Source organism: Mustelus asterias, chromosome 3 (genome assembly GCF_964213995.1).
Source record: "Mustelus asterias chromosome 3, sMusAst1.hap1.1, whole genome shotgun sequence".
Taxonomy (NCBI): domain Eukaryota; kingdom Metazoa; phylum Chordata; class Chondrichthyes; order Carcharhiniformes; family Triakidae; genus Mustelus; species Mustelus asterias.
In genome coordinates this window covers 62,191,908-62,245,042 of record NC_135803.1, presented here as the reverse complement: position 1 = coordinate 62,245,042, position 53,135 = coordinate 62,191,908, and the positions used below count along the sequence as shown (strand labels likewise).

At 45.7% G+C, this 53,135-nt stretch overlaps 1 protein-coding gene across 1 annotated transcript; it reads right to left on the bottom strand.

The window, feature by feature from the left end:
- Positions 1-30,351: 30,351 nt before the first annotated feature.
- LOC144484166 (hepatic and glial cell adhesion molecule-like) lies at positions 30,352-47,981 on the bottom strand (the record flags this gene model as incomplete). Its single annotated transcript, XM_078202712.1, has 4 exons — positions 30,352-31,718; positions 37,359-37,457; positions 46,815-47,087; positions 47,636-47,981. Coding segments are annotated over 4 exons (810 nt in total), but the record flags the coding sequence as incomplete, so codon positions are not given.
- Positions 47,982-53,135: the final 5,154 nt, after the last annotated feature.

Sequence of the window (53,135 nt, the reverse complement as noted above, 5' to 3'; positions counted from 1 at the left end):
TCTTCACGCAGAGAGCGGTGGGAGTGTGGAATGAGCTGCCGGATAAAGTGGTAAATGCTTTTAACATTTAAGAAAAACTTGGACGGGTTCATGGATGAGAGGGGTGTGGAGGGATATGGTCCAAGTGCAGGTCAGTGGGACTAGGCAAAAAATGGTACGGCACAGACAAGGAGGGCCAAAAGGCCTGTTTCTGAGCTGTAATTTTCTATGGCAGTACGCATTATAGACTCCAAGTTGTCTGCAAAATCTAATATGTTTGTGCCCATGCAAAACTATCTCGATGGAAAAGCGATCAGCACCTCCTGAGATCCATCAAAAACCATTTATAGAGTCATAGAGTCATAGAGGTTTACAGCATGGAAACAGGCCCTTTGGCCCAATTTATCCATGCCGCCCTAAATTAATCCCATTTAGCACCTCATCAGCTCCAAGCACTCTCATCAAATTCAATCGACCGTTGGGAGAAGCCTGCCAGAATTTCAAAAGGCTGCATCTTTTTAAAATTGAATTAAGACAAAGGACGCGAGACTCTATTAGCCAGAGCACACAGGTTGTTCACTTCTCCACAACTACAGCTAGGGACTCTTCTCCAGGCAGAACCAAACAACTTTGACTAATCCGCAACCTTGTTCCTTATCGGCTCCAACAACTAAAAGGATTCGAAAATTACTCTTCAACTACCAAAGAAAGAAATTCAACAAGTATTTACCGGCACAGATCCAGGACACAAGAAACTGCATTTTCAGACACAATCCCAGACTGAGGGCTTGGGTTGCACAACAAAGATTTTTATACCCACCTGACCACACGACCAAGACGCGTGTCCCTTGAAGGCAGGATGGCCCTGATGTTTTCTTAAAGACAGTACTGCCCCTTTGACCCCAGGAGTGGTGAGTATAATCTACAGTTCCCAGAAATCCCCAATTAGCCAAGTGTTAAGGGAAGGTAGGTTGGGAATTCTGTAAAATTGTGTAAATGTAAAAATATACGTTGTGTCGTTATAGTCTCTTCCTTCCATAGCATAGTAACTGATTATGTGTGCATGTTGATAGTGTGGCTAATATCATTCCTCCCTATATAAAATTTGGCCTTTTGCATCACCCACTCATCTCTCTTTTCACTCTGGTGGATCACAGAGCTGGAACATAATTCTGAAGTCTCGAACCATAGGTGTTTGGGCGCCTTGAAAATGCTCACTCAAGCGGGTTTACTGGTCAGGCATAAACAGTGGCCCACTTTCTCTCTCCCCTGCGAAATCATCCCAGTGTGACACTTCCACCATTTCCTCCACCTCCAGGAGAGACACACACATCCAAGAGTGGTAGCAGAAACCACTACTTGTGGAGTAAAAGACCCGCTACACCATGCTAAGTTGCCCCTTAGTGTCCCAAGGTGTGTAGGTTAGGGGTATAGAATCATAGAATCCCACAATGCAGAAGGAGGCCATTAGGCCCATCGAGTCTGCTCCGACCACAATCCCACCCAGGCCCCATCCCCACAAACCCATGCATTTACCCTAGCTAATCCCCCTGACACTAAGGCGCAATTTAGCATGGCCAATCCACCTAACCTGCACATCTTTGGACTGTGGGAGGAAACCGGAGCACCTGAAGGAAACCCATGCAGACACGGGGAGAATGTGCAAACTCCGCAGAGACAGTGACCCAAGCTGGGAATTGAACCCAGGTCCCTGGCGCTGTGAGACAGCAGTGCTAACCACTGTGCCACCATGCCACCGATAAGCGGTATTAGCAAGGTGAATGCGCGGGGTTACGAGGCTAGGTCTGAGTAAGATAGTGAGACTTTGCAAACTTGATGGACTGAATGGCCTCCTTGTGCACTGTAGTGATTCAATGAATGCATATGCATTGATTCAATTTCTTTCCTAGTCTTTGCAACTTTGGGTGCAAACGTCAACATTGAGCAGAAATGTAACTGCACCAGCCTTATAAATATTGTGCCGATAAGAACTGGTCAGAGGCTGGGAATTCTGCTGTGAGTAACGCACCACCCAGCTCCTCAAAGCCTGTCTACCATCTATAAGGCAAAAATCAGGAGCTTGATGGAATACATCTTCATTTGCCTGGATGAGTACAGCTCCAACAGCACTCAAGAAGAATCATCATCAAATCATAGAAACCCTGCAGTGTTTGACACCATCCAGAAAAAAGCAGCCTGCTTGGTCGGAACTCCATCTACTATTCTAAACCATTTCTCCCTCCACCACTGGTGCACAATTGCAGCAGTGTGTTCCACATGCAAGATGTACTTCAGTAACTTGTAAAGACTCCTTCAACAGCAACTTCAAAACCTGTGAATCTACTGCCTAAAAGGACAAGGTAGAAGATACATGGGAACACTACCAACTGCAAAATCCCCTCCTAGTCGCTCACTGTTCAGACTTGGAAATACCATTCCCATTCATTCACTGACACTTGGTCAAAATCCTGAAACTCACTAACATTACGGTGAGTGTACCAACATTACATGGACAGCAGCACTTCAAAAAGGCAGCTCACCACCATCTTCTCAAGGGCAATTTGGGATCAGTATTAAATCCTAGTCCAGCCAATAGTGCTCACACTCCCACAGCAACAAACAAAATCTGTCTGGATCTATTTCTATTAACATTTTAACTTGTTGAATAATTTGAATATTCAAACCTCAAATTCTAGGGTTTCAAATCCTGTTAACAGTTAAATTTAAATGTAACTGCCACACAGCTGAACAAACTGCAGTTTGTTGGACCTGGCTGGGTTTCTCACTCTAACCTGTGGCCAGGGAGACAACTGAATAAATCTTCAGAATATATTGAGCTAACCTGTGGACATTATTTTGAATGCAGCTTGTTTTTAAATTCTTAGTGTATGAATCACCATCTAGTCAAAAGAAGACATTCATTTTTGTCCCTTCATCTTGAAAGGTTCAGTAATTTATTACCTGTGGGATATTTTCATCAAATCATTTTTCTAAATCTAATTTCCTTCTCGCAATAAAAAGAGAAACTTTAATGTGGAAACTCACCTGAACCTTTTCCTGAAATTCTCTCCTCCCAATAGTATTTGTGTGTCAGCTCCTTTGTGGAAACTTTGAGCAATCAGTGAATAGCAGCGACTGAGCAATGTCTCAGTGACAGTCAGACTGAATTCAGGCACATTCATTACTGTCTGTTCAAACTCACCAGCTCGTGTTTGAGGGGACTGGTTCCCTCCTGTCCAGGAGCTGCTTCCCAATCTCCACACACTCACCTACTTCCCCATTTCCATCTGATTGAATTCAAATCAAACAGGAACTTCACAAGCAGCACCTTCTGAAGGTCAGTAAATATCAAATGCCTGTCTTCCTAAATTTCCATTTAATGTGCAGCTTTTGTTCCTTGTTCTGTTTTCACTTGGCTCTAGTCCAGACTCATTGTACACGTGTTTCTGGGCTGTTAATGCGTATTTTAAAGTAGGTTGTCTTTGAAGATGGAATCAATATTTGTGTTTTACTGACATCTCTTGCTTGTTACATTATATCTGGAGTTAACTGATGGTGTTGACAGATTATTAATAAATTAAATCAATAATATAAGTAACTATTTCACACATTAAAATGTGGATCAGAGTTTAATTTAATTGTCATTTATCAGATTGTGATTTAAAACTGTTAGCACCAAACACTTTCTTTGCAAAATAAATAACCAAAGCTGATTATCTGGAAGTTTGGGAATTACCAATAACTGGGAGGATTCATTTTCCATTCACAGAGTTACTTTGTGGCTCAGTGATTAATTTCAGACACACTCTGCTGTCCAAGCCCTGAATCAGACACTGCCCAGAATTCAGCACTTTGTAATTCACTCCCGGTGTAAAAAAGTGACTATTTATTTTCAAGTTGTCCTATTTCTAAAAAGCTGTCTGAATCTGCAGCTCTGTCTGCACCCTCTTCTTAGAATTAGTGGTAGGCCAGTGGTAGAATAATAGTGATAAGACTGAGATGGGGAGGAACTTCTTCACTCGGAGGGTGGTGAATCTTTGGAATTTTCTATCCCAGAGAGTTGTGGAGCATGTTCAGAACAGATATCAGTAATTTTCAGGATACAGTTGACAGCAAGGGATATGGGGATAATGTGGGGAAATTGCATTGAGGTAAAGGATCAGCCATGATCTAGTTAAATGGGAGAGCAAGCTCGAGGGGTTGAATTGCCTACTCCTGCTCTTATTTCCTGCATTGCTATGGTTTTCAGAAATGTGTTGTCACCAGTTCACTGGAGTTCCATCTCTTCTCTGTATCCTTAATTTGCACATTCTCCTCGTGTCTGCGTGGGTTTCCTCCGGGTGCTCCGGTTTCCTCCCACAGTCCAAAGATGTGCGGGTTAGGTTGATTGGCCAGGTTAAAAATTGCCCCTTAGAGTCCTGGGATGCGTAGGTTAGAGGGATTAGTGGGTAAATATGTGGGGATAGGGCCTGGGTGGGATTGTGGTCGGTGCAGACTCGATGGGCCGAATGGCCTCCTTCTGCACTGTAGGGTTTCTATGATTTCTATGATTTCTATGAATAGTTCATTGTAAAAGAAATGGAAATTAGCAACATGTACAGTAATTCTGTTGTGCTTGTGTTCCTTTTTGACATTTCTCCTTTTTTTGTCCTTAATTTCTGTGTTTTACTTCGGCTTTTAATTGTCTCAGCAACAATGTGCAATGTTTATATCTCAGCAATCAACAAAACATCTATTTTTCACTGGAAAAACACCCTTTTCTTGATAAATACACAGAATCTGAGACTGGTTAAACAGCAAACAGTAATGAGAATTGACAAATAATGAAGGGAAGCTCAGCAGCCAAAACTATTATTATCTGTAAACAGTTCGAGATGTGTAAAACTCCAGAAAGTAATGCTTGCAATAAAATGTTTGCATAGTTAGATGGAAATAATAAATCTTCATGGCGACACACAAGGGTGTTTATAGATTCTAAACCTTTTCACAACATGGAACATTACAATGCGTGCAGTAGGAGTCTCACCATCTAGTGACTGCAGTTATTGCCCATATTAGGAGAAATTCTGTGTTGAAAGGTTGAAGTTCATTGCTGCCAGCATATCTCAATAATTACAGGTAAGCAAGACTCTTCATTCTATCTTGAGCCATTTCACTAGAGAGATCTTAATGCTTCCCTCCCCTGTGAAATATCCAATCCTATCTGAAATTGTTTTAAGAGAAAAAATTACAAATGTCTATCAGCTTGCGTCAAAGTACTTTACAGCCAAAGAAGTGTTTTTATAAGTGTTATAATGTTTAACTGTTCAAACTGTCATATTGTAGAACATGAGGTGCACAGCAAGCTTCCACCATCAAAAATGTCATAATGGCCAGTTAAGCAATTGAGGGATGAATATTGATACGGAATTCTCTTGCTGTGTTCAAAATAGTGCCACGGGTCTTTTAGGACCACTTGAGACGGCAGGCACAGCTTTGCTTAACATCACATCTTAAAAACGGCACTCCCAAATGTGCAGCACCCCCTCAATACTGCATGGTTCAGGAAGTTGAGCACTGGAATAGAGATGAGTTTGAGCCACAGTTCATTTAATTTTGTCAGTCGTCCATCTGAATATAAGTTCACTTACTGGAGCTGTTGACTCAGTTTCTATTAATGAATGTTTGACAGACAGTTCTTGTGTGGATACAATTGTTTTCAATCTTGGAGTCTTCAACGTGACATGACCAGGGTGAGAGGTGTGTTGCATAAACTGTGTCACAAGAAACTTTTTTTAATGGAAAATCTTTTAAAACATGTTGGAAATATTTTGTGGTGAAATTGTAAACTACCCCCCCCCCCCCCACCTCCTCCCCCCCCTCCCCCCCCCCCCCCCCGCCCGCCTCAAAACATCTCCTTGAGGGGGCAGCATGGTCGCACAGTGGTCAGCACTGCTGCCTCACAGCGCCAGGGACCCGGATTCATTTCTCGGCTTGGGTCACTGTCTGTGTGGAGTTTGCACATTCTCCCCGTGTCTGCGTGGGTTTCCTCCGGGTGCTCCAGTTTTCTTCCACAGTCCGAAAGACATGCTGGTGAGGTGCATTGGCCATGCTAAATTCTCCCCCAGTGCACCCGAACCGGCACCGGAGTATGGTGAACAGGGGATTTTCACAGTAACTTCATTGCGGTGTTAATGTAAGCCTACTTGTGACTAATAAATAAACTTTAACTTTATATGATTGACAGGTCAGAAGATAAAGAATATCATCACCCTTGGCAACAATATAGTGCTTGGTGGAATGAACATGTGCACTGTGGTGAGCTGTGCAGAAGAAGGGCCAAGATTACAGGAGATCCTACCCAGGTCACAGGGTTTACAGACAGAGGCTCTTGGGAGAGCAGTGATGCCAAAGTCTAAGATTGCCACGGTAGATAGTGCTACAGCCTCCAAGGGAAGGAACTTGCTCCCTGTTAGACCCAGTGTCCACACGTTGCCATTGCTTGCACAAGTCACCAGCGCTCTCACCACTTTAGCCTGCCGGGTTTTCCAGGGTGCTACCAGAGATAATCCAGGATTTCCCAGTTTGATGCACGGAAGTTCATAAGGCAGGTCACTGATTGATTGCTTGCCAAAAGTCACCGCTTTGTAAATTTATCCTACCTTCTTCTTGGATTCCCTCAGGTACACCATATCATTGACTGCACACACATGACAATTCAAGCATCACCGCAGCAAACAAGAGATTTATAACCTGCAAGGGATACTCATCCATTAATGCATAGCTGGTATGCAACCACAAGACGATATTTATATAAAACAAAGTCAGATTCCCTGGGAGCTGACATGTTCATACTGTGACAATCCAAGGTTCCAGTGAACACAAACAACAACCTACATTTATATAGCTGCATTAACGTAGCAAGACATACTAAGTCACTTCAGAGGACATTATTCATTACAAGAAAATATAGAGCAGATTACCGAAGCATTGATCAAGGTAATAGGTTTTAAATTTTAAAGGAGCAGAAAGATAGTGGAACAAAGAGATTTAGGGAGGGAATTTTAGAGTTTAGGATTGAAGCAGCTGATGGCACTGATGACAATGGGGCCTCAATTAAAATTGGGAATGCTCAAGAGGCCAGAATTGGTGGAGAGCTGAGCTCTCAAGGGCTTGCAAGCAGGGAGGAGCTTATAAAGAAAGAGAGGAGTGTAGCCATGGAGGGATTTGAAAACAAAGAGGATAATTTTAAAATGAATGTTTTCTTGGACTGGGAGCCAATGTAAGCGAGAGCAGGGATGATGGGTGAAAGGAGCCACTTTTCTCGCAGGCGTTCCATCTCTACATTGGTTAGTTGGACTCTTTGTGGTCAATGATCTACAGTCCTCTCTTACCGCCTTGCATTTTGAGATCTCTTCTTCTAGAAGTGGCAAGAGAATGGATGAGCAAAGCCCAGGTATTCATTCCATGAACCTAACCCATTTGGTGAGAGGGTCAATGAGACAGACATGTGGCATTGCATAAGGATTGGGGGGAATGTGACTGAATGGGTGAATGGGGTGGGGATGAGGTACAAAGGGACTGGGTGCTGATGACAGTTGAGTGGAAGTGAGCATTGATGTGATGGAGACAGAGGGCCTGATTTTACCATTTTGAGTCTAAGTGCCGAATCCGGGCGTCAAATAGATCCGCGCCTGGAATCCTCTTTCCAGCGAGCCCATACGCGTTTTGCCAGCTCCGGTCCGATCCGCGCTGTGGGCGGGGCTTAGTGCTGGCGGACCGATCGGAGCTCTGAACTGTGCATGTGCAGTTTGAAAAAAATCTGACAGAGCGCGCCCGTGCGTGAAAATAAAAAGCAGAAAGCGGAGAGAGCGGCTCTCTGATGGGGTCATCCTCTGGTTGGGGGGGTTGGAGGGTGGGGGGTAGCGTGGGAGGAGAGGGGGGGGTGGACCCAGATCATCCTCTGGTCGGGGGGAGGGCGTCCGCTGCCAGTCTGCGGCCGATCGGTGGGGAGGGAGGGGGCAGGGGGGTCTGCCGACACTCTGCGGGTGATCCCTCCTTCCTACCGGAGGAACGAATCCCTCCTGCCGGAGTGGACGTGCGGCCATGCCATCCCACAAAACCTTCAGGATGAAGCGATTCCTCGCTAAGAAGATGAAGCTGAACCGGCCGATTCCACAGTGGATCCGCATGAAAACCGGCAACAAGATCAGTACAAGTCCAAGAGGAGACACTGGAGAAGGACCAAGCTGGGCCTGTGTGGTGAACCATCGTTGGTTCCCACCAGGTAGTACTGAGCCAGGGTCTGGCCAGTACTATGAGTCTGTATATATGTTGCTGTTGGGGTTAGGGTTGGGTTGTTCTACTTGTTACTGTTGGGGTTAGGGTTGGGCTGTTCTGCCTGTATTATAGTTATTATGGTACATCCCAGTCGGGCTCCGCCTCCTGGGAGAGGTATAAAGGTCACTGCTCTGTCTGGGACCCCTCAGTCTGGGATCGTGTATTATATATGGTAGCTCTATTGTAGTAGTTAATAAAAGCCTTTATTTCCTCGAGCATCTCTAGCCTCGTGAGTTATATCGCGGATCAATTTTATTGACTACTAATTGAACTCTCGTCGTTAAAAAAAAAGGAGCAAATGTTAAAACCCGAACGTCTTACGCTGGACCCACGTGCGGCGGGCGCCTCCAACACCTTCGACCACTGGTTGAAATGTTTTCAGGACTACCTCGCAGCCTCCGCAGCGGTCACCACGGACGACGACAGACTCCGGGTCCTCCACGCGAGGGTAAGCGATGCTGTATATTTAGCGATCCTTGCGGCCACCGACTACAAAGGGGCCCTCGAGCTTCTTAAGAAGCGCTACATTAAACCGCCAAACGAGATGCATGCTCGATATCTTTTAGCCACTCGACGACGGCAGCCCGGCGAAACAACGGAACAGTACGCGTGCGAGCTCCTACAGCTCGCCAGGGGCTGTAACTGCAAAGCAGTGTCGGCAGACCAGAACATGAATGACCTCGCTCGAGATGCGTTTGTGGCGGGAATCGGATCGTCTTATATCCGACTCCGACTGTTGGAGCAAGGTAATCTCGATCTCACTAAGTCTATAGAGCTAGTGGATACGCTAGCAACGTCCTCCAAAAGCCTAGCGATGTATCCCGAAGACCACGTGGAGACAGCGTGGCAGGAGCAGTCGCAGATCCCACCTCGTCCAGCGGGTCCGAAAAGCTGCGTGATGGCGTGCCCACACTCGGGCCTCACGACAGCAGCAGCTCCAGGCGGCCCGCGGTGTTACTTCTGTGGGGAAGTGAAGCACACTCGGCAGCGATGTCCCGCTAAAGCGGTGTTGTGCTCCGCCTGCAGCAAGAAGGGGCATTATTCGAAGGTATGTCGATCCAAACTTACTTCCAGGAACAGCAGTGCGGCCTGCGACTCCCCGGAGCTGGGTTCCTCGTCGTCGGCATCGTCAAGGGTTTCTTCCACATGCGAGGCCAGGACGTTGCCATTCCAGACGACGGAATCGCAAGAGACGCGCGACCACCAGGGGTCACTGATTTTGGTGCCATCGCCCACGTGCGACCTATGGGAGCAGCCATTTTGGTCGGCACCGACCGCGAATGACCAGCAGGGGTCGTCATCATCCATCTCAGCTGCCTGCAGTGGCGCTCACGAACCAACGGTGGCATCAATCATCCTGGACCAGGCAAAGCCTCACAGACTCGACAAGTCCATGATGGACATACAGGTAAACAAACGCTTGATTTATTGTCTGTTTGACAGCGGGAGCACGGAGAGCTTTATTCACCCAAACGCCATGAAGCGGTGTGGCCTCCAGATCCAACCTGTCAAGCAGACGATTTCGATGGCATCAAGGTCCCGGTCTGTCACCGTGCGAGGGAGTTGCGTGGTAAATTTAACGGTGCAGGGCACGGTTTACAAGAACTTCAAGCTCCTGGTGTTACCGCACCTTTGCGCGCCATTACTCCTCGGACTAAATTTCATGGTCCACTTGAGGAGTGTAACCCTACAGTACGGTGGGCCACTCCCTCCGCTTTCAGTGGGAGAACAGCAGCCTCCAAATTGCCCAATGCGCTCCACCTGTAGCCTCTCGACACTTAAGATTACCACACCCTCCCTATTCCAGAATCTTGTGCCAGGCTGCAAGCCCATCGCGACTAAGAGTAGGCGTTACAGCGCTGAGGATCGGATTTTAATTCAATCTGAGGTTCAGCGGCTCCTCAAGTAAGGGATCATACAATCTAGCGCTAGTCCTTGGAGAGCGCAGGTCATGGTGGTCAAGAGTGGGAACAAACCCCGGATGGTCATTGACTACAGTCAGACCATTAATAGATACACGCAGCTGGATGCGTATCCCCTCCCGCGCATATCTGACATGGTCAATCAGATTGCGCGGTACCGGGTGTTCTCCACCATCGACCTAAAGTCTGCCTACCACCAGCTCCCCATTCGCCCAGAGGACCGACAATACACGGCTTTTGAGGTGGATGGTCGCTTGTACCATTTTCTAAGGGTTCCTTTTGGTGTCACCAATGGGGTCTCGGTCTTCCAGCGTGCTATGGACCGAATGGTGGACCAGAACGGGCTGCGGGCTACCTTCCCGTACCTGGATAACGTCACCATCTGCGGCCATGACCAGCAGGACCACGATACCAATCTCCTTAGATTCCTACGCACTGTATCTCGCCTGAATCTGACCTACAACAGGGAGAAGTGTGTATTTCGCACACGCCGCCTAGCTATCCTCGGATACGTGGTGGAAAACGGGGTCATTGGCCCTGATCCAGACCGTATGCGTCCCCTCCTCGAACTTCCCCTGCCCACTAGCGCAAAAGCACTGAGAAGATGCTTAGGCTTCTTCTCTTACTACGCACAGTGGGTTCCCAATTACGCGGACAAAGCCCGTCCGCTCATCAAGTCTACCTCTTTTCCCCTAGCACCAGAGGCTCATTTGGCCTTTGAAAAACTGAAAGCCGACATCGCGAAAGCCACGATGCACGCTGTCGATGAGTCCATCCCCTTCCAGGTGGAGAGCGATGCATCTGATTTCACCCTGGCCGCCACACTTAACCAGGCGGGCAGGCCCGTCGCCTTTTTTTCTCGCACCCTCCAAGGCCCCGAAATTCGACATTCAGCGGTGGAAAAGGAGGCCCAGGCCATTGTGGAGGCCGTCCGGCATTGGCGCCAGTACTTGGCGGGAAAACGGTTCACCCTGATCACGGACCAGCGGTCCGTGGCGTTCATGTTCAATAACACGTTACGGGGCAAGATCAAGAACGATAAGATCTTGAGGTGGAGAATCGAACTCTCCACCTATAATTACGACATCATGTATCGTCCAGGGAAACTCAACGAGCCCTCGGCTGTCCTGTCGCGTGGAACATGCGCCAGTATGCAGGAGGACCGTTTGCAGGCTCTCCACAATGATCTCTGCCATCCAGGGGTCACTCGGCTCTACCACTTCGTAAAAGCCCGGAATCTACCCTACTCGGTGGAGGATGTCAGGTCCATAACTAGAAGCTGCCGGGTATGCGCGGAATGCAAAGCGCACTTTTACCGACCTGACAGGGCACAACTCGTTAAGGCCACTCGTCCCTTCGAAAGACTGAGTGTGGACTTTAAGGGCCCCCTTCCCTCGACAGATCGGAATGTGTACTTCCTCAACATCATCGATGAGTACTCATGATTCCCTTTTGTCATTCCCTGCTCTGATACAACCGCTGTCACGGTAATCAAGGCATTTCGTGATCTTTTCACCCTGTTCGGGTACCCCTGCTACATCCACAGTGATAGGGGCTCGTCGTTCATGAGCGATGACTTGAGGCAATACGTGCTCTCATATGGGATTGCCTCTAGTAGAACCACGAGCTACAACCCTAGGGGTAACGGACAGGTGGAACGTGAGAATGCTACAGTCTGGAAGGCTGTCTTACTGGCGTTGAAGTCAAAAAGCCTTCCAGTTTCCCGTTGGCAAGAGGTGCTCCCTGATGCACTCCACTCCATACGCTCACTCCTGTGTACGGCAACCAACGCTACTCCCCATGAGAGGCTGTTTTCATTCCCTCGGAAGTCTTCCTCTGGGACCTCATTACCGTCTTGGGTGACGTACTCAGGACCCGTCCTCCTGCGGCAACATGTTAGGGCCCGCAAGTCCAACCCTTTGGTTGAACAGGTCCATCTCCTCCACGCCAACCCTCAGTATGCCTATGTGGCATACCCTGACGGGCGAGAGGACACGGTCTCGATTCGAGACCTGGCGCCAGCAGGGGACTTGGAAACCCCTGTCGCTCCCATACCTCCTGTTAGAGACCCCCCAACTATTGTTTCCCCTCCTGACACGGTGCGGGCAGCATCGGGACCATCACTTAACCCTTTTACTCCCATGTACCGCTTGCCTGAGTCCAGGAGATGGTCGCCACTTCAAGACGTGTCCGAGCTCAACGGATTGTCATCACCTCGGGGTCAACCGGCCTGTGAGACATTGGAAGAGCCGTTGGACACCGCCTTGGGGAGAACGCCACCACGAGTGCCTACTCCGGTGTCATCGCCGGTGTTGCAGAGGTCACAACGACGGTGCGGTCCCCCTGACCGTCTGAACTTATAGACTGATGACCAATTATTCTGTGTGTTTTTTGTACCCCGCCGGCCTTTGTCTTCAAAGGAGGGGTGAATGTGGTGAACCATCGTTGGTTCCCACCAGGTAGTACTGAGCCAGGTCTGGCCAGTACTATGAGTCTGTATATATGTTGCTGTTGGGGTTAGGGTTGGGTTGTTCTACTTGTTACTGTTGGGGTTAGGGTTGGGCTGTTCTGCCTGTATTATAGTTATTATGGTACATCCCAGTCGGGCTCCGCCTCCTGGGAGAGGTATAAAGGTCACTGCTCTGTCTGGGACCCCTCAGTCTGGGATCGTGTATTATATATGGTAGCTCTATTGTAGTAGTTAATAAAAGCCTTTATTTCCTCGAGCATCTCTAGCCTCGTGAGTTATATCGCGCATCAGCCTGTGAAGGGATACACCATCACTGGTACACTACCAGCCACAGCCAACTCTCCCGCTCTCTTGCCCCTGCAGGGAAGAGTAATCTGTGGCTGGTAGTGTACCAGTGATGGTGTATCCCTTTACAGGCCCAGCTTGGTCGTTCTCCAGTGTCTCCTCTTGAAGTTGTACTGATCTTGTCGCCGGTTTTCATGCGGATCCACTGTGGAATCGGCCGGTTCTGCTTCATCTTCTTAGCGAGGAATTGCTTCATCCTGAAGGTTTTGTGGGATGGCATGGCCGCACGTCCACTCCGGCAGGAGGGATTCATTCCTCCGGTGGGGAGGTGGGATCGCCCGCAGAGTGGCGGCGGACCCCCCTGCCCCCTCCCTCCCCACCGATCGGCCGCAGACTGGCAGCGGACCCCCCCCCCCGACCAGAGGATGATCTGGGTCCCACCCCACCCCGCCCCCTCCCACCCACCCCCCCCCGCCCCACCCCCCGACCAGAGGATGATCTGGGTCCCACCCCCCCTCCTCCTCCCACCCCCCACCCCCAACCAGAGGATGACCTGGGTCAGAGAGCCGTTGCAGGCTCTGACCCCGCTCTTCGGAAACTGCAGCAACGACTTCAGACTTTCATTTTGCAGGTCGGTAACAGCGCGGATGCGGAACAGGCCTGAAGACGGTAAAGTGGGATGTGGCGGTAGAGTTGGGCGCGCGGTTCATTAAGTCGATTTAAATGCATGCAAATGCATTTAAATCGTCGGGCCACCCGATTCGGGTGTCGGTAAAGCCGTGATCTACTCGGAATCGGGTGCAGATCGCGGTATAGGCCCGACGCCCAACTTTACTGCGATTTCGCGCCCGAAAACGGGTGCGAAGTTTTGGTAAAATCGGGCCCAGAGTGTAAGGGATTGAGAGGAGCTTAAACCAAATATACTCATTTATCCTAATCTCGCATCACTTCCTGTTTTGCATAAACCCTGAGTGCTCTTCCCCTCAGCTACCTCAAACCACAACTTCTGTCAAAGCAAAAGGTTCTTTCCATTGCTGGGGAAAAGTACTTCCTTCCTCCTTCTACCTGCTACCAGCAGTAACTTCAGTGTTGTGTCATTGAACCTGGTACTCTCCTTGCTCTGTGTGCACCATTTAATCTTGAACAACTCCAATTTACATTTGTGACGGTCCCTTTAAATATGTTGGAGATCGAGTCACAAGGTTGCGCAACTTGAAGACGTGAATCCCAGAAGTCAATATTTATTGATTCAATTAAGTTGGGATTGCAGATTCTTCATTTGATTTCCACATTAGATCCATGCCATTCCACTGTCATATCCCAAATTTTGAAATCACCTTTATATTTATAATATAGCCTATAAACTTTACAAAGATTTCAAGAAGCAGAGCAGAAGAAATAGTAAAAGTTAAAGATGACTTATTAGTCACAAGTAAGGCTTCCATTAACACTGCAATGAAGTTACTGTGAAATTCCTCTAGTCGCTGCACTCCGGCACCTGTTCAGGTACACTGAGGGAGAATTTAGCATGGCCAATACAGCTAATCAACATGTCTTTCAGACTGTGGGAGGAAACGGGAGCACCCGGAGGAAACCACGCAGACACGGGGAGAACGTGCAAACTCCACACAGACAGTGACCCAAGCCAGGAATTAAACCTGGGTCCCTGGCGTTGTGAGGTAGCAGCGCTAACCACTGTGCCACCTTGCTGCCTAGCATGAATTTCTGGAATATATCCAGGATAGCTGTCTGGAATTCTGTGTTTTAGAACTGACAAGAGAGCAAGTCACAGTAGGCTAACTCATAGTACGGTGGCACAATGGTGGGCCTGGTAAGATGCTCTTTCAGGGAGCCGGTGCAGACTCGATGGGCCCGATTTTACCATCAAGTTGTGCCTGTTTTCGGGTGTGGAAACTTGGTAAAGTTGGGCATGAGGCGAGTAACACGATCCGCGCCCGCCTCCACACTGGTTCCCCCTTTACCAAGGCCTGAAAAAGGCCGCAATCGTGACGGCGCCCGAAACGGGCGGGACGGCCATTTAAATGCATTTGCATGCATTTAGATTGACTTAATGGGCTACACGCCCAATATTAATGGCACTTCCCCCTTTACTACCTGATGCACTATCAATCAAGCAAAGACTAGTTTGTATGCAAGAACAAATAGGCTTTTATTCGCAAAAGATTTGGAGCACACCCAAGCTGATGAACAGTGAACAGAAAATGTTAAGGTGCTTAAATATCTTTCTAACTAGTGCAGCCCTTCACCTGTGCCATCTCAGTGCAACTACAACTTCCTAACCTTACGTGGCCTACCACTACATCTCAGTGACTCCCCAGAATGTACATCAGAGGTGGAGGAGGCCAGCTGCCTACCATGCCCCTGTGGCCTGTGATGCGCATGACGGGTGTCCTCTGGAGGCCCTGGACCTTGAGGGCCCTGGCCTGCTTCCAGGTGTCTGGGATGTTTCCATGACAGCCTCTTCATCCTGCTGCCCCTGAGATGCCCCAGTGTCAGGAAGGGGGGTGTCAGAAGGTGTAGCCACAGCCACAGTCTCCTGGCTGGAAGGCCCCGGCATGAGCCTGAGCCCTTCCTCCCCTCTTGGGGTTCCTGTGGGTCCCTGGGTCACCCCATGGGACAGCGGTGCTTCTGCAGTGAGCTTCAGAAGCTCCAGCGTCACCTGGCACTGCCAGTCCTCGAGGACCACCTACATCCCACCCATGGTGGTCAAGCCCTCTGCGGTGGCCACCTTTCAATGGCCGCAGCAAGTGGCCTCGGAGACTGGGCCATGCTCTGCAAGGCCTCAGCCATGACTCTCTGAGACTGGGCCACGTTCTCAAAGGCTGCTGCCATAGCCCGCTGTGCCTCAGCGCTGTCCCGCTGGGTCTTCTGCAAGCTCTCGAGCCTCACAGCCATGGGCCGCAGAATCCCAAGAAGCCTGTTCAGTCCCTCAGCTGTGGCCCGCTGTGGCTCAGCTGTGGTCTGCTGTGACTCGGCCATCGCTTGGAGCCTGCCACTCATGGTGAGGATCCCCTGTCCCAGGCTTTCCACTGCAGACGCCACCCTTGCAGTGCTGGCCTGGGAAGCACACAAGACAGCCATAGCTGGTCCGCCTGAAAGCCTTGGGACTCCTCCCAACAGCCTCGCCATTGGTCCAGTGTGGCCGTCAGCTCCTCCTGCATTCCCTGGCTCTGTTGCTGCATCTCCAGCAGCTGAGGGAGAAGTGATCTCAAAGGCCCAGCCATGTAGCCTGGGGCTAGCTGAGCCCTCACCTCCGGCAGGCCCCCGCGTGCCAGAGGCTCGGATGTTCCCTCCTCCACCCAATGTACATTATCAGATGTGTCGTGCTCACCAGAGAGTGACCCAGAAGCCTCACCACTAACTGGATCCACCGACGTGTCAGTATCTGAGATGATGAGTTCTGAGGTGGCAGCTGATGCTAAAACTGTGCCACTCTCGGGAGTCCCTTCACCCATATCCTCCGAGGACTAATCCGAGTTGTCTGGACCAGGGTGGGTGGGAGCTGCAGTATGGGCCTGGAGTCCAGAAGGCCCCGGGGCGTCCGGATCTGTCCCTGCAACACAGGACACAAGGTTAAGTGCAAGGGAGGGAGAGGAATCCGGGATGCCAAACACGTGATTCACATTGAACATAGAACAAAGCACCAAAAAAATTGCATCACAGGAACAGGCCCTTTGGCCCTCCAAGCCCGTAACAACCAGGCTGCCCTCTGATTTATTACCCCCTACCCTTCTGGGGACCATATGCCTCTATTCCCATCCCATTCAATAGCTGTAGAGATGTCCCTTAAATGTCACTAGCGTATCTGCATCCACAAACTCCCCCAGCAGCGAGTTCCAGGCACCCACTACCCTCTCTATGCAAATAAACATGCCTCGTACATCTCCTTTACACTTTGCCCCTTGCACCCGAAACTCGTGCCCCCGAAAAGTTGCCTCAAAGTGAGTGGAGGAACGACGGGTGCTCACATCTTGACGGCAACCCGACCATGTTGTTGCTGACAGCCCACACCCCCCCTTCTCTTCACAGCTCCAACGCCCACTCCTCAAAGGGGATGAGGACCTGTCTTCGCCCTTTCCCTGGTGTTATGGTTGGTCTTCTCCTGTGGAGACAGAAGGAGCCATGAAAGAAATGATGGCATGATTCCTGCAGAGTATCAGGTGGTGGCCTTTAGAGGGCAAGCGCAGTGGGGCTCTTGGGGGGATAGGAAGGAGGTGCTTAGGGGTCAGGAGCTGGAAGCATGCAGGGTGCTGGGATGGGACGATCTGGGGGAGATTTGGGGAAGATGCAAGTTGGGGTTCAGCACTCACCCTTGCTGCACGGATGAGGTCATTGACTTTTTTCCGGCACTGCTTCCTCGTTCGGGGGGCCAGTGCCCTGGCACTGACCAAGGCGGTGACTGCCACCCAGGCTGCATTTCCATCAGCCCCCCGTACTGCAGCTCACGCCCACCCTGGTCCAGACAGCTTGGATGAGTCCTCGAAGGATATGGGTGAAGGGACCCCCGAGAGTGGCACAGTTTTAGCATCAGCTTCCACCTCACAACTACCATCCCAGATACTGGTTCTGTGTCCTCCTGGGGGGAAGAGGGTGTCCCGCCTCGCCTCTGCTGCAGCCTCCCCAGGTCACCCTCAGTACATCGGGGAGCTGATCGTGCCCACATTTTGTGCAGGAATGCTTGCCTGCCTGTCCATTCTTGTGTTTTTATGGAGCTGCCCCTCGTTAGAGCAGATCAGCTGCAGGCAGTTTTGCAGAACATTCCAGCAAGTTACATGCAGTTTGCTTGTTAGCATTGAGAGGAAGGCAAGTGAGCACTTGCAGGTGTGCTGATGGGGAAGCAGGGGGTGGATCAGTGCCTCAATGATTGGGGAAAGGGGAGAGAGAGAGAGAGGGAGGTGTCACACAGCCATCGGAGTCTGGAAGGTCCAGGGTGGGGGTGAGGGGGATCACTCTGCCTGAGATCAGTGGGGGGGGAGGGTGGATCTCTCTGAGGTCGGTGTGGGGGAAGGGGGGTCTGCTGCCACTCTGCCTGAGATCATTGGGGGGAAGGGGGGGAGGAGTCCGGGATCATTCTGGGTAGCGGGTGGGTGGGGGGGATAAGGGGGTCAGTAATGTTGTGGGGGTGGGGCAATGTCTGTGAGGGCCGGGGGAGGCATTAACCGACCCGGGAGGGATGTGGCAGAGGAGCCACATTCTATCATTTTTTTTCTGCGCATGCGCAGTTGGAGGCGCCGATTGGAGCTGCAGGGTTTTGGGTGCATTAAGCCCCGCCCACAGGCTTGTGCTGCGCGATTTGGACTCGCTGTTATTTTTGCAGGCAGAGTGCGTCTGGGGGATCTGAAACACTCGCAGATTCAAGTCTGACCAGCACTTAGAATCAAAATGGTAAAATAGGGCCCGATGGGTCAAATGGCCATCTTCTGCACTGTAGGAACTTTATGGTTCTTGGGTAATTGGTGAACATCCTGATTATAAGATAGTATAATAGCCTACCACTTATGGTAATGAGATTGTGCTAAGTATCATGATATAACAGTGACATCAGTAGTCATTAGCTAGAGACTGTGCAGCAGATAGAACTGTCTGCACTCAGGAGAGAAGTACTTACCCTTTAGCTTATTATAGTGTTAATAAAGTAGTTTTGAAGTAACCACCACTCTGATCCCAGCCTCCCATCACCTCAGTAGGTCCTGCCAGTCCTTGCAAAATCTCCCCCACTTACCTTGTTATCAGGCTGCAGTGACAATTGTCACATTGAGGTGCGAATTTGATCCCCATGGCTGTTCCATGTGTCTGGAAGAAGAACTGGTTGTTGAAGGTGAAGACATTGTGGTCCGGGATGAAGCGGATAAGCTGTGGAATTGCGTCTGGAGATTTGCAATTATCAGCTTTGGGTATTGAGGCAGTTGCAGCAATGCCATTGGAGACCAAATTCACTCCTCAAAATGCCAACATCTTCATGCACAGGTTCAAACAAGATCTCTTCACCGCACAGGACCTTCAACCGACGCTATACACTAGATACATCGATGACATTTTCTTCCTTTGGACTCACGGCGAACAATCATTGAAACAACACTATGATGACATCAACAAGTTCCATCCCACCATCAGACTCACAACGGACTACGCTCCAGAACCAGTTGCATTCTTGGATATACGCATCTCCATCAAGGACGGTTACCTCAGCACATCGTTGTACCGCAAGCCCACGGATAACCTCATGATGCTCCACTTCTCCAGCTTCCACCCTAAACACGTTAAAGAAGCCATCCCCTATGGACAAGCCCTCCATATACACAGGATCTGCTCAGATGAGGAGGATCGCAACAGACACCTACAGATGCTGAAAGATGCCCTCATAAGAATAGGATCTGGCATTCGACTCATCGATCGACAGTTCCGACGCGCCACAGTGAAAAACCACACTGACCTCCTCAGAAGACAAACACAGGACACGGCGGACAGAGTACCTTTCGTCATCCAGTACTTCCCCAGAACGGAGAAGCTACGACATCTTCTCTGGAGCCTTCAACATGTCATCAAAGAAGCCGAACATCTCGCCAAGGCCATCCCCAACCCCCAGTACTTGCCTTCAAACAACTGCGCAACCTCAAACAGAATATTGTCTGCAGCAAACTACCCAACCTTCAGGAGAATAGTGACCATGACACCACACAACCCTCCCACAGCAACCTCTGCAAGACGTGCCGGATCATTGACATAGATGCCATCTTCTCATGTGAGAACGCCATCCACCAGGTACATGGTACACACTCTTGTGACTCGGCCAACGTTTTCTACCTGATACGCTTCAGGAAAGGATGTCCCGAGGCATGGTACATTGGGGAGACCATGCAGATGCTACGACACTGGATGAATGGACACTGCTCGACAATCACCAGGCAGGAGTGTTCCCTTCCTGTCGGGAACACTTCAGCAGTCAAGGGCATTCAGCCTCTGATCTTCGGGTAAGCGTTCTTCAAGGCGGCCTTCAAGACACACGACAACGCAGAATCGCTGAGCAGAAACTGATAGCCAAGTTCCACACACATGAGGACGGTCTCAACAGGGATCTTAGGTTCATGTCACACTATCTGTAACCCCCATGACTTGCCTGTGCTTGCAAAATCTCACTAACTGTCCTGGCTTGAGACAATTCACACCTCTTTAACCTATGATTAAACCTCTCTCCACTCGCATTGCCTGTACCTGTAAAGACTTGATTACCTGTTAAGACTCGCACTTCGACCATTATCTTGTAATTGAGCCCGTGCCTATATGTTCCCTATTTGTGAACCCAACTCCCACTCACCTGATGAAGGAGCAGTGCTCCAAAAGCTTGTGCTACCAAATAAACCTGTTGGACTTTAACCTGGTGTTGTGAGACTTCTTGCTGTGCTTACCCCAGTCCAACGCCGGTATCTCCTCATCATGACTGTCCCCAGCAAAATTGCTGTGAATAGCGAGCTGTCAGCCATTTGATTGGAGGCAGGACTTTTTCCCAAATAGGGGTTGAAGCCGCTTATAGGACCATCAGCCGTTAAATTGGCTGTGAGCTGGGGCCACTGTCTTTGCGTTGAAATCAACCCATATGTTTTAATGTAAAGACCATAATTTAAGACATTTGCAGATCATTAAAAAATTGACTGTGAGGAAGAAAGCTACAGACGGCAGGAAAATATCAAAGGTTTGGTCAGTTGGGCAGAAAAGTGACAAATGGAATGCAATCCAGCAAGGTGTGAGGTAATGCATTTGTGGACAGCAGATAAGTCAAGAGAATGCACAATAAATGGTGGGATTCTGAGAAGTGTGAAGGAATACAGGAATCTGAAGTGCGTGCAACCTATTCAATTTAGTTCCACTTTCCAGCTCGTGGTTTGTAAACCTGTAGGTTTCCACGTCTCCAGTGTGTATCCAAGTATTTTAAATGTTGTGATAGTTTCTACCTCAATCTGTCTTTCAAGGCAGTCGGAAGGTTATACTAGTGTTATAAAACACTGGTTTGGCCACAGCTAGAGTACTGCCTAAGCCCCCCCCCCCCCCCCGACCACCCCACCTTCCTGCAGGTGTGTCTCACATCACGGTGGGTGGGGAAGGCATCAGACAATCTGACAATCTTTGGACCTACTGATGGCCTTTAATGGCCAATTAAGTGGCCATTTAAGAGTCTCATTCCACCTCCACCACAATATTATGGTTGACAGGAGAAGATAGAGGCAAAACAAGTGCCTGGCAGCTTTCACTGTCTGGCTGTTTGTCAGGCAGAAAGTGGGGATGAGGGGGGGTACCTTTTTTGGGGAGTCCATTGAAAGAAATCCCTTCAAGATCATACCTTTCCTTTAAGCCCACCATTTATTGTGGCCTCTAAAACATTACTTCTCTGAAGTCCAGGATCCATGACATTTCTTCTTTGGGTGCTGCTTGTGGTCTCAGTGGTGGTTGCAACACAATTCTAGGTGGGGGTAGATGTCCCACTCTGACTCAGTTAAGGCTGCTTCTAGCGTAATATCACTGCAGGGTAGTCGGGTTTCAGGTGGGTGGATTGATCACAGACTTTACGGTCAAGGGGACTGGGAATAAGCCACCCCATCTCCCATAACGGCCACCCCAAAGATCTCTCTTATTTGGATCTTGTTTTTTCCCCTGACTCCCCCCTCTATTTCCCCATGTGCAGTTTAAATGATTTTCTATTGCTGCCTCGTTGAAGTTCACAAGTTTTTTGTCCTAATTTACTTTAAATGTAGTCTGTCGCTCCCTCTATGTTGTTGCTAATCTGGGGGGAAGGAATAGCACAGTAACATTGCCAGCTATGGAAATCACAAGGGCATTTTGTTGTCCTGTGTTGAAGTCAATGATGTGCAGATGCCGGCGTTGGACTGGGGCAAACACAGTAAGAAGTCTCACAACACCAGGTTAAAGTCCAACAGGTTTATTTGGTAGCACAATCCACGAGCTTTCAGAGCGCTGCTCCTTCGTCAGGTACTCACCGGTCAATCTACTGTTTTTTGGAAGGCAAATTCCGAGAAACCAATGAAGGGACATTCCATCTCTGCCACCATACGTTGGAACTGGACTTTATTACTGTTACACTGTGGCAAAAAGGCACTGAAGCACTATGGGAATCCTATTAAATGTCGTGAAGCTCCTGGACCATACAGTTAACATGGTCCTTATACAAACCTTATCTTCCAAACTCTTTTTATACCTCTTCATTAAGGAGAAGGGAAAGACAAGGAAGCTCAAATTAAAACCTTTTAAAGTTTATGTATTAGTGTCACAAGTAGGCTTACATTAACATTGCAATGAAGTTACTGTGAAAATCCCCCAGTCACCACACTCCGGCCACTGTTCAGGTACACTGAGGGAGGATTTAGCATAGCCAATGCACCTAACCAGCACGTCTTTCGGACTGTGGGAGGAAACTGGAGCTTCTGGTCTCAGTAACATCTTGCACAGCTGTGTTACAGCCTGTGTGGTCTGAATGGTATCATAGAATCATAGCATTCCCCACAGTGCAGAAGGAGGCCATTCGGCCCATCGAGCCTGCACTCACAACAATCCCAGCCAGATTCTATCCCCATAACCCCACATATTTACACTGTTAATCCCCCTGATACTAAGGAGCAATTTAGCATGGCCAATCCATCTAACCCACACATCTTTGGAGCGAGGGAGGAAACCGGAGCTCCCGGAGGAAACACATGCAGACGTAGGCAGGACGTGCGGACTCCACACAGACAGTCATCTAAGGCTGGAATTTGACCCGGGTCCTCGGCACTGTGAGGTAGCAGTGCTAACCACTGTGCCACCCACGGTGTATGTCTTCTTCATTTTACACGGGATGATTTGTATATTTGCAGCCTATTTTGGTTTGTGTCTTGCAATTACAGTTTTTCTAATGGCTCAATATTGATGACCATGCATCAGTCCTGTCTGACTGAAGGTAGATGTGGAGATTATGGGAGGTTTAATTGGTGTCAACATTACAATGCCCACAACTGATCAGGAGATACATTAGAATTTATTATGATAAGTCAGTATATATTGATCATAAATCTGTCTCACACCAAAATTCCTGGACGTTCAAGTCTGGAGATGGATTTATCCTGGATGATCCCCAGCAAACCAAATATTGCAGCAATTTGTGTAAACACATGATGTTGAACATCTCACAATTGTGGATTTACCACACAGTGCGCTGTGTGCACTACAAAAGCTTATATTCGAGACAACGTATTTCACTTAAAAGCGGCAGAGTTGCACAGTGGTGCACTGCTGCCTGGACCCAATTTGAGAGTGGGCCTTGGTAAGATGCTCTTTCAGAGAGTTGGTGCAGAGTCTATCGGCTGAATGGCCTCCTGCACTGTAGGGGCTTTATGACTCTATGAAGATAGGAACACATAATTTTTTCACACAGATGTTGTACCACTTTGCATAAATCTTGCACTGACTTGGAAGACAGTTGATATGACATTGCAATTGTATGATTCATAAAGTACTTGCATTTTTTCTTAGAATAGAATGTACTTTTAAGCACAGTAAACTCCAATTTTATTTAGTGCCAGGAAGCAGACATACCCCACTGCACTGCTTTATGCTTGGCTACTCGTTTTTCAGCCTCCATTCCCTTCTGGCAGTGAATGATCTCTTAGGGTAAGAAACTTGCCAAATTTGTAATTCCAAAGCTTATCATCCGTGATATAAGAGGTCGATTGTGCAAGGCTTTGTTTGCAGTGTGAAGTCTTGCACACTAGTGGAATGCATATTGCTGATATCAGATGCAGTCCTGATTTGTTTTCTGATTTTGCAAAATAGGAGAGTTATCGTTGCAGCATGCTGTTATACGGGGCATGTTTCATTATAATTCCCAAAACTTGGGAGTAGCTTTTACACCGAACCTCATAATTTAGGAAAAAGATTATCTCTATTATTCCCATTTTCTTTGGTGCAATGCTTGTGGATTTTGTACTGAGTTTATTTTGTACTGCCATTGTTCTGTATCAGCCCTGCTTGCAGCTGTTAGTTTAGTAAGGAGTCCCAGTGGGGACAAGAAGGACAGGTGCGACCATAACACACAGAATTACACTTCTAAAATGAAATTCCTACAATACAGAAACAACAAATAAAAATGATACAATTTTACTAGCTGTTGGTTTTATTAATTTTATAATGTTTTCATTGTAAACTATCATTTAAAGTTAGTGAAAGATACGATCTAAGCTAATTCCATCTCTTTCTTTAAATCCAATTCCTGGGAACTAGGATAAGGCTGCAGGTGGACATGTGCAAAGGGCAATGAATGGCATAGCAGTGTAAAAGAAAGGTAAACTCTCCATTGTGAATAGATTGATAATAGGATCATCTTTGCTTGGCTCAATGAGAAAAGCACCATGTATGCATTCTCAATCGAAATGGGTATCTAACTCAATAATCCAGGTAAGTACAGCCATATTCTGTATTTGGCATGATCGTAAACGCAACTTGGAGAATAATTCTCAAGCTTCATGTGGTCATATTTTTAAATGATTTATCTCCAAATCATTTCACATTAATTCTGAATCGAAGGAAAGAATTGGCAGGCAGATTACACTAACAGTCTAAAAGCAGTTACAATGGTAAAACCAGGTCCCCACTCTGAATTCACTACAAAATCTGTTCTTTATTTGGAGCTGGGATATTCAAAGTTGATGTTGAACCAGACCAAGGTGGATATGAGGGAAGCCTGCGGGGACCTTTAGAGGAAGGAAAGTTCAAAAAGGGGATATTATAAAATAATAAGGAAAGGTCCGGATGTCATCATGGATTAGACCACAGGCCAGAATTTTGCATTCAGTGGCGGGGGAATGTCACTCCACTTCACTACACCTACAGTTACACAGACCTTTAGTGGACTTGTACACAGCAAAGTGGACATGACAATCTTTTACCAGAGATCTGTGGTCTGTGAATGAATGAGGCAAGCAATGGCAAGTGTTATGATCTACCACACAAAAGAAAACTCCCACTAGAAAACCTGGCAAACTATCATAACTCTTTTCTTTTTGTATTTTTCTATTAATACCACGTGAAGATACAAGTATTGAAGTCAGAAGCCACAACTTTCAGTAACACTTGGAGATTTTAAATATTATATTAAATCATTTATTAACAAAAGAAACAAAATCTTCAAACATGCAGGATTACATTTACACAGTTAAAATTAGTCATATGGAACGTGGCCCCAAGAAGATTTCCTACTTGGTTAGACTCACAGATAAACACCCCTTTAAGTAACAATCCCTCATAAATACATACTCCATTTAAAAAATCCAGTGATATTACTATAAGACAAAGCCATTGTTGCTGTAAAGGAGATATGTCACAGGGCTTCTCTCTTGCTTTCCTGTGAAAATTCAAGATAATTTAAAACAAAACCCTGCTTTCTGAAAAGAAAGCAGGTACACTTCTGGATTGGCTTGATGTTGCCTCATTTTTCTTCTTCACAGTTCTTTCCCAGCACAAAGAATCACTCCAGGAGGTCTTACTTGGTCATCCCTACACAGTTTTCACATCTCCTTAAGTAGTCTTCATTTTAGTTCACATTGTCCTTATTCTTATTTGAAATTCACTTTTCCCAGAATATTTTATATTCTCCCTATGGCCCCTACCTTCAGTTAAATACACTTTAAAATAGCTTTGCCTCATTTATTTATGACCTTTCCAAGTTGTAAACTCGTTTTTACTTCCCTGTGAAATTTAACAATGAATATTTGCATTATCCTCTAATGCAAATATCTACTCATGGCGTATTTGCATATAGAAAAGTCAACTTGACCATATTTACTTCGAGTGCCTACATTTCATACTTAGTCCTCTTTGATGTCTTCAACCCCGTAGGCAGTCAGTCGCCAGCTTAATTGCACACATACACACACACACACACACCTCAACCATAAGCCTGCTTCACGGAATAACATAAACCACAAAAATATTAAAAATAATAACTTTTTTTCACTCTTGGCTCTTCAAGTCATCATATTGTTTATTCCTCAGTGAAATACACAGTCTAAATCAAGAAATATTAATGAGATAAAATTCAATGTCAAATCAGGTCCAGAAAGCAAAATAAAGAAAAGGAAAAAAGATAGATATAGGAAGGGATACATGGAAAATTAAAAGAAAACATTTTATTTTACTTTAAAAAAAATCCGATACTAATTACATTCTGCAGAAATGAGATACCACACTTGAAAATTTAAATTTTCAGTTCCAGAGTCGTTGTTTAGTAGTAGTTATTAATATTCCATTAAAAATTCACTTACAGCTGAATGCAGCAGCCCTGACCTTTATTGCCATGTTTAGTGGGTAGCGCTTGGGTAAGTACCACATCTTCATGCCAGGTATTTTTGGTGAGTTCCTGTAGTAGCACAGCACAAGGTGACTTGGACAACACACTCCAGATTTTCACATTTAACTGCATGTATGCAGAAGTTGGAAGCTGCTGACAAGTTTAATCCTTAATGATAGTAAGTGCTGTTAGCTTCCCTATTGCTTTCAATACGAAATCTGGGCTCTTTTTCTCCTTTGCCAAATCTTAGTTAAAATGCACAAGAATGAGAATGAAACATTCATTCCTCCATCACTCTCTCCCTTTTTGCCAGGAGCTTCATAAGTCTGAGCATTAAAATGGCACTAGACAATCATTTTTCCTCAGGCCTCAAGAACAACTGATGTGGAAAACAGAAAAGTTACTTTTCTTGATAGAATAAATGATGCCTTTCTGAAATGGACTATAGCATATTGCTGAGACAATGCAGAAGAAACTGTATTAAGTTACTGGCTTTAATACACCTGGGCTGGAAGTATCTGATGTGTGCAATGGAAAAATGATGCTCTTTTTATTATTAGTATCGCTAAAACTTCAATAAAACTTTTAAGCGCACAGGGAATAATGATGCATGATTATACAGTGCCTTGTCAAGGTGAGTTCTACATGTGTGGCATACATCCAGCATTGAATATGCTGCTGACTAGCAGCACACTCAACAGGTGCCCAGGTACATGAATGCACCTGTTACTGCTAAACTGTACAACCTAAAGGCAGCCTGGACCTCTTTAAAAAAAGGAGTGCATTCTGGGTACAGTGCTACTCAATGCCCTGCAACACTAACCTCACACATTGCTCAATGCTCTGCAAAACCAATTTCACACATCTCTCAATGCACCTCACCCATCACTTATCAATCAGTAATTCAGACTCATGCCAACATTCATATCCTCCACCAGTCTCACACACTTACCAGTTCAGCAAGCTTCACACTCACACCTCACAGCTTCCAGCTACTTAGCTATGACAGCACTTTATCCAAACACATTGTCGCCCACTAATTGTTCCTGCAGAACATGACTGTACTTAACAGGAGACAGCAGCAGAGAACTAGCACGGGAAAGGCAGAGCTGTATCTCCTAAGGCTCTTGGAAGAGATATGCTGCAAATTATTGGGCCACCAGTGACTGAGGTCCTTGTAACCAGTGTGCCAATGTACATCCAAGATGATGGGATGTACCTGCCTAATGCTTCTTCTCAAATCCCACATCCCATATAACGTGCTATCTGACATGGAATGAAATTTGTAGATGGTATGACCATGGACTTCTTGTTCCTCCTCCACCTGCCCATTTTTGCTTTCAGATACCCAAGACCTGCCGCCTGATCAGCTACTGCAGCCTCACCTTGAAGGTTATGCCCAAAAGCAGATTCCTGATTAAGACTTGCCATCATTTGATTTAATATTTACAACCACCAGCTCAGAAACAGGCATTACATGAAGATTAGAAGACAGTATTGAGATGTGAATCAATGTTAATGAATCACTGCACATGAGTCAGGCTGGGAGGGAGAACTACATTCTGCCCCTTTAACACTACATTCGGCACTCTCCCTTTTCCTTCTCTATGTATGGTATGCTTTGTCTGTATAGCATGCAAGAAACAATACTTTTTACTGTATACCAATACGTGAGAGAATAATAAATCAAACGAAAACAAAAAGATAGCACATGTGCTAGATCCCTGGAGTGTGAGGTTGCGCATGAGAGCTACTGCAGAGGACTTAACAAGGGCTTCAATTGAGTGATGCATTGGTTGGGCATCCACATAGAGATACTTAGTGCATTGACAGGCCTGTCACAGAGTGTGCTGTTACTATTAAAGAGTATGGAGGATTCTGATTCCAATTTGGCACAAGGCTTGGAGCTGATCCTTTCCTGGTCATACCATCTGCAAATTTCATTTCATGTCAGATAACAGGATGTAGGAGATGTGAGATTTGAGAAGGACCATCAGGCAGGGACATCTCATCATCCTGGATGTACATCGGCACACTGGTCCCAATAACCTCAGTCACTGGCGGCCCAATAATTTACAGCACGTCTCTTCCAAGGGTCTTAGGGAATACAGCTCTGCCTTTCCCATGCTAGTTCCCGTGTGGAAGGGGTGATCAATATGGCAGAACTTGCAGATCCAGCCATGAGACAGCATCAGTGGCTAATGTCTCAGCTTCCATTGCCACACTGGCAGAAGCCATTCAAAGGAAGTGGTACCCCTCTGCAAAGTTCACCTCAACAATTTCTGATTGACCTGTACTGACCGCCCTGTTGTGAATGGCGATAGCGAGGGTGTTCCATCTGTGCGCTGAAGGATGGACTGATTTTGGTGTCAGAATACAACACTGATTTAATGCTCAGTTTGCCTTTTTGGATTCATTGCTTTAAGTGATGCTGCCAATTAAACACATACAGCTGAAGACATAAAGATCCCTAACCAGCACCACCCAGCTAACAGAGATGGTGCCTTTGACTATCTACTTGCTGTTACAGAGTAGAAGCACTTGGTTGTTGGAGCAATTGTAAGAGGTTATTTAAGTCAGCGGGGAGTGGTGCTGGACATTGTGAAGCCAGTTTGTGGTTTGAGGTTCTCTGAGTGGAATCACTTTCTCCCAGTCAGGGGGGATACAGCTGAAGCTCCCCTTAGGCTGCAGCATCATAGGGAGATGCAGCAGAGGCAGCAGAGAAGACTGGCTGTTCATACAGAAAAGAGAAGATCTCTCAACAGGAGACCTTACCACATTGGGCATTCAGGCAGCATTTCCACTGCCTGTGCCTCAGCCAGGAGCCGTATATGAGGTTAGCACTGCAATTGGTAGATTTGAAATGTAAACATTCATTCACTGATCTTGACCATTCATATAGGGTCATTAAATGTCTAATGGCTCTGTATCTATGCCCTTGGTGATGGACTGTTGGCATTGACCACTGCTTAAGAACATGTGTAGGTTATTTAACTACTACAGCCTCTACCAGCATTCAATGAGATCATGTCTGATCTGTTACCTGATTCTATATACCTGCCTTTAACCCATATACCTAATACCTTTAGATTACAAAAATCTTAAATTTAAACCATACAATAGATCTAGCATTAATTGCAATTTCTGAAGAATGCTAAACTTCTTCCATCTTTTGTATGAAGAAATATTTTCTAATTTCACCTCTGAAAGGTCAATCTCTAATTTTTAGACAATACCCCTTGTTCAAGGCTCCCCAATCAGAGGAAATAATTTCTCTCTATCTACCCTATCTTTTCCCCATAATATCTTGGAACATTTGATGTACTGTGGCCTAGGCGCCCACTCCCTTCTGAGCTGTTCTCTGGAGGACCCCTCTCCTCTGGCCTACCTCTTGTACCAGTGACTCCAAAACCCAACTTCCAAATTTCTGGGGGAGTGGAGGGAGTGGTGCTGCTATGCGTATTGTACCATTTTGTGCCAGTCACCTCACCCTTAAGAGGTGCAGTCTGGCCTGAACTAGTACTCAGCAGCTTTAACTGGTGCTAGTCTTACATGAACATGGGCTCCCTGCTAATACATCTCATTCAAAAGATGGCACCGCTGACATACAACACTCGGTCAGAATAGAATGGGATTGAAATGAGATTAATGTGTTCAAACTGGCCACAGTGAATTCAATGTTTGCAAGATTACTGTGGCAGTGTTTGTTAATCCATACACTCTATTCTTGTTCTTCTTATAAAAGTTGTATGATTTGACTGTTCCTTCTACCTTTGCTCCAATCTTTATTTCTCTTCCCCCTTCTTGTTGGAACAGCTGATTACCCTAGTACCCTAAAGGAAATGGTTGGTGAAAGTGATTAGCCTTTGGGTTGGTGATCATGGCTGAGTCAATTGTTATCCCCGATGAACAAAAACATAGGCACAGCACCCCTCCATCTCGAAATAATGAGCAATAACCAGAAACCAAAACTTGGCTGATATCACCCACAAATTAAAGCATGAATTAATTTATAAAACTCTGTTGGTTATAGTCCTTTAATAAACAAAAATGATAGGGGTGACAGCCCCTGGTGGGGCACTGTAGCTAATATAAAATTTCATAAGGAAATTTAAAATGTCATTCCAGGGAGTGATGAGGCACCCTAGTCCTGGTGGTGCTCACTGGCTGCGGAATACCTGAAGCGCCCCATTAGTTGTATGTGCATATTCTCAATCTCTTTTTATTCATTCATGGGACATGAGCGTCGCTGGATGGCCAGCATTTATATTCCATCCTGAGTTGCCTGAGGGCAGTTGAGACTCAACCACATTGCTGTGGGCCAGACCAGGTAAGGATGGTAGATTTCCTTCCCTAAAGAACATTAGTGAATCAGATAGGTTTTTCCCACAATCGGCAATGGTTTCATGGTCATCAGTAGATTCTTAATTCCAGTTTTTTAAAAATTGAATTCAAATTCCACCACCTGTTGTGGCAGGATTCAAACCCGGGTCCCCAGAACATTAGCTGAGTTTTGGATTAATAATCAAGCAATAATACGACTAGGCCATCGTCTCTCCCACGATGCATCTACCTCTACAATACGTCATGACTGCTGTTTGTAACACTCAACTTCATGTGGTATATTTTCAATTTATCACCCAGGTACCGAAATGACATTGTGAATCGGGTAATCACAGATGTTGTCCAACTTTCATGGAAATCACTGCTCAACAAAGCCAATTTTGTGTCTGAGCAGCAAGTTGGAAATGTCCCCCTACATTTCTTTTAACTTTAGTTCAAAACAAGATTGACAGTCTGAATGTATGTCTCTGTATGGTTCAGTACCCCCCATAATGCTGAATTAAAGTTCCATCTTTAATTGACAGACATGCAACCATGTATAGTTAAAACAAGAGCCTCATCCTTACAAATGCACATCAGTCATCAAAATGATGAGCTGGACACTGCTGGAGAAACAATAGGATGCAATTGGCACCAGTGTTCCCCACTGCAGACAGTAGAATAAATTGTCAGGGCCCTGATAAGCATTCAGCCTCTGCTACCTAATGGCATGGGCGTATAGGCATGCTTGGTCAGGCTATTATATAAACTCTATAGTTTTTTCAGAGCAAGGCAGCAGCATAGGATTTATTATAATGCTATTGCATTCCCTGGCATAGCAAAGCTGAATTTAAAACCCCATACCAATTATTCTCATTCTCCAGTCTAGTGAGATTCAAGTTCTTCCATTTTTGCTAGTAATTAGTTTTCACAAGGAGATTAATAATACAAGTAACACTGCAGATAATAGACAGTGTTTAGCTTGAATCAATTCTCGTAATGTATGTGGCTTCAATAGTTCCATCTTGAAGGTAACTTATTTCTTCATTCCTCATTTGCGTTGCTGTATCTGGAAAAGTGCATGAGATTCACATCACTTTATTATTTGAAAACTAGTCAGAAATGCATGATCCAGCAACCTAACAAAATGCAAGTGTATAGCTCTGGCCATTCAATGCACAACAGTCTGGTGAACTATTGGGGCGATTCTCCCATTGCGACCCGCAAATTTTCTGGCGGGTTGGGTCGGGAGATGCGCGTGTCAGCCATTTTGCGGGATTCGTGCATGCGTTCCCGACGCATGTGCATCTCCCAGAGCTGGAGAACAATCGCAGTCAGAACCGTGCTGGAATTTGGCGGAAAGAGAGGTAAGTGATTTCAATCTTTCTTAGATGTATTTTAAATCTATTTTAAATGTGATTATCGGGCCTGGCACATAACTAGCCGGGCCTGATAGCATCTCCCAACCCGCCAGGAGTACTTCACTCTGGCGGGATTTAGGGTAGCTTCCCACATTCGGGGAACCAGTGGGGGACCCCGCTGGAGGGAAGGGGGGCAATCGGAGCCCCCCAGGGGATCAGGCAGCAGTGGGGTGGTGCCCCCTGGGCATGGGCACCTTGGCAGTGCCAGCCTGTACTCCCTGGCACTGCCCAAGGGGCAAAGTGCCCATGCCAAGGGGCATCTTGGCACTGCCCATCAGGCATTGGGCAGTGCCAAGGGGGTGGGGCCTATTGTGGGTGGGGCCTAGGGGGTGATCAGTGGGAGCGGGGGGTCCCGCTGCCACTCTGCATGGGGATTGGTCTGGGCTGGAGGGAGGCCAGCGATCGGGAAAGGCTATAGGGGGGAGGTTGGTGGTCTGCCCGGGGGAGCCTGCCTCCTGGGGGGGTCTGCCTCCCATTGGGGGGTCAGCGGGGAGGGTCTGCCGGGGTGAGGGGAGTGGGGGATTGCCACTGCTGGGTGCGGGAGGCTCGATATCGGGGCACTCTGGATTGGGGAGGGGTCGGGGCTTGGCCCAGGAATTGTCGTAGGGGCCACGATTGGGCCGTGGGGATGGGTGGGGTGCTGGAGGGGCAGCACTGCGGGGGTCCCGGGCTGGCCAGCGATCGATCTGGCAAGCAAACGGGGAAACTGACAGGTCGGGGCCACTGCGCATGCGCAGAGTTCCAGAGCTGTCAGACTCCGGTGCGAATAGGCCCTCCCCACTCCCCCCCACCGGGTTTTTAATGATATTCATGATTATGACCTCTGCATTGCACAGAGCGGGGAGATTCAGGTCTGAAGTTGCACTGAAAAGACAGTCATGATCTAGACCAATTTTCCCACCAATTCCGCAGTTTTGGGAGAATCGCCCCGATGTTTCTCTAAAATATTCCTCGCTAGTTTATGGCGAGAAAAATTACATAAATTGCTTAGTGAGAGAGTGGTTAGAATGTGGAACAAGCTGTATTGGAAGAGAACTGTACAGATGTATCTAAGGGGAAGCTAGATAAACAAATAAGGACAAAAAGAATAAAAGGTTACCTTGATAGGGTTAAATAAAGAGGGATGGGAGGATGTTCATTCGGAGCATAAATGCAAGCATGAACCAGATAAGCAGAATGGATTGTTTCTTGTATGCAATCTGTGTAATCCTACAGCTACTTAGCTTGCATTTTTTGGAGTATAGAAATTGAGGTATGATCTGATTGAGCTGTTCAAAAGTTAAAACATTAAGGTAGATACGAGGGCGGGAATTTCCGATTTTTGCTGCCCCTCGCTGGCGACATAATTAGGTTCATGCACATAAGACTAAAGAAGGAAATTAGGAGAGCCAGAAGGGGTCACGAGAAGGCCCTGGCAGGTAGGATTAAGGAGAACCCTAAGGCGTTCTATAAATATGTGAAGAGTAAAAGGATGAGACGTGACGGAATAGGGCCTATAAAAGGTGAAGGCGGGAAAGGCTGTATGGAACCAGTAGAAATGGCAGAGGTGCTCAATGAGTGTTTTGCCTCGGTTTTCACAGAGGAGAAGGACCTGGGTGGATGTACTGCGGGCGTGCGGTGGACTGAAAGGATTGAGTATGTGGACTTTAAGAAAGAGGTTGTGCTGGAATCTTTGAATGGCATCAAGATAGATAAGTCGCCGGGTCCAGATGGGATGTACCCCAGGTTACTGTGGGAGGCGAGGGAAGAGATTGCAGAGCCTCTGGCGATGATCTTTGCGTCATCGATGGAGACGGGAGAGGTGCCGGAGGATTGGAGGTTTGCGGATGTGGTTCCTATTTTCAAGAAGGGGAATAGGGATAGCCCAGGTAATTACCGACCGGTGAGTCTAACCTCAGTGGTTGGTAAACTGATGGCGAAGATCCTGAGGGACAGGATATATGAGCATTTAACGAGGTTTAGTATGCTCAAGAATACTCAGCATGGCTTTGTCAAGGGCAGATTGTGCCTTACGAGCCTGGTGGAGTTCTTCGAAAATGTGACTGAACACATTGACGAAGGGAAGGCGGTAGATGTGGTTTATATGGATTTTAGCAAGGCGTTCGATAAGGTCCCCCATGCAAGGCTTCTAGAAAAAGCGAGAGGACATGGGATCCAAGCGGCCGCTGCCCGGTGGATCCAGAACTGGCTTGCCCAAAGGAGGCAGAGAGTGTGTATAGATGGGTCTTTTTCTAAATGGAGGTCGGTCACCAGTGGTGTGCCCCAGGGATCTGTTCTGGGACCCTTGCTGTTTGTCATTTTCATAAATGACCTGGATGAGGAAGCGGAGGGATGGGTTGGTAAGTTTGCCGATGACACGAAGGTTGGTGGGGTTGTGGATAGTCTGGAGGGATGTCAGAAGTTACAGAGGGACATAGATAGGATGCAAGACTGGGCGGAGAAGTGGCAGATGCCACTTCAACCCAGATAAATGCGTCGTGGTCCATTTTGGTAGGTCAAATGGGATGAAGGAGTACAATATAAAGGGAAAGACTCTTAGTACTGTAGAGGATCAGAAGGACCTTGGGGTCCGGGTCCATAGGACTCTAAAATTGGCCCCGGAGGTGGAGGAGGTGGTTAAGAAGGCGTATGGTGTGCTGGCCTTTATCAATCGAGGGATTGAGTTTAGGAGTCCGGGGATGACGATGCAGCTATACAAGACCCTCATCAGACCCCACTTGGAGTACTGTGCTCAGTTCTGGTCGCCTCACTATAGGAAGGATGTGGAAAAGATTGAAAGGGTGCAGAGGAGATTTACAAGGATGTTGCCTGGATTGAGTGGCATGCCTTATGAGGATAGGCTGAGGGAGCTCGGTCTTTTTTCCTTGGAGAGACGAAGGATGAGAGGAGACCTAATAGAGGTGAATAAGATGTTGAGAGGCATAGATCGGGTGGACTCTCAGAGGCTTTTTCCCAGGGTGGAAATGTCTGCTACGGGAGGATACAGGTTTAGGGTGCTGGGGGGGGGTAGGTACTGGGGAGATGTTAGGGGTAAGTTTTTCACACAGAGGGTGGTGGGCGAGTGGAATCGTCTGCCGTCAGTGGTGGTGGAGGCGAACTCAATAGGGTCTTTTAAGAGACTCCTGGATGAGTACATGGAGCTTAATAGGATGGAGGGTTATAGGTAGGTCTAGAAGGTAGGGAAGTGTTCGGCACAACTTGTGGGCCGAAGGGCCTGTTTGTGCTGTAGTTTTTCTATGTTTCTATGTTTCTAATGGACGTGAACCTGTTTTCAATATATATCAATATATTTTAATAGAATTAAATATTCCCCCTACCAGATATTGACCCCTCACCGTAATTTCAAACCTCAGCAACATGACATCACATTGATAAGGTTTACAATAGGTACACCCAGACATAAGACTGATGTAGGATCTCCTGAGGGTATAAATGTGAGTATATCCCCCTGGGGAGAGGGACATGGCCAAGCAGTGCCTTGCCAATGCCCCTGGCACAGGTTGGCACTGCCAGGTTGACAACATACCCACCTCGCAGTGCCAACCTGTGCCAGTGAGCAGTGCCAGGAGTGGACCATAGTGGGACCCTCATGTGAGTGGGGGGGGAGGTATTCATTTATTTGTGGTGGTGGGTGGGAATGGGCGTGGGAGCTGGGGGTGCCGGGATTGACTGTTTAGGGTGGGGGTGGGGAGTGCTGGCTCTGGTTGCGGAGGGAGGGTGGGGAATGCTGGTTCTTATTGCAAGGGGGGTGTTGGACAATGCCAACTCTGATTGGGGGGGGGGGGGTAACCTCTGAAACCTATGTGGTGGGGTGGTGGGGGAGGTTACTTTATCCTCTGATCACGGCGCCCTTTAAACATGGCGCCCTGGTCTCAGTGCAGCTGGGCTTTCTGATGTCTTTAGGCCCCGCCCTTCTAGATGACAGCATAAAACTTATCCACCTGTTTGTTTTTCACAGAGGGTGGTTAAAATGGCTGGCACGGTAGCACAGTGGTTAGCACTGCTGCTTCACAGCTCCAGGGACCTGGGTTTGGTTCCTGGCTCGGGTCACTGTCCAGACTGAGAGCTTTTTAAAAATTCCGTCAGAGTATCAAGGGATGAAGAGCTAAGGAAATAAATAGAATTGGGATGTGGATTACCCATGATCTAACTGAATAGCGTGGCAGGCTTGAGGGGCTGAATGGCTTACTAATGACTCTATGGGCTGCAATTTACAGGACACCATGTTTCTTTCCATCCTTCTCAACTAAAAGGTTGGTTGGGAGCCTGCCCACGAGAAAACTGGTTACTGAGTAACCATATTAAACAGGGCTGGGCGTTAACTGGCTAAGATTCAGAATTGTGTTGGTACCTTAGAGAATTGCACCAGATTCAAGCAGTGGCCACTGATGGGACTACAGCCAGTCTCTGAGGAAGACGAGACTGTAGATACCAGTAGGCCCCACTGAAGGGGGCTGGAGGCCTGGGGTTGAAAGACCAGTGGAGGAGGGTGAAAGGGGGTTATGACTTTTGGGAACCTGCGGGGCAGGGGCGCTGGGATACCTCCATTAAGCACAGGGAATCCAGTATAAAAGCACTCTCACTTTCTTGCCTGACACCAACTCACCCAGCAAAACCTTGTCTACCCACATAGACTTGGTCACCTTGCTACAGGTAAAATAATGGCGGGGATGTGATGAGACACTTAAGCACCATTTACTGGCTAGTTAAGGAGCTCATCAGAAACAAGGGCAAGAGGGCCACCCAACAAGTTGAGGGCAGGCAGGTAGGCAGTGGGCAGTTCCACCGATATTGCATTTTATGAGTCCCCTGGCTTCAAACACAGCAGCGGGGCGGAGTGGGGGGGGGGGCTCGTAAAATTCAGCCCTATGTTCATAGATTGAAATGGTTTCAGCAGATGCTGGTGAATGTATGGAATGGCTGGTCCAGGAGTGCAGAGCGAGAACATTTCAGACAGCATTCGATACATATTTGAGAGAGTGGGCATTTGAGTAGTATTAATTTTGAAATCACCCAATCATTCACTTTATGTTCTTAATCCACAAGACAAAAATGTTTAGGAAAATGATACCTTTTGATTAATAATTATCTTTAAAAATGCAAGCAAATAACTAATGTTCTGTATTTTTAAAACAATCTGTTTGATTTAGAATGTAGTTCATGTCCAATACTTAATCCTGAAATAACTCTCTATCCATAAATCTTTCAATTCACGGAATAAATAATAAATATTTTTGGACTTCTGCTGAATCCTTATAGCTTTGAGTAATAATAGTAATTATACTTACTGCTTCCTTTATCACGAGCAGTCCGTTTTATTTTGTAGAAGTATACAATTAAAACCAAAACAATAAGTACAACACTTATACTTAGCAGGATCTTCAGTTCTAAAATAAATCAGAGAAAGGTTCAAATTTATCACACATTAAAACACTGACATGACAATTTAACCAACATGTGACAACCTTAGTGGAAAACAATCATTAATTATACACTATTATATGCTAGTAGACATGGGGAAAATACAATGAAAATGTTAGAAGCTGGTTAAATCTTGTTGTTACAGAAGTAATTCACTTCCTTTAAGAGTATAAGAACGAGGATCAGGAGTAGGCAATTCAACCTCTCTAGCCTGCTTTGCCATTCAATACAATCATGGCTGATCTTGTCTTGGCCTCAACTCCAGTTTCCTACCCATTCTCCATAACCCTTCAGCCCGTTACTGAACAAAATCTGTATATCTCCTCCTTAAATTTACTCAATGTCCCGCCATCCACCACACTCTGCAGTAGTGAATTCCACAGATTCACGATCCTTCGAGAGAAGTAGTTTCTCCTCATCTCAGTTTTAAATCTACTACCCCTGATACTAAAACTATTACATCTCATCCACTCTACCTCTACCCTGTCAATTCCCTTTTTCATCTTATATACTTCAATTAGATCTCCTCTCATTCTTTTAAACTTTAGAGAGCATAGGCCTAAACTGCTCAACCTCTCTGCATAAGACAAGCCCCTTAGCTCTGGAATCAATCTAGTGAACCTCTTCTGAACTGCCTCCAATGCAACTATATCCTTCCTCAAGGGACCAAAACTGTGCACAATAGTCCAGGTGTGATCTCACGAATGCTTTGCACAGTGGCAGCAATTCTACACTACTTTTATACTCTATTTCTTTATCAATAACTGCTAAAATTCCATTTGCCTTCTTTATTACCTGCTGTATCTGCATGCTAGTTTTATGCAATTCATGCACGAGGACACTTAAATCCCTCTGCACCGAAGTTTCACTCCATTTAGATAATAAGTTGCCTTTCCATTTTACTGAACAAAATGGATAACCTTGCACTGATCTGCATTAAACTCCATCTGCCAAATTTTGGCCCACTCATCTAACCTATCTAAATCCATTTGTAAATTGTTTATTTCTTTATTGCAACTTACTATCCCATCTATTTTAGTGTCATCTGCAAATGTGGCTATAGTACCTTCTATCCCTATATCTAAATCATTTTTCTAGATGTAAATATTTAGGACCTGAGGACCAGATCCTGTGGCACCCCATTAGTTACATCTCTCCAACCAGTAAAAGATCCAACGATTCCAACTCTCCATTTTTTGTTGGCTAGCAAGAACATAGAACATAGAACAGTACAGCACAGAACAGGCCCTTCGGCCCACGATGTTGTGCCGAGCTTTATCTGAAACCAAGATCAAGCTATCCCACTCCCTATCATCCTAGTGCGCTCCATGTGCCTATCCAATAACCGCTTAAATGTTCCTAAAGTGTCTGACTCCAGTATCACTGCAGGCAGTCCATTCCACACCCCAACCACTCTCTGCGTAAAGAACCTACCTCTGATATCCTTCCTATATCTCCCACCACGAACCCTATAGTTATGCCCCCTTGTAATAGCTCCATCCACCCGAGGAAATCGTCTTTGAACGTTCACTCTATCTATCCCATTCATCATTTTATAAACCTCTATTAAGTCTCCCCTCAGCCTCCTCCACTCCGGAGCGAACAGCCCTAGCTCCCTCAACCTTTTCTCATAAGACCTACCCTCCAAACCAGGTAGCATCCTGGTAAATCTCCTCTGCACTCTTTCCAGCGCTTCCACATCCTTCTTATAGTGAGGTGACCAGAACTGCACACAATATTCCAAATGTGGTCTCACCAAGGTCCTGTACAGTTGCAGCATAACCCCACGGCTCTCAAACTCCAACCCCCTGTTAATAAAAGCTAACACACTATAGGCCTTCTTCACAGCTCTATCCACTTGAGTGGCAACCTTTAGAGATCTGTGGATATGGACCCCAAGATCTCTCTGTTCCTCCACAGTCTTCAGAACCCTACCTTTGACCCTGTAATCCACATTTAAATTAGTCCTACCAAAATGAATCATCTCACATTTATCAGGGTTAAACTCCATTTGCCATTTTTCAGCCCAGCTTTGCATCCTATCTATGTCTCTTTGCAGCCTACAACAGCCCTCCACCTCATCCACTACTCCACCAATCTTGGTGTCATCAGCAAATTTACTGATCCACCCTTCAGCCCCCTCCTCTAAGTCATTAATAAAAATCACAAAGCACTGATCCCTGCGGCACTCCGCTAGCAACCTGCCTCCAATCCGAAAATTTTCCATCGACCACCACCCTCTGTCTTCGATCAGACAGCCAGTTACCTATCCAATCGGCCAACTTTCCCTCTATCCCACACCTCCTCACTTTCATCATAAGCCGACCATGGGGCACCTTATCAAACACCTTACTAAAATCCATGTATATGACATCAACTGCCCTACCTTCATCAACACACTTAGTTACCTCCTCAAAAATTTCAATCAAATTTGTGAGGCACGACTTGCCCTTCACGAATCCGTGCTGACTATCCCGGATTAATCCGCATCTTTCTAAATGGTCGTAAATCCCATCTCTAAGGACCTTTTCCATCAATTTACCAACCACCGAAGTAAGACTAACCGGTCTATAATTACCAGGGTCATTTCTATTCCCTTTCTTAAACAGAGGAACAACATTCGCCATTCTCCAGTCCTCTGGCACCATCCCCGTGGACAGTGAGGACCCAAAGATCAAAGCCAAAGGCTCTGCAATCTCATCCCTTGCCTCCCAAACAATCCTAGGATATATTTCATCAGGCCCAGGGGACTTATCGACCTTCAGTTTATTCAAAACTGCCAGGACATCCTCCCTCCGAACATCTATTTCCTCCAGCCTATTAGCCTGTAACACCTTCTCTTCCTCAAAAACATGGCCCCTCTCCTTGGTGAACACTGAAGAAAAGTATTAATTCATCACCTCGCCTATCTCTACTGACTCCATACACAAGTTCCCACTACTGTCCTTGACCGGCCCTAACCTCACCCTGGTCATTCTTTTATTCCTCACATAAGAGTAAAAAGCCTTGGGGTTTTCCTTGATCCGACCCACCAAGGACTTCTCATGTCCCCTCCTAGCTCTCCTAAGCCCCTTTTTCAGCTCGTTCCTTGCTAACTTGTAACCCTCAATCGAGCCATCTGAACCTTGTTTCCTCATCCCTACATAAGCTTCCCTCTTCCTTTTCACAAGACATTCCACCTCTTTCGTGAACCATGGTTCCCTCACTCGGCCATTTCCTCCCTGCCCGACAGGGACATACCTATCAAGGACACCCAGTATTTGTTCCTTGAAAAAGTTCCACTTTTCATAAGTGCCTTTCCCTGACAGTTTCTGTTCCCAACTTATGCCCCCTAATTCTTGCCTACTTGCATCATAATTACCTCTCCCCCAATTGTAAACCTTGCCCTGCCGTACAGCCCTATCCCTCTCCATTGCAATAACTAAAGACACCGAATTGTGGTCACTATCCCCAAAGTGCTCTCCCACAACCAAATCTAACACAAGCTAATAAATTACTCCAACTCCATGTGATCTTACCTTGTGTATTAATCTTTTGTGTGACACCTTATCAAACGCTTTCCTGAAGTCCAAATATATTACATCCCCATTATCCACTTTATTACATCTTCGAAGAACTCTTGCAAATTAGTCAAACACAATTTACCCTTCATAAAACCATGCTGACTCTGATGGATTGCATTTTGACTTTCCAAATGTCCTGTTATTACTTCCTTAATAATGTATTCTAACAATTTCCCAACAACAGACATTAATCTAACTGATTTATAGTTTCCGACTTTGTTGCATACATAAGCAGGCACTCCAAATTTCCATGAAGCTCAAGAAAAACAGGAGTAAGAGATGTACCCTACAACTTGAAGTCAATATTTTGTTTGAAAAAATAATAGCTCATCTACCAATTCATTGCTCTGGATAGTCTGAGATTTGAAGCATGATGTTTGCTATCTCAGGGGCTACTTCTATTGGCTCTGTTTTTTCAGTCAGGCCATTGCTTAGATTCTTCCAGTGAAAGTAATCTAAATATAAACACACTAAGCTCAATTAGAAGTTAATAGTTGAGGGAAGTTTCTATAAACCATTGCTATTCGTAAACTCTTAGCTGAAGAGACTGCACTACTAAACTCAGAGAAATGAACCCACAGAATATGGTGACATTTCTTCTTTTCTTTAATTGATACTTTCAGCACTTTGAAACATGACTGCACATCTCAAAGCAAGTCTTTATTTTCTGCAGAGTGGAATCCCTCTTTAGTTTTTGCTCTTGGTAATGTTCAAGTGAAGGCAGTGTTCAATTATACAAAACTACAATATTGAATGTGGTACCTTTACAGCTGCTTGGGGTGTGCACTGTAAGTCAATGGCATAGCTCAGTGTGGTTTCGATAGCACATTTCCCATTGTCATCTTTTACAAGCAGCCTAAAAGAGGTGTGTGTCTATGGCAATAAGAACTCCTGCAGAGAGTTTCAGCAGATAAGAATTGCAGAACGTTTTTACCTTATAACCCTTTAATATTCAATGTAATATGTTCAGAGTTTCTGCCACCAAACATTTTTCAAACCTGTAGATCCTTTTTTTAAGTAGCCATTGAAGACCTGACTTCAGCTGTATTGCCAATGCATTGGCGTCTATTGGGGCCTGGTAATTTTAAAAAATGTATTTGTTTATGGCTATATGACCATCCCTAAATGCCTTGAGAAGACAGTGGTGAGCTACCTACTTGAACTGCTGCAGTCCATGATGTGTAGGTTCATCCAGAGTGCTGTTAGGAATGGAGTTCCAGGATTTTGACCAAGTAGCAGTGAAGGAACAGTGATATGGTTCCCAGTCAGGATATTGCGGGGCTTGGAGGAAAATCTATAACCATAGCCGGGATTCTCCCAGCCCGCTGCGCTGCTCGAGTAGGAACAGAAGTCTCTGAGCCTAAAGCATCTCCCACCAGCAGGTTTTACAACTGGTCCCCACCAATTGGGAACAGGCGTACTCACCCTGCTGGTGGAGTCAAAGGCCACTGAGGCACTCCCCCGGGAGGTCGGGGGCAAGGGGATGCCCATTGGACAGTGCCAGCCTGGCAGTGTAAGCCTGGCACCCTGGCACTGCCCACCAGGCTCTGGACATGCCAAGGGGGTGGAGCCTAGTGGGAGGTGATCAGTGGTGGTGGGGGGAACCTGCTGCCACTGTACAATGGGATTGGTGTACAACCCCACCCGTGAGGAGTGGGGTTGGGTTTGGGGCTGGCCTTTGCGGGGGGGGGGCCTGGCGGGTCCGGAAAGCTGGTGGTCAGCTGGGGATTGGGTGTTGCGGGGGGGGGGGGGGGGTGGGGGGGGGGGTCGGGAGGCCAGTGATTGGGGAGAAGCAGGCTTGGGAAAATATTGGAAGGCCAGCGATCAGGAGGCTGGTGATGTGGGTGCGGGGCAGTGCAGATGCGCCGATCTCCCCACTGACTTCTGCAACGGGATGAGGCCCGCCCGCCCCTCACTTCCCGGTGTGAATCACTCCGAGGCACTCTGTGATGCACAGAGTGTCGGAAATTCGTTCTGGTAAGTGCACCCAAAAAACGGGCAGGAAAATCTCCCATTTTCCCATCTGGTGGGCACTTGCTTTTTTTTTGGTAGAATTAACCTCAATATTCCCAATCATTATGGACAAAGAGTTTGTACTAATGTTGACTTGAAAATGTGAAAGGTATAATGGGTGAACAAATGCTAACAAAGAAACAAGTGTAAAGAAAGAGTAAGAATGTGCAACTATATATCGCCTATCACAACATTAGGAGTGCCTCCGAATAAAACATAGCAATTTACATGTAGTAAGGCCCCAAACTGCAAGAAGAAATATAACTAGATAATATGTTATTGTAATATTGGCTGAGGAATAAATGCTTGTCAGAACATTGGGAGAACTCACTGCTCTTCATCAAATAATGGCATGGAATTGTTTATATCAATCTGAGATGGTTTAACATCTTATTTTTAAAAAGTACCTCCAATAGTACTGCACTCTCAAAAATGAAATTTCAATATTTTATATGAGGTGAGAAAATATAACTGAGCTAAAACTGCAACATAAATATCTTTAATGTAATGTGCTCTGAAATTCCATTGTAAAGAAGCATGAGTCGCACGGTGGCAGTGATTAGCACTGCTGCCTCACAGCGCCAGGGACTCGGGTTCAATTCCGGCCTTGTGTCTGCATGGGTTTCCTCTGGGTATTCCAGTTTCCTCCCACAATCCAAAAGACATGCTGGTTAGGTGCATTAGCATGCTAAAATCTCCCTCAGTGTACCCGAACAGGCGCCAAAGTGTGATGATTAGGGGATTTTCACAGTAACTTCATTGCAGTGTTAATGTAAGCCTACTTACATTACTTAATGGTAAGTCTGCTTGAAATATTAATAAATAAACTAAACTTAAACAAAAGCCAGTGCAGCCAATTAACTGCATCAATGCACTGTTACTTCCATTGTAAAAGTACAATAATCAAGAGGTGCAAGTTGGAAATTAATGCTATATGAGTTACAATTCGTTAAGGCTGTGATTTGAATTCATGATAATGTGTGTTCAGAATACCATGCTTTTTCAGCAAACCATACATAAATCACCAAAACAGTGGAACTCTCTCTCCCACATCTAATTACATCTATATTCACCAAGCTTGACAGTACCTGGATGGAATAGGTCCATGTTAAGACAGCATGATCATAAGACTTAGGCTGGAATTCTCCAACCTCTTCCATGGCTGAGATTATCGGATCCCGCTGCAGTGTTAGTGATTTGGCTGAGCATCAAATTCTCTGCTCTCACTGGCAGCGGTGCAGGGCTTATGACAAAGAACAAGAACAAAGAACAATACAGCACAGGAACAGGCCCTTCGGCCCTCCAAGCCCGCGCCGCTCCCCGGTCCAGGATTGAATCCTGAATCCAGGATCCCCGCCCAATTTTCCAGCCTATCTACATCCTAATATCCTATCCACCGAGCTGTCCCTCACAGCTACGATGCTTTGTTCATCACAACCTATTAACTCACCCCCACCCCCCCATTCCGGACCATGTGATCTCCAGGGAGAGGCGAAAACCCAGAGTGAAAACCCCAGGGCTAATATGGGGAAAAGAAAATCTGGGAAATTCCTCTCCGACCCCCTGAGGCGATCGAAACGGGTCCAGGAGATCACACTGGCCCTGATCAGAAAATGCTTCCCAACCCTATTCATTTCCACTTCTGCTTTACGAACACCATCTGAATTCCCTGCCCCCGAGACAGGTTCCCAACTATCCGCAGTCTCGCTCTGTACTGGCAACAGCAAGATGATCATAGAATGAAGCCTTGAAACGAGAAACAAAGAACAATTAGCCCGCGCCGCTCCCTGGTCCAAACTAGACCACTCTTTTGTATCCCTCCATTCCCACTCCGTTCATATAGCTGTCTAGATAAGTCTTAAACGTTCCCAGTGTGTCCGCCTCCACCACCTTGCCCGGCAACACATTCCAGGTCCCCACGACCATCTGTGTAAAATATGTCCTTCTGATATCTGTGTTAAACCTCCCCCCCTTCACCTTGAACCTATGACCCCTCGTGAACGTCACCACCGACCCGGGGAAAAGCTTCCCACCGTTCACCCTATCTATGCCTTTCATAATTTTATACACCTCTATTAAGTCTCCTCTCATCCTCCGTCTTTCCAAGGAGAACAACCCCAGTTTCCCCAATCTCTCCTCATAACCAAGCCCCTCCATACCAGGCAACATCCTGGTAAACCTCCTCTGTACTCTCTCCAAAGCCTCCACGTCCTTCTGGTAGTGTGGCGACCAGAACTGGACGCAGTATTCCAAATGCGGCCGAACCAACGTTCTATACATCTGCAACATCAGACCCCAACTTTTATACTCTATGCCCCGTCCTATAAAGGCAAGCATGCCATATGCCTTCTTCACCACCTTCTCCACCTGTGACGTCACCTTCAAAGATCTGTGGACTTGCACACCCAGGTCCCTCTGCGTCTCTACACCCTTTATGGTTCTTCCATTTATCGTGTAGCTCCTCCCTACATTATTCCCACCAAAATGCATCACTTCGCATTTATCAGGATTGAACTCCATCTGCCATTTCCTTGCCCAAATTTCCAGCCTATCTATATCCTTCTGTAGCCTCTGACAATGTTCCTCACTATCTGCAAGTCCTGCCAGTTTTGTGTCGTCCGCAAACGTACTGATCACCCCAGTTACTCCTTCTTCCAGATCATTTATATAAATCACAAACAGCAGAGGTCCCAATACAGAGCCCTGCGGTACACCACTAGTCACAGGCCTCCAGCCGGAAAAAGACCCTTCCACTACCACCCTCTGTCTTCTATGACCAAGCCAGTTCTCCACCCATCTAGCCACCTCCCCCTTTATCCCATGAGATCCAACCTTTTTCACTAGCCTACCATGAGGGACTTTGTCAAACGCTTTACTAAAGTCCATATAGACAACATCCACGGCCCTTCCTTCGTCAACCATTTTGGTCACTTCTTCAAAAAACACCACCAGGTTAGTGAGGCATGACCTCCCTCTCACAAAACCATGCTGACTATCGTTAAATCAGAGAATCGCTGACATCAGAGAATTCCAGCCTTTTGGCCCATTTGGCCCATTAAGTCTGCTCTGAAAGTCAATGAGATCAAGACTGATCTGATATGATAATCCTCAGCTCCACTTTCCCGCCTTATCCCCATTTTATGCAAGATCTGTCTAAAAAAGTATGAGTGTCCTGCTCTCATTACTACAGCAATCACAGCTTGGATTTATGTAGTAAATTGAATATAGTAAAACATCCCAAAGCACCTCATGGAAGGATTATCAAACAAATCTGACACTAAGCTATAAAAGCAGACATTAGGACAGATGACCAAACACTTGGTCAAAGAGATAGATTTTAAGGAACATCTTAAACGACAAGAGAGAGGTTGATACTCAGAGAGGTTTACAGAGGGTATGCCAGAGCTTAGAGCCTAGGCCACTGAACCAATGGAGGAGAATTTAAATTGGATATGCGCAAGAGGCTGGAGGTGAAGAAATGCTGATATCTCATTGGATTGTAGAGCTGGAGAAGATACAAAAATAGGAAGATATGAGCCAATGGAGCAATTCAAAAGCAAAGGAGAGAATTTAAAATTGATATGTTGCTGTCCAGGCTGTGAATGTCGGTCAGCAAGCACAGGGGTGATGAGTGAATGGAGCTTATGGTAGAATTTTGGATGAGCTTAAGTTTGTGGAGTCTGGAAGATGAGAGGCTGGACAGATGAACATTGGAATAGTACCATGGTAGGTTAGACTATTTCTCACCTTTAAAAGGTTTTCTTTTACACTCTTTTATGGTCCATGGATCGCTGGTTGCATTGCTGACTGGATTCTCTGCTATACACTTGTACCAATATTGTTCTTCTTCATTTGCATGGTCTATCACTAAATCTGGCCCATCATATGTTCCATTGATGGCTCCAGATAAAGATAGTTTTTCCCAGTGAAACGTGACATTTGTTCCATTGGAGACTTCACAACTCAGGCTGACATTTGCAGTTGAACAAGTTATTTTCGTCCGAGGTTTGGAAACAGGCTCTGAAATATCAGGAGATGAATAATGAGCCTTGATAGTATTTCTTGAATGTCACTATTTTACACTTAGTGAGAAATTAATAAGTGGTTACATTCCAGAAAAGTGCACAAATCTGAAATGTATATAACTGGATCACCCAAACAACACAAGTCCTGATGTTAATGTATTATCAGTACAATCTTGTCCAAACTAATCCTCCAGTTCATTCTATAAAGTTCCTTCAGTTTAAATGGGTTAACAAAAAGTTGAAAATACACAACAGGCCCTAACCTAGGAGAATATCCAGATTAACCCAGACATTCTGTTTTCAGAAGCTGATGAACTTTCTGTGTCAATAACAGATCTGAGATAATGAGAAGGGCAGCCACAAAGTGAGATTTCTGCCTTCCTCTCTCTCCACTGCATTCCTCATCTCAGCTGGAATCCTGAGTGGAGGTCTGGAGCCTCCTCATCGAGTGAACACTATTATTCTGTCTTAGTAATTGTCTCAGACTCACACTGGGATTGAAAACCATAGTTTTATTTAAAGTTATAAATTAAATTAACTTACCAAACACTTGCAAATCAAATAATTGTTCCCTTGCTGCTGTCTTTGATTTGTCAAAGCAATTAATTTCTATTTGGTATAATTTAGTGTCAGTAATCTGTACGTTGAGCAGCTTCACAGAATCATTCACGCTCCTCTGCAGTCTGTTTTCATACAGTGGCCGTTTGTCAAATGGGTTGAATCCCCATGAAGCAAGTTTAGTATGAATTGGTGATTTGATGAAAAATGTTGCTTCATACAGAGCTGTACATTGGTTATGTACAGGAAACAGAACCTGTTCTCCCACAATGGCATTAGTGGTGGTATCGGGTACAGCTGTGATCTCCGTCTCACACAGCGTCAGCAAATGGAATACTGGAATGGAACACAAATATCTGCGTTAAATTGATAAACATTTATCTTTCTGCACAATAATTAAGTTATTAGTTCCCTTTACCTGAAAGCAGTGGCAGTATGTTCACATTAAGGTGGTCTGATTTCTTCAGATCTGTGTTGTGTACTGTTTGTTTTTTCTTCGTGCTTGCCATGATCTGTTATAAAAGAACCTCACCTATAGAATAAAAAACATTTGTTGAGTCAGGGCACTGTCTTTCCATCAGAATCTAACGTATCCCAATTGGAATATGTTGATGCAATTTTTTTTAACATTGTAAAACGTCAGTAATTGGCACACATCATTGTATAAGAGCACCAAGATTTCTGATAATTTGAGTGCTGTGATTATTTGCTTCCAAACATGGGTTTTCAAACTGTGGCTATTCCAGAAGAAAGAGATAATGGAATTAAATTTGCAGAGATGTACAGTGAGCTCCTGGGGAAAATCAGTAAGTATACAACGAGGATAAAGAGCATGCACGTATGCATTTGGAACTAACAAGGAGGAGGAGGAAGTTTAGAGGATCAGTGGTCAGAATAGTTTTGATAAAATTAAGGAAGGCAAATAAAGGAATGATGAAGAAGGAGGTTTGAGGCAGAAAAATATAGTTTATCATGTGACAAGCATTATACTATCTCTTGTCCATGAGTGTGTGGAAGTGTTTAAAGATTCTTCATATATAGTATGGTGTCCAACTCCATGAAGGAACACAATGTAATATTTCAGGAGTGGTATGATTGCTTATTATTTTTAAGTTTATTTATTAGTGTCACAAGTACACTTTCATTAACATGGCAATGAAATTATTGTGAAAATCCACTAGTCGCCACACTCCAGCGCCTGTTTGGGTACACTGAGGGAGAATTTAGCATAGCCAATGCACATAACCAGCACGTCTTTCAGACTGTGGGAGGAAACCAGAGCACCTGCAGGAAACCCACGCAGGCACGGGGGGAATGTGCAGACTTCACACAGACAGTGGCCCAAGATGGGAATTGAACCCAGGTCCCTGGAGCTGTGAGGCAGCAGTGCTAACCACTATGCCACGGTGCTGCCCATCTACAAGGTAATGTAAGGTATCACCACAATTTGCCAAAGTCTCAAGCCTGTTGAGTATCTGAGTGTGGGGGATGAACTTGCAGCTGTAAAGCATTAAACCACAGGAGATAATAAGTTCATTTAATCTGTTTCATGCTGTCAATATCACACCTCCTACTGACCCATTAAATGAAATATTCTCTATAGTGAGAAGCCTGTGGTTCCGACCACAGAGAACTTGCAGATGAAGCTGGCCAGGTAAAGGCAAGTGGCGTTGTGCAACTGCAACAAATGTGTTAACTTTGGAACAGGTTCCAATTTTTACCCACTTGCCCTATGAATCCCCTCACAGACTATATTCAAAGTTATAAAATCATCATTCCAAATTTTCAATGAAACAGGGCATCATGTTGTATAGAAAGTACATGGGGAAGTACTTTCAAATGATTATAATTAAAGTACATAATGAGAATATTAAACTCGTCTTATTCAACCTTTCCTTTCTGGGTGTCAAAGTCAGGAATGTTGGGTCCCATTTCTGATTTAATGTTACCTTCTTCACGCACAAAGTGAGGCAGGTGATGCAAAAAAAATAGGGTGCAAAATGACTGTGTGGATCTGCTTGATGTTACCAGACATTAATCTGACCAAATAATGTCTTCTTTAAAACAAAACTATCACATATCCAGAATAAATTATATTTCCATTATCAGTCGCAGAAAAATAAGAGATCCCTTTAGCTCAATCTAACATTTCAACCTGGGTAACTGGGACCATTTGGATTGCACGGGACAATCTCATGATTCTTACAGGGCTGGATCCATTGTGATCCATATCTATGATTATCTATATCTACCTTTTGCCCAGTGTTCCCATTTTTAGTATTAATCTAACTTCTAATGATTCCGCTCTTTATTAAAAGCGCCTTAACGATGAATGGAAATCTACCCTAAATATCTACCAATGTTTATGGGAGAGAAGGCGAGGCAGTGCTAATTGTTGCTTCACATCTTAAAAAAGATACCGACCTTCTTGTGTTTCTGACTATATTTTAGCTAAAATGATCGCCTTTGCCAAAACAAAGCACAGTGAGAGAACAATATTTGTCATTTTTGACCTGAGCCAAGTCGAAGTGTTTCCCGAAGTTTAAAAATGCCACGCGTAAATGAAGATTAGAAAGGATAATAGAGCATTCTGAAATATTTCCACTTAGAATAGGACAGGCAAAGATCGTCTTCTGTATCTGAGCTGGTTCAGAATGTTAACGGTGATTGGAAGCATTTTGCTGCAGCCAATCTTCACCCCTTGAAGTAAATTTAACCAGAGTAGAAAATAAAAATGGGACCAGGATTCACTTAAAAACAATAAATCTATATTGTTTTAAAATCAGCGGCTGAATATTGAATTAATTCTTTGTATAATGCGCTGTTCTGATGATGTGATATTTGCCTTTTGATTCTGCTTTATCACCAAATGCAATTTACAAAACTATAATTCATTAAAAAAAATTCCTGCAGGAAGAATTTGTTCTAATTACATTTTTAAAATGTCACATCATTCGGCCAATCCATTTTTCCAAATAACCGGAGAGAATTCTTTTCAGAAGTAGCTGTGGAATTTAATGGAAGAGAAGACTAGGTTTGCAGCCAGAGGCTTATTTTTATATATTGAGTTTTTGTTTCAGTTTTAACTCATACTAAAGAACATTCCAAGTTTCAATCCATGTCAAACATTAACTTGCATTTATCTAGCGCCTTTAATAAATCCCCAAGGAGCCTGGCATCAAATCAATGTTGGATTGATAAATATATACATCTCAGTTACTCTCCAGCAGCAATCCACAGAATCGGTAACAATTCCCTAAACACATTTCTCACTAAAAGATGTCCCCTAAATACATTCCTAATCATTACCGCCACTTCACCTTTAACCCAGGGACAGTCTGATTGTCTCCACAACGTGGAGATGCCGGCGTTGGATTGGCATCCAACGCCGGCATCTTCTTAAGAAGTCTCACAACACCAGGTTAAAGTCCAACAGGTTTATTTGGTATATTTTGTAAATTGAGTTTGTGTCTTTATTTGCCCTGTTTGTGAACAGAACTCCCACTTACCTGATGAAGGAGCAGCGCTCTTAAAGCTTGTGGCTTGTGCTACCAAATAAACCTGTTGGACTTTAACCTGGTGTTGTGAGACCTCTTACTGTTTCCACAACAGCAGCTTTCCCGCTAACTCTGTTCTGTCCGTGGGTTCCAGTGACCACTTACCCGGAGATACACTGTGTAAACTCCCCTTCTTATTATAAACCCCGGGGCAGCAAATAAAGCCCGGGCTGGAGAAAGGGCAGCTGCAATCACACTGTGAATCCCGGCCGCCTATATTAATCCCAGAGAAACTACAGACTCCCCAACACTTCAGAATATATCAATTCTTAAATAATTACAGAGAATGCTGGAAAATCTCAGCAGGTCAGGCGGCACTGTTCAGAGAGAAACAGAGTTAAAACTGTTTTCATTTCAGATTTCCAGCATTCATTGTATTTTTTTTGCCACAGTTCAATTATTTAATGTAAATAAAAGCAAAATACTGCGGATGCTGGAATCTGAAACAAAAACAGAAAATGCTGGAAAATCTCTCTGACAGCATCTGTGGAGAGAGAATAGAGCCAACGTTTCAAGTCCAGACATTTAATGGTTCATCTCGATTTGAAGATAGACCCACTTCACCACCCACACTCCACACCCGGCTAACTTTACAATGCTGATAATAATCTCAGTGAAATATATCGAGAGGAAAATATCTTACAAAACACTGAAATTAACTAGATAGACTGGTTTGAAAGAACTGTAAAATATTCCAGGTCAAAAACGTTGTTTGAAAATGTTCACATTCCAAACCGTAAAAAAATAAGAAAATCTTTACCGGGAAATCGGCGAATGCATTTCACTTCAATATGAAGGAGAACCGGATGTTTCCAAAATGTTTTAATGGTGTTCCCGCTCTTCGGAAACCCCTTGACTTTGTGGTAAATTCTGGGTCAAATATTGTCACCAGCTCTTTTTTTATTACTGTCTCCACTCTGAAAACAAAGAGCGCAGTTTCTATTCAGGGAGTTGATGATGAGCCCGCTCTGCTCTTTCTCTCTCGACCATTTGTCCAGCCCGAGTCTCACAGTCTCTCTCTGAGACTCACCCACTCAGTCACTCACTCCTCCTCGACTCGCAGCTTCTTTCTTCCAAGGGGCTCCTCTCAGTCTCTTTGCAATGTCCTGGACCCGGGACACAAACACCAGCACCTCTGGGTTGAGTGACATGTGACCAATTCTATCTCACAGTCTTTGTCCTGCAGTGATTTCGAGCTGTGGACATTGGGAAACTCGGATATGACAGTTAGAAAGGGACATGTTGTAAATTCATGTGTGTGCTTGTGGAGCTGCATTCAATTATGAATATATACAGATATTTCACACCCTAAATGAGTGAGTGACATTTGGTAGAGCTGACTGATTTTTGTTGTTGTAATTTTGTACATCTTTGCTGACAGCAGTTAATTTTCATGATGAATGTATAATTTTCATATAGACATCACTATACTGATGGGTGAAAACAACCACCAGAATCAGAGGACAATGGAATGGCTACAGCACAGAAAGTGGTCATTTGGCTCAGTAAGATATGCTCAATCCCTACAAGAGCACTTTAGCTGGTCCCACTCCTACCCTTTCCTCATGGCCCCAGAGTTTCATTTCTTCTGCGGTTCATCCAATTTCCTTCTGAAAGATATCTGCCCCACGACACTCTCTGGCAGTGTATCACAGATCCCAACCACATGCTGCACAAAAAAGCTTTTTTATTATCATGTTTTGTTCTTTTGCCAACTATGTTAAAGATGTGTCCTTTGGTTTTTGACCACTCTGCCAATGGAAAGTCTCTCTCTATCTACTCAGTCTTGACACCTCACGACTTTGAACACCTCTATTAAAGCTCTTCTCAACCTTTTCCTCTACCTAGAACAACCCCAGCTGCTCCAATCCAATAATGTGACTGAAGTCCATCATCCCCGTGACATTCATGTCAATCTTTTCTGCACC